At 40.7% G+C, this 72,089-nt stretch overlaps 3 protein-coding genes across 12 annotated transcripts in view; 2 read left to right on the forward strand and 1 right to left on the reverse strand.

The window, feature by feature from the left end:
• Positions 1-8,571, forward strand: part of epc1b (enhancer of polycomb homolog 1 (Drosophila) b) — a 63,206-nt gene extending 54,635 nt beyond the window's left edge. For all 7 annotated transcript variants that reach the window (XM_061796311.1, XM_061796314.1, XM_061796317.1 and 4 more), the window contains 4 exons: positions 19-146; positions 236-374; positions 3,343-3,703; positions 7,654-8,571. In XM_061796311.1, the coding sequence (XP_061652295.1) occupies positions 19-146; positions 236-374; positions 3,343-3,703; positions 7,654-7,729 (704 nt within the window). In that variant the 3' untranslated portion in view covers positions 7,730-8,571. The remainder of the gene's footprint in view (positions 1-18; positions 147-235; positions 375-3,342; positions 3,704-7,653) is intronic.
• Positions 8,572-24,746: 16,175 nt separating this feature from the next.
• LOC133489251 (arylsulfatase I-like) lies at positions 24,747-41,181 on the reverse strand. The gene is made up of 11 exons (XM_061798145.1): positions 41,033-41,181; positions 39,398-39,627; positions 38,378-38,517; positions 38,151-38,300; positions 37,982-38,056; positions 37,322-37,496; positions 35,903-36,139; positions 35,065-35,211; positions 32,171-32,306; positions 28,548-29,020; positions 24,747-26,956 (listed from the first exon to the last, which is right to left on the reverse strand). Exons 2-11 carry the CDS (start codon positions 39,620-39,622, stop codon positions 26,510-26,512), a joined length of 2,205 nt encoding a protein of 734 aa, XP_061654129.1. The 5' UTR covers positions 39,623-39,627; positions 41,033-41,181; the 3' UTR covers positions 24,747-26,509.
• A 3,652-nt stretch (positions 41,182-44,833) lies between these two features.
• On the forward strand, positions 44,834-54,304 carry LOC133489120 (uncharacterized). Of its 4 annotated transcripts, none has more exons than XM_061797885.1 (11): positions 44,834-45,014; positions 46,440-46,495; positions 46,712-46,836; positions 46,900-46,994; positions 48,412-48,631; positions 49,474-49,517; positions 49,610-49,682; positions 49,773-50,141; positions 51,526-52,008; positions 53,321-53,373; positions 54,039-54,304. In XM_061797885.1, exons 1-10 carry the CDS (start codon positions 44,910-44,912, stop codon positions 53,365-53,367), a joined length of 1,617 nt encoding a protein of 538 aa, XP_061653869.1. In that variant the 5' UTR covers positions 44,834-44,909; the 3' UTR covers positions 53,368-53,373; positions 54,039-54,304. The 4 variants fall into 4 exon arrangements, with proteins under 4 accessions (XP_061653869.1, XP_061653867.1, XP_061653868.1 ...); XM_061797884.1 differs by having other exon boundaries at positions 44,835-45,014; positions 48,409-48,631; XM_061797883.1 differs by having other exon boundaries at positions 46,712-46,994.
• Positions 54,305-72,089: the final 17,785 nt, after the last annotated feature.

A 72,089-nucleotide genomic window follows, 5' to 3' on the forward strand; every position in this document is an offset into this window, starting at 1 on the left:
CTTCTTTGCGTGTGTCAGCCCTGACTGCCGAGCAGTTCCAGCTTCATCAGGACGAGTTGATGCGGATGCAGAAGGAGCAGCTGGAGCAGCAGCAGCAACTTCAAGCCAACAGAGCCACCACTGCCCACAGCACAAATACAACACAGGTACTGACAATGACCAACTCCTGCTCACAGTACCACGCTGGTGCTCTAAACACAACCCCCCCCCCCCACACACACACACACACACACAGGTGTCGGCCAACACGTTGGACCAGGCTGGAGCTCAGTTCGCCGCCTCTGCTGTTGTCACCGCCGAGCAAATTCTGGCTTTGAAGACCAAGGAGGAGCTCAGTCTGGGTGGCGGAGTCAACGGCATCCTGTCCCCCTCAGGTACGTCCTCCTTGTTCAACACACCTGGAAACAATGTAAGCTTTGAAACTGTGTGTCAAATAAAAGTTGAGCTGGAAGTTTATACGAGTCAACCCAAAGTAATATCAGGGCATCACAAATAAACGTCCACACGTCAGCACCGCCAAGCTGTGCTAAAATTTATAAAACATGTTCTAAAAAAAAATTAGGGCTATCATTATCAGCATTCCCCCAAATATTCACTTCCTCTTTGTATTCTTATTTGACAAAGACAGCAGCCAGGACAATCTACTTTGTCTTTGAAAATTGCCTGATGTTTGTGGTTCAATAAAACAATATAGATGGCACTTCAAAATGTTTCCCTGATAAGAAAACCAAGGGTCACTTTATTTTTTATTTTATTTTTTCCACCCCTCCTTGCAAGTTGGCATTTGTGTGAAGGTAAGTCAACTGTCATGTGTTCACTAGTTTCAGGTTTAGTTGCGTCACTCGTGCGACTGGTTTATGTCAAGATGCTAAACAACCCACGTGCGCAGTTTTGAAAATGCACTGCATTTCTCCAAGTCGGGAGTGTCGCTACGGCTGGTATTGGCTTGGACACCACAGGGTGGAGTTCCCTCTGCATTTTTTTGTCCATTTTCCGGTAGCCGTTTTTCCTTTCCTTTCAGTAACAAGGAACAAAGCAACAACATTAGTGACCGTTGAACAGTGTGCTAGAACAAATGGACCTGAATGACCAGATGATACGTTTAATTATGCTGCAAAATCGATCAAGAAGGCGGCGGCGTAGATTGTATGTAGAACCAAGGAGCCCGCTGAGTACATCATCACAGCATATGACTAAAACAGACCAATCACGAGAGATGATCTCCACGGCATTCTACGCGCAGCAACAATTTGTGCCGTGTGCGCGTCAAGTGACACATTGGGGCCGCACGGCCCAATGCGTCGGTCACGTGATGCAATGCGGGCGCTGTTGGCCACGCAAGCGGGAGTATAATGCGACCTTAAGTCTTACAGAGAATTGGGACATCCCTTTGTTCTCGTGAATGTGCAAAACCAAGGGTTAAGTGGTGAAACAAGGGCCAAGGGGTAGAATTGGGATTGGCCCTTACTGTTAGTTTTTCCTGGCTCAAATGGGGACGGAGGTAGTGTCATTCTTATGTCGGGCTGCACAATATTGGAAAAAATTACATTGTGGTTTTTATTTATTTATTTATTTATTTATTTTTTTTTACCTGCAATATATAGTGCGATGTGAAATAATTCAGGATCAGTGTTGGGAAAGTTCATTTTCTATCCGAACTAGTTCAGTTTTGTTCATCTTTCCAAAAATGAAGTGGTTCAGTTCAGAATACTAAATTTTGTACTAAGTTCTCAAGTTCCTAGTTTTGGTTTTTTCAATATGTTGCTGACGGGCTCTTACACTCAAAATACTGCCATTTGATTTCCCCATTGTTGCTACTCATTCAGTCCACACTAATAGCCAGCTGCAGCTTTCACCCTACAATCTCAAAAACATGAGGAAAAACTTGTTGCTTCGTGTTTGGGTTTTGTTTTTTTTTTCTCAATGTGCAAAAAAAAAATTTTTAAAACGCAACACAGTATGACAAGAACGATGGTGAATGGACAAATAATTTCCCTAGTAATCCATTTTTACAATTATGCACTGTATTACAAAATAATACATTTACACAGTATCCCTGAAGGCACCTCGCGCACTCACGCAGCTACAGCATGCCTGCCTACTTTCATCCTGGAGAGTGAAATAGGAAATGCAGTAAATGTACAATATTTTAATCTTTTGAGCATGTCCAAACAGGTCGTCTGCTGGTCACTTTTAATATTACAGTTGATTCACTGTATACACCAACATTACAGCAGACCCTGCAATGTCACTATTGCGCGCCTGTACATCGTGATGACAATGCCCTATTCGTATGAGTAGATAAAAAAATAAAAAATAAACTATTTACATGTATTTTACTCTTTCATTTTCTTTGTCTAAAAACACTCTCACTTGCCACCTCATCTTGAAAAATAACTTGTCTTCCTAGAACGTCTCTAAAAATGCCAAAACATCCAATGTGTAACGCTTGTTTAAAATACATTTAATCTGCTAAATTGTACATGCTTGGTTAAAATAGAAACCAGATTGACCCGGTTTAAAATCCACAAATCGTCTTGACACATTGGCAGTAGGAAAGAACATTTTACGGTTTTTGGAGTGACTTCCAACTTTTTGTGATGCAGCGCGGTGTGGTTGAACATAACCCAACTCGCGCAACGCTTGTCAGATAACCATTTTTATGTCAGATTTTTTTAGGGTCAGAGGTGGCCCGAAATTGGGCGGAAGTGGCAGTCTCCAAATTTTATATTAAGGAAAGTGTGTAGGACTGCTACTCAAGATTATCTTCGAAATCAATTAATCTGGTGAGTGTTTTTGATTAATCAATGAATCGGATTAAACAAGTCATAGTAATTTCCATCCCTTTATACAAAAACAAGTCTTTATTTCAAATTGACAGTGCAGAAAATGCAAACATTATGATTCAATTACTTGAGTAATTTCCATCCCTTTATACAAAACAAGTCTTTATTTCAAATTGACAGTGCAAACATGATTCAGTTTCTCGTTTGGTCAGTAACATGTTAGATAATAGGCAAAAATTTTGTTTTCCAAAATAAAAGCAGATGTCTGCAAATGTCTTGTTTTGATCAAACTCAAAGATATTCGGTCTGCTTTCATGGAGGACTGCAAAAATCTGACAATACTTGCTGTACTGTAGAGAGCCTGAATTTTAATTTGAAGGTCTGAAAATGATGAATCAATTTTCAAAATATTTGATTAATTGTTACACCTCTGGTGGTGTGAAAGGGGCTTTTAGCGGGTGGTGCTCACATAAACAAGGATGCTCCTTCAGACCTCATGGTTATTATTGTTAGCATAAGCACTGGTGTTATCACAACTCCTCTTGTTGTTGTTTAGGTGTCTACAAGGGCTTGCACCTATCCAGCACAGCGTCCCCCTCCCTGGCCGCACCGGCCCCGCCTGCCACCCTGTCCAGCGCCGCCTCCCTGCACCCAGGCAGCGCCACCACCGCCTGCAGCACCCACAGCAACAACGGCACGGTCCACCACGCCAGCCCCACAACCACTAACGCCACTCAGGTCTCGTTGGGCAATAGCCTCCGCCTGGCCGTGCCCGCTGGAAAACGGCTACACGCCCCCCGAACGCTAAGCAGCACCATGTCGGCGTCCGCCTTAAAGCTGGCGCACGCCGCCGCCAACTGTCAGAAGCCCAAGGTCCCATCGACCACTGCAGCCTCGCCGCTGGACATTGTGCCCAGGTGAAATTGACAAAAAGAAAAACTTGCCCAGAAGTAAAAACATTAATTGTTCTCCCAAAACAGGTGCTTAAAAACTATTACTCTGTGAACAAACAGTGCAGTTCAGCCTCTGGCTACAGATGTCCTGGTTAGTGATAGATGTTTTTGGTGCTCCATCAAACTCATTAGACTATCAGTGCAGATGGAAAGAAAACAAGCGCAATGCAAACCCAACTTCCAGCGATATTTAAACTCTGGGGTGGTAACAAATGCCATTGTTGCTTTTACAGCAGAATCCTTCATACCGCTACAGTTGCACTTACCTGTGTCCTTCATTTCCTAAAAAGATGACAGACTATTGGTATTGAACTTTACTAAAAACAAAAGATCAGTACTCGTGGTGTCAAAATTCTGACTGTGATACTATACCTACATAAAATACCTTGATACTGTGTACTATAACGTATCCATGGCAAAAATCTAAAACATCAGTAAAACCAGTGGAATGAAAACACAACTTCAAATACCTTTTTATTATTTCAGAACATTAGGATAATCTTGAAAAATGTAATGAAGGAATTAGCCCATTTGAAGTCATTTTCTAAAATATTAGATCAATGACTGCCTGATTTTATATAAAATATGTATCGAAGTTAATTTTTGTAGGTTGCAGCTCTGTATTCTATTTAGAATTATATATGCTTATACATAATACAAGCTTTTAGTATGCAGTATTCATGTATTTGTCTTTGATTTCTTCCATTGTAAACAATACATTTGCACCCACTCAGTGGCTGCTATTGCTGCTGTTCATTGCGTACGGAGCCACGACACTCAAAACAGTGGACCTTTTTGGTCCAGTTGCATATTAAGTGGGCTACCCTTTTGCATTCTGGTCGATTTTTATTCTTCTCCAACTCCCGATTTACGGATTGGTCTCCTAATGTATGCTAACGCATGCTAAGATATGTATGAGCACCGCTTAAGAACGAGTGGTAGCGAATCGTTGCAAATGATGCTGCTTGCATTTTGTTTCTCCATGAGGAAGTGGAGTCGGCACTCTGCAACAGCTCGGTAGCATGCCATTTGCTGCTCCCAGCGGCTCACACATAGTCGCGCAGGCACGCACACTAAGACGTACAGAAGCCTCCCTCCACACTTTTGTAACTTGTTGGCAGACAGGCAGTTATTGGCTGACCGTCAGCTCTCTGTTTCCTGTCCTTTAAGACACAGTTGGCGTGCCTTTTTTTGTTTTGTTTTTTTTTATACCGGTACTTTAAAAAAAACGGTACCGTACTGTTTTTTTTATGTAAAAATACCTTAGTTTGGTACTGGTATACATCCTTGGCGCAACACTATAACCGGTACAATATTTTCTTAGCTTATTGTAAATCTGCAGCTCCATTCATGCATCGCACCACACTGCCTCTAAGAGGCCAAGGTGTGGACAGCAAATTACAGTCATGGCTTTGTGTAAAAAGACAGGTGCTTTTTTCCCCCGTCTGTCTAACATGAAATCAGACTAAAATTTTCATGATTTAGGTCAATTAGGATTGCTATTACTATTTGCTAAATGCCAGAATATTGAATATATTTTTTTTAAATAATTTAAGACAAATAGTTACCCCAAGTGTTCTGTTTTTAGCCCTCGCTGTATTTTTATTTTTTTCATATTTTTTTATGCATTATTCTACTTGTTACTAATTTATTTCCTGGTTCTTTTAGGTGTATTTAAAGCTGTTTTGTTAGTTAAATAAATACTAAGTTTCAAAAATCAACGAATAATCGTGTTTATTAATCGTGATTTCAATACCAATCAAAATAATTGTAATTTTTCCAAAATCGTCCATCTCTACTTGTAACTCAATAAACCTATTATCTTAAATCAACTTCTGCAATTGACATTAATGGAAATGCCATGCTATGAAATGCCATTAATCTGTTTCAGCCTCCTAAAATATATTTTTTTGTAACATTTTCTTTTCCATGCATCCATTTTCCATATTTACCCTCACTAGGGTTGTGGGCATGCTGGAGCCTATCTCATCTGACTCTCGGCGAGAGGCAGTGTACACCCTGGACTGGTCACCAGCCTCGCATGGCGCATTAATAAACAGCCATTCGCACTCACATTCACATCTACGGGCAATTTAGTCATCAATTAACCTTCTATGCATGTTTTTTGTGAATGTGTAAAAAATATATATATATACTATATATGTTAGCTGGGCTCTTATTCACTCTGTGCCCCACGCAAGACGCTTTTTGCTCGCGCACATTGACTGCAAAAGCCTTTTTTTTTTTTCATCTCCAGTTATAAATAGAGTTAAGTATTATTGTAAAACACAACACATTTGCTTTTCATTAGTGCTACGAACAAGTGAGTTGTGAGTCGACTCAAGTCGCGAGTGGAAAATAAACCAACGTTCTATAAGAATTTTAGATTTCAAAGCACAACAAATCAAAGAACATACTACTTTATTCTGACGAGAGCTGCAACTTGCCACGATTGTTTGCATGCCTGTTTATGGGCACCGCCATTTTGACTTAGTGCTTCTGCGCATCCCCGCAGGCGTGGACTTATCCTCTGTTTAGTAGATGGGGGGGCTGCATCCTGCAGTGTATGATGCCATTTTCTTCAGCCTTTTTTTTTTTTTTTTTGAGGGAAATGCATCGTCCAGCATATTGAAATTGTTTGTTTTTGTTTTCACTGTACTGTTACATTTTTGTTCCATACGAAATTAAATGGAAATACACACATTGTGCAACACACAGACACCTTTTTAGATTCAGCTGCTAGCATTGCCATCTTTTAGTGAAAAGCTGAGCTACACGTTTGTTTGCAATATACACAAATGCGAAACTGAATATTAGTAAAGTTTATATAGTTTTCAAATAAGCACATTGGATTTTTCAGTCACTGGATGTCATCTATTTTTCAAAATTACAAGGGGTCACAATTTGAATCTAATTGGCTAGTCATTCGTGCATGTCCTCACGAGTAGCAAGTAGGGATGTACACCCAGAGTCCGAGCACTACTTTTTATATACACTTCAGCCTGTGTGAAAGCTTATTCATCCATCCATTTTCCTCGACTTATTTGAGGTCGGCTCGCGGGGGCAGCAGCTTAAACAGGGAAGCCCAGACTTCCCTCTCCCTAGCCACTTTGTCCAGCTCCTCCGGGGGGGATCCCGAGGCGTTCCCAGGCCAACCGAGAGACACAGTCTCCCTAGTGTGTCCTGGGTCGTCCCCGGGGCCTCTTCCCAGTGGGACGTGCCCGGAACACCTCACCAGAGAGGTGTCCGGGAGGCATCCTAACCAAATGCCCTAGCCACCTCATCTGGGTCCTCTCGATGCAGAGGAGCAGCGGCTCGACTTTAAGCCCCTCCCCGGATAGCCGATAAGCTCACCTTATCTCTGAGGAAACTAATTTTGGCCGCTTGTATCCACGATCTTGTCCTTTCGGTCATGACCCACAGCTTGTGACCATAGGTGAGGGTAGGAATGTAGATGGACTGGTAAATCGAGCTTCGCCTTTCGTCTCAGCTCCTTCATCGCCACAACGGACCGATACAAAATCAGCATCACTGCAGAGTTTGCTCCACTGTCTTTTCGCTCGCATCTTAAATTTTTGTTCAGAAGTCAGACCAAAAAATCGGCCAGATAACTGCTTGTTTAGCGAAAAATTTCCAAGTCGGCCGACACTTGTATCTCAAGGCGCCACTGTACAACCTTACTTTCATAAATTGTCCTTACAAAAAAAACATGTTTCGTGTATAAAATATCCTCTTTTTTCATCACTAAATCTTAGATACACATACATCAGGTCAAAAGTTCCCCAGATGTGTACAGATGACTACTTTTACAACATACACATTGCTTTGGCAATATTCATTGCCATTCACCGGGCTCCTTTCTTGTCATAGCATGCTACTGTTGATAACGCTAACTCTAGCATTGTGTTCCACAGGGACAACCATGAGCAGGACAAGGCGGCACCACTCAACAGCCTGTCTGAGAACACAATGGCCATGGAGGTGACGTAGCCCGCCCACACAAGGGATTCAACACGTTTCTTTTCGGGGTTTTTTTTGGTTGTTTTTTTTAAGGTGCTATGCATCGTCCGTTAGGCTTGAACGTGAGCGGACTGACTGGATTTCTGTGTGGCGACAGCTCGCGGGAGCCGATTGTCCTAAAGTATATATGAACACAGTATTTGTTACTGTTAAGAGATTGTCTGTAAATTGTTAATATGGCAATTATTAAATGTACAGTACTGAATATTTGTAGGCCCCACCCGCCCCTCTTGTATATAACATGACTTGAATCCACAGTTGTTCCTTTGTGATGTTTTGCACTCGAAATGTTGGGGAAAAAATTGAGAGAAAGGACAAACTGCAGCGGCTGCAACCAGTCTCAACGTGGTCCCCACCAACTCACCCACCCCTCATCTATTTATTGTTCCGCGTTTACGTCCAATCCTTCGTTGTGACCGCTCCTTCATCCAAACCCCAACTGCCATTTCACGTCTTTTCTACAATAAATATTTTTGTACCAAATTTTTTTGTTAATTTGATTTGTAATTTGACTTCACGCTAAAGAAATATGTCATTTTGTTTTTCTCTGCTGGGATGTAGCAGGAAAGGACCAATCATTCAAACTACAAAAAGAAAAACGCTAATTTTGCGACTTTAAGATGTGGTCGTCGGTGTGCTGATCTTCTCTTCTGTGAAGAGTTTGGTACTGAACGCGGCTTTTCTTGTAGTTTTTGTTGGGTTGTTTTTCTGTGTGTACGGCAGTGAGCAGCCCCTCCTGTGTGCGCAGCAATGATGATGGATGGACTCCTCAAAACAAGTGTCACTCAATGAAATAAAAATCCAGGGCATTATGACGCCTCTGCTCCCTTTATTTTGTTTGTATGCTTCCTTTGTTTTATTATATTAATAAACGCTGTGTGTGTCATCGACTTAAAACTAATGTAGGTATTTTATTTTGACTTTCTGATCATTATTCTGGTAAAAGTTGTAATGTTTGTTGTTTTTTTTATAATTCAGGAAAAGTATTCCTGGAATTAAGGAATCCTTTTTCTGGGGGGGATCCCAAAAGGTAATGCAGTAATCTCAACAAATTATTTTCCCAGAATGTTTTTTTTTTTTTTTTCAGAGTAAAGTACTATTCTTACTAGTATTTTATTTTTAATGAATAATCTTGAGAATAAATTTGTCAGAGGTAAAAAAAAAAAAATTTTTTTTAAATGGCCACCTCCAAAAGTATTGGAACGGCAAGGTAAATTCCTTTGTTTTTGTTGTATACTGAAGACATTTGGGTTTCAGATCAAAAGATGAATGAGACAAAAGTTCAGAATTCCAGCTTTTATGTCATGGTATTTACCTTTTAGATGTGTTAAACAACTCAGGACCGAGCACCTTTCATTTGAACCATCACCCTTTTCAAGTGAGCAAAAGTATTGGATCGTGACTGATGGGTGGTACTAGTTGCTGGACCAGAGAGCTGTCGATGGGAGAAAAGCAAACCATTTTGAAGCTGAGAGGAGGGAAGATCGAATAGCGCTATTGCACAAACATTGGGCATAGCCAATACAACAATTTGGAATGTCCTGAAAAAGGGAAGAAACTTGAGAATAAATATACAAGGCCATACCACAAAATGTAAACAACTCATCAGCAAAAAGAATCTGAAGGCCAGATCTGATTTTGCAAAGTACAGAAGATGAGCCATGGAATGATGAGACTATGATTAACTTCTACCAAGGTGGTGGGGAAAAAAAGGATCAGCTTATGATCCAAAACACACAAGCTCATCTGTGGAGGTAATGTCATGGCTTGGGCTTGCATGGCTGCTTCTGGAATGAGCTCATGAGTCTTTATTAATGATGTCACTCATGATTGTAGCAGCAGAATGAATTCTGAAGTCCACAAAACCATTTTGTCTGGCAATTTACAGAAAGTTGTATCCTAACTAATCAGGAGACGCTTCATCATGCAACAAGACAATGACTCAAAACACACAGTTGGCACAACGAAGGACTTCATCGGGGAAAAAGTGGAAGGTTTTAGACTGGCCAAGTCAAGCATCGGAACTTCCCCAAATTGAGCATGCATTTTACCTCCTGAAGAGGACACTGAGGTGAGAAACCCCCATAAACAAAAAAGAACTGAAAGAGGCTGCAGTAAAGGCCAGGAAAAGCATTTCAAATGAGGAATGCAACAGTCTGAAGTCGACTGTTCGCTGGCTTTAGCAGTTATTGCACGTGAGGGCTATGCCACCACATATTAAATGTAATTCACTTTAAGTTAATTTAATATCTGCTCCAATACTTAAGCTCGCTTGAAAATTGGGTGGCTTCCGACAAAATGTGCTCTGTCCTGAGTTGTTTACACATCTATATGTAAATACCATGAAATAAAAGCTGGAATTATGAACTTTGTCTCATGTTCATCCTTTGATCTGAAGCACAAATGTCTTCAGTATACAACAAAAACAAAGGAATTGACCCTGCCGTTCCAATACTTTTGGAGGGGACTACATGCATGGAGGTGTGAGTGTGAATGGTTGGTTGTTTGTATGTGCCCTGCGATTGTCTGCCGACCAGTTCAGGGTGTACCCCGTCTCTCGCCCAGAGTTACCTGGGATACGCTCCAGCACGCCCGCGACCCTAGTGAGAATCAGAGGTGGGTAGGAACGTGCTACATTTGCGCCGTTACATTTACTCAAGTAACATTTTGGTGAAATTGTACTTGTGCGAGTAGTTTTGATGCAACATACTTTTACTCATTATTTATTTTAAGAAGAAACTGTACTTTTACTCCATTACATTGAGCTGCGTTCCGTTAGCTACTTTTTATTGTATCAATTTATTGCTTGCCCGATCTATTTTTGGGTCGTTTGCGAGACTATGTAGTCGGGCGCTTCGAACCAATCAAACATAATCACTAGGACGTTTGACTCAATTTCACCAATCAAAAAGAGCCAAGCAGTCACCTGACCGCACACACAGTATAGTCAAACAGTCTTCGTGGGCTCACCAAAGTGTCTTGATTCCATGAAGAATGGTGGAAGAAATCAAGACTAGGGTCGTGGGCGTGCCGGAGCCTATCCCAGCTATCTTCGGGCAGGAGACAATTTGGAGTTGTCATTTAACCTACCATGCATGTTTTTGGGATGTGGGAGGAAACCGAAGTGCCCGGAGCAAACTCCACACAGGCGGGGCCGGGGATTGAACCCCGGTCCTCAGAACTGTGAGCCAGACGCTCTAACCAGTTGTCCACCGTGCGATTTGATGTCCTTGCTGCAGAATTAGAGGAAATGCATTCAGAATACCACCAGGGAAAAAGTGACCAGGATGACAACAGACAGTGGCTCAAACCTTCTGAAAGCCTTTTGACACTATGGTGTGGAGGAGGAGGAGGACGGAGCAGCTGATGGACAGGAGGACTCCATCGTTGATTATGTATCAGAAGATGAAAATGAGTTTGAGGTCGAGCATCAAGATGTGTCTGCTATTTTGAATGACGACACTGGCCTTGAATACCAGCTTCCAAAGCACCACAAGTGCACATGCCAACTCCTCAATCTCATCTCAACAGTTGACAGCACTGCGGCAGAAGTTGTCTCGATCTTCTTTTGCAAAGTGCAATGCTCTGTGGAACAAAACCAGCAGGTCAACCGCAGCATTTGAAACAGTGGAACGTGACTGCAAATTGCAGTTCCTCAGACCAAATCAGACCCGTTGGAGCTTCCCGTTCCTCGCTGTTGAAAGGGTCGTGCGCATCCAAAAGGAGCAGGTAAAGATGTAAGTTGTCAGAACTCCCATTGTCTTTGAGTAATGAAACAGATGTCAGTATTGCTGATAGATGTGGGTGAATCCACCTGTCAGAGTTCAATATAATGCAATTATTGCAATATAATTGTTTGTGTGAGTTGTACAGTAGTTGGTTTGGATTGAGTAGCTGAATTGTTATTTTTTATTTATTCAATATGGATACTGCACAAGTGCTATAATGTAACAAGTAGCCATATAATATTTAAAAATCTTTATAGGCTCAATCCAGCTGAATTAGTTTTTTTGGCTGAGTATGCTGCTGTAATGAAGCCTGTTGCCATGGCCCCTAACATGGTCCAAGGGGAGTCATCTATACATATGGGCTTCCTGCTGCCAACACTTTACCAGTTGCATGACAAGCTGAAGAAACTTGAGTCAACTTGTAAAGTCTGTGGACCTCTCAATGGTGCCCTGCAGAATGGCATCCAGAAACGTTTTGGAGAGATCATGAAGGAGCTTCCAAAATTCAGGCTGCCCTGGACCACTGAAGATAGCATCTTAAAAGCTGGTAAATATGCTCACAGTATGTGTCAATTCAGTTGTGAATCAGCAGACCTTAACCATACATTTACCATCCATTTTATATGGTCCACTTGTACGATCATGCAGTGTTTGATTTATTATAACGGCGCTGCCACAAAGTCTGCCTTAAAAAAATCTGTCAATTTACAGTACTCCAGTATAACAACCCCCACTACGGCTTCAATAATAAACAGTTTATTTTTCTGATAGTTTTAACAAAAAATGGAAAAGTAGAAACCATGAGATAACTTTTGAAGTGGTATCCCTATTGAATAGGCTCGTGAGTATATTAGTCTATGTATTGTTACTGTAATTTAGGATTATATTGTGTTAATGGTAAACTACAGGCTGGCAAAACTGGAACTCACCAAGAATATTTAATATAAAAAATCAACAGCTTGGCAAACAATGTTGAAGAAGAAGAATGTGAGAACCTTTTAAAAACAATTTATCTTGTCACAGGCCTTGACTACATAAAAAATCACCTGGAATCTGACTCTGAATTGGATGATGATGCCCACATAAGCAGCAGCCAGTCTGATGAAGATGACTTCTTTGCATCAATGAGGTCAAGAAAATGGAGAGCTGGAGAGGTACCTTTCATGTCTGTCCACTGGAGGTATGGATCTCTTGCATTCTTTTCCTCAAATCAAGAAACTGTCGCTGAAAGTCAGCACAAGTCTTCCAGCGTCTGCAGCCTATGAGAGGCTTTTTTAGTCATGCAGGACTCTTGTTCACTGCTAAAAGATCCAAGCTTCACTGAGAACCAACTACTGTTGAAGCTTAATACTAATCACTTCACTGACTGATTCTTTTGAAGAATACAGTTGGTACGGAAAGTATTCAGACCCTCGAAAATTGTTCACTCTTTGTTATATTGCAGCCATTTGCTAAAATCATTTAAGTTCTTTTTTTTCCTCATTAATGTACACACAGGACCCCATATTGACAGGAAAAAAATACGGAATTGTTGACATTTTTGCAGCTTTATTAAAAAAGAAAAACTGAAATATCACACAGCCATAAGTATTCAGACGCTTTGCTCAATATTTAGCAGAAGCACCACTTTGAGCTAATACAGCCATGAGTCTTTTTGGGAATGATGAAACAAGTTTTTCACACCTGGATTTGTGGGTCCTCTGCCATTCCTCTTTGCAGATCCTCTCCAGTTATGTCAGGTTGGATGATGAATGTTGGTGGACAGCCATTTTTAGGTCTTTCCAGAGATGCTCAATTGGGTTCCAGTCAGGGCTCTGGCTGGGCCATTCAAGAACATTCACGGAGTTGTTCTGAAGACACTCCTTCATTATTTTAGCTGTGTACTTAGGGTCATTGGCTTGTTGGAAGGTGAACCTTCGGCCCAGTTTGAGGTCCTGAGCACTCTGGAGAAGGTTTTCGTCCAGGATATCCCTGTACTTGGCCGCATTCATCTTTCCTTCGATTACAACCAGTCGTCCTGTCTCTGCAGCTGAAAAGCACCCCCACAGCATGATGCTGCCACCACCATACTTCACTGTTGGGACTGTATTGGACAGGTGAAGAGCAGTGCCTGGTTTTCTTCACACATGCCACTTAGAATTAAGGCCAAAAGGTTCTATCTTGGTCTCATCAGACCAGAGAATCTTATTTCTCACCATCTTGGAGTACTTCAGGTGTTTTTTAGCAAACTCCATGCAGGCTTTCATGTGTCTTGCACTGAGGAGAGGCTTCCGTCAGGCCACTGCCATAAAGCCCCGACTGGAGGAGGGCTGTTGTGATGGTTGACTTTCTAGAACGTTTTCCCATCTCCCGACTGCATCTCTAGAGCTCAGCCACAATGATCTTTGGGTTCTTCTTTACCTCTCTCACCAAGGCTCTTCTCCCCCGATTCCTCAGTTTGGCCGGACGGCCAGCTCTAGGAAGGGTTCTGGTCGTCCCAAACGTCTTCCATTAAAGGATTATGGAGGCCACTGTGCTCTTAGGAAAGGCTCTTTTTGTAGCCTTGCCACAATTTTGTCTTTTGAGCTCTTCAGGCATTTCCCCATGATTCTCATTTGCTCTGACATGCACTGTGAGCTGTAAGGTCTTATATAGACAGGTGTGTGGCTTTCCTAATCAAATCCAATCAGTGTACTCAAACAGAGCTGGACTCCAATGATGGCAAATGGCTGCAATATAACAAAGAGTGAAAAATTTAAGGGGATCTGAATACTTTCCGTACCCACTGTACATGCAAGAACACACGTTTTCGCCAACATTTGTACACGCACACAGTTTATGGACACGTACAGTGAATATAAAAAGTCTTCACACCTCAGTTTCAATGATGGGTTTTTGTGATATAAAATATTGTGACCAAGATACATTATTTCAAAACATTTTCCACCATTAATGTGACCTATAACCTATACAACTCAAGTGAAAAAAAAGTGTTTTGGATGGGGGAACTAAAAATAAACAACTGAGATAATGTGGTTGCACAAATGTGCACACCGTCTTATCAAACTTATCTTTCAAACTCGTGTCAAATTGGCGTCAGCACACACCTGCCACCATTTACAATGCCTCTGATTAACCTCAAATAAAGTTGGAATGTTCTATTAGGCTTTTCTTTACATTTTATGCTTTCTAGCGAAAGCCTGGCTTTAAATGGTGAGGGTTGTGTGCTGACTCCCATTTACTATTACTTTTAATGTGATTAGATAATTCTGAACACAGCCACATCCCCAGTTATGAGGGTCTGCCCACTTGTGCAACCATATTTTTTTACTTCCGCCACTAAAAGATTTCATTTATTGATTTGCACATATTATAGGGGTCATTAATGGTGGAAAGAAGTTTTGAAATTATTCCTTGGTCTTGTTTTTAATATCAGCAAAACCTGGCATCTGATCAAGGGTGTGTAGTGTACTCTTTACATTTCCACTGTTCAAGTGTAAACAAATTGGTATAAGAACACTGAATTTGCCTACATTTGTTTTAGAAAGATATTATTTTTCATTGATATATATATATACGGGCGGCACGGTGGCCGATTGGTTAGAGCGTCAGCCTCACAGTTCTGAGGTGCGGGGTTCAATCCCCGTCCCCGCCTGTGTGGAGTTTGCATGTTCTCCCCGTGCCTGCGTGGGTTTTCTCCGGGCACTCCGGTTTCCTCCCACATCCCAAAAACATGCATTAATTGGAGACTCTAAATTGCCCGTTGGCATGACTGTGAGTGCGAATGGTTGTTAGTTTCTATGTGCCCTGCGATTGGCTGGCAACCAGTTCAGGGTGTACCCCGCCTCCTGCCCGATGACAGCTGGGATAGGCTCCAGCACGCCCGCGACCCTAGTGAGGAGAAGCGGCTCAGAAAATGGATGGATGGATATATATATACGACCCTTGTGAGGATAAAGCGGTACACACAATGGATGGATATTATATAAAAACATTTTTTATTGTTTTAGTTAAAGTGATAATGTTGGACAATATCTAAATTTGCAAATTCATATTTTATTTGTATTTATTTTTTGCTCTGATGAAAAGAAAAAAGAAACATCAGAAGTTACTCACCATTTACTCAGTACTTGAGTAATTTTTTCACTCTGTCCCAACATTTATTTTACTCTCACTCAAGTAATTTTTTGGAGGACTACTTTTTACTTTTACTTGAGTCATATTATGCTAAGGTAACAGTACTTTTACTTGAGTACAATTTTTGGCTACTCTACCCACCTCTGGTGAGAATAAGCAGTACGGTAAATGGAAATATATAGTTTACAATCTAGAGCAGCGGTCTGCCATCCTGGGGCTCTTTCATCATTCTGCTGTGGGTCTCTGAGACTATCGTTTTTATTTTAGTTTGTTATTCAAATGTAATACAAAATTTGAAGATAATCATGCTCTTGAAACTAAAAATAAAATTTTCTTTGGGTCGCTCAAAATATGCATCACAGCCACCGATGTGTGAGTGAGTGCAACACCTTGCGCCAAGATTTGAGCTATTCGACCCCCGGTAGGCAAACCATTGACAAATTCAAGAAAAGAACGTTTAGTTTGAAGTGCCACCAAACTCTTATCCTTGTTTAGTTTCTAATTACAAGTACATTAAATATGTTTGACGATATGTCCTGAAAACGTGCAACGGATTTTTTGGGCTGGGCTAAAAACTAGCCCCGTGCCGTCAGCGGGCTGCGGCGTATACTTTCTAGCACGAGGCCCTCCCCCAACATATAAACACCAAGCGCCCATTTGGCGGAATTGCCACTTGCTCATTTCCTTTTAACCTGACTGATAAGTACCAGTATAGTGTGCAATTGGCCATCAACATATGCTCACAATTAAAAAAAAAAATCATCTCCACTAAAGTGTGATTTTTGTTTGTGTTATTTGGGCTACAGTGTCTCTGCCGTCTGCCCCCACACGCCTTGAGAGGCAGCGGCGAACCAGATGGGATCTGTGACCCCTTGTCACAGATCAGAGAAGCAGCCTGAGGTCCGGCGTTAGGGCCTTCAGCCACGTGTCGCGGGGCAAAGGGGAGGGGGTTCGCACACTCACACACGATCAGCAAACAGCTTTTTCATGAAGTCCATCCATCCATTCTTAACACCGTTTATCCTGTTCAGGGTCGCGGGGGCGCTGGAGCCTATCCCAGCCAACTTCAGGCGGACTACACCCTGAACTGGCTGCCAGTCAGTCGCAGGGCACATATAGACAAGGACAACCATTCACACCGTCACTGAGTGGGAACTGAACCCTGCACCAAAGTCAGGCGAGTGTACAACTACACCATCAGTGACCCTTCATGAAGTCATTGAAGAGAATAAAGCAAATATGTTTGTGTAGGGCCCAATGCATGTGTTTTTGGTTTTTGGGCAGTTACAAATTTAAATGCTGGCAATGTCCACTCCCACATATGATTTTTATTTTATTTTATTTGATGATCATGCTCTGAAGTCACTGATGGTGTAGTGGTACACTCGCCTGACTTTAGTGCGGGCAGCGTGGGTTCAGTTCCCACTCAGTGTGACGGTGTGAATGGTTGTCCTTGTCTATATGTGCCCTGCGACTGACTGGTGACCAGTTCAGGGTGTAGTCCGCCTTTTGCCCGAAGTCCGCTGGGGTAGGCTCCAGCGCCCCGCGACAACCAGGATAAGCGGTGTTGAAAATGGATGGATCATGCTCTGATTTTTAAAAAAATCAGAAGTTACTCTTGAGTATTTTCATTGAGTACTTTCTTAATCTTAAGTAAATATTTGGATGACTACTTTTTACTTTTACTTGAGTCATATTATTCTAAAGTAACAGTACTCTTACTTGAGTACAATATTTGGCTGCTCTACCCAACCCTGGAATACATGCACCAACACATGACACTTTACGGCACTGTGTCGTTATGTCGTAAGGTACAAGGTACTTTTATTGTCAATTCTACAATATGTGTAGCACATACAGAGGATTGCAATTTTGGTATTCAAGTGCCCAAGGTGCTACAAAAAATATATAAAGAAGTATAAATAATCAGTATAAAAAAGCTAAAACTATGTTATATACATGTGATTGGCTGGCGACCAGTTCAGGGTGTACCCCGCCTCTCGCCCGAAGATAGCTGGGATAAGCTCCAGCACGCCTGCGACCCTAGTGAGGATAAGCGGTACAGAAATTGGATGGATGGATGTTATATACAGTATGAACAGTATAAATTTAATGTGCAAATATCAAAGATAAGGAGATGTGCAACATAGTCAAAGTCTGAGTACCAATTCACATAAAGACATTTACATGCGTGTGCATGCGCATGTGCGTGGGGGTTCAGAGGACAAGAGAGGTAGAGGGGTTGGAGTGGGCCAAGAGTTAAGCTTCCTGACAGCCTGATGAATAAAACTGTCTTTAAGATGGCTGGTCCTGGCCCACAGACTACGCAGTCTCCTCCCTAATGGCAGCAGACTGAAGAGGCTGTGAGATGGATGGGTGACATCCCCCGCTATGCTGAGGGCTTTCCGGGTGTTGTAAATGTCCTGCAAGGAAGGAACAGAGGTTCCGATGATCTTCTCAGCTGCCCTCATTATGCGATGGAGAATTTTGCGGCAGGATGCATTGCAGGCACCGTACCACACAGTGATGCAGTTGGTCAAGATGCTCTCTGTGGTCCCTCTGTACAACGAGCACATGATGGGGGTTGGGGCTCTGGCTCTTCTCAGCTTGCGCAGGAAGTAGGCATGCCTGTGAGCTTTCTTGGCCAGTGATGAGATGTTCCTGGTTCAGGAGAGGTCCTCAGTGACGTGCACTCCCAGGAACTTGATGGTGCTCACACTCTCCTCCGCAGTACCGTTGATGTTCAGGGGAGCATGCTGGGAGTGCACTCTCCTGAAGTCCACAACAATCTCCTTGGTTTTCTCCACGTTCAGGTAGAGATTGTTGTTCGTGCACCACCCGGCCAAGTGGCTCACCTCACTCCTGTTGTCTGTCTCATCCCCTTTGATGATGAGACCCACCACAGTTGTGTCGTCTGCAAACTTGATAAAGAGGTTGGAGCTGTGTATCGGTGTGCAGTCATAGGTCAGCTGGGTGAAGAGGACGGGGCTCAACACACATCCTTGAGGAGCACCTGTGTTCAGGGTGATGGTGCAGAATGTGTTGCTGCTGACTCGTACTTCCTGCGGTCTCCCTGTCAGAAAGTCCAGCACCCATTTGCACCTTGAAGTGTTGAGCCCCAGCTGGTCCAGTTTGTGAATCAGTTGTTGGGGGATGATGTTATTGAATGCTGAGCTGAAGTCTACGAACAGCATTCTGACATGAGTCCTTAGAGTCCAGGGGCCTCATGTACAAATCAAACAGGAGTCCCAAGTTTTTGATATCCTCTTTGATATGCTGACATGCTTCTATTTGGATTCATAAGCTTTATTACAAATACCATGCATACAACATTTACGCATTGAGTCTATCTCATAGGGTTGAGTGTAGGTTTCTGTATGAACATATTTGTTGAGTTATAGAAATACATGGGATTTACCTTGGGAGTAATCAGAGTAAGCCACATGTGCTCCCACCACCCCTGAGAGAGCAGTGTCAGCCATGATCGCAGCGACTCTCTCCTCAAATGGGTTGAGGCCCTTCGCGCCGGTTCCTCCGCCTGTTTTGGCCACACTTTGGCGGTGGGCAACTGTCCTCTGCTTCACATCCACCTTAATGTCTGACCACTTCTTTTTTTTAGTTCAGTGTGTGTGCGCTGTTCCGAGCCCACAGCATTGACAGCCGCACACACGCTGTCCCGGGTCAGTGACAGCCCCTGGTCACCAGGAGGGGGTTGAGACTTGTGTGAAGGTGTGCTGTTGTGTGTCTCAAAGCGAGCAAAGAAGTTGTTTTGCTCATTTAGCGGGGAGGTGGAGCTGTCACAGGTCTGTGGTGAGGGTTTGTAGTCTGTAATGGTCTGAACACCTTGCCACAGACTCCTGGTGTCACTGCTGTTACTGAAGCGGTGGACGATCCTCCTGGAGTACTCCCAGATGCTGTTGTCCTTCGCTGGGGGTCCGTGCGGTGTGGGCTGGGGCTCGGGGCGCGTCGGGCGCTGTGCATCGTGGGGGCCTCCTTTCCGCGGTATGGTCTTGTTCCAGGTGTTGCACTTGGGGCAGCTGGTCATTGTTTTTAGCAGAGTTGGGGCGCGCTTATTTTCACTGATGTTTGGCACGGGTGCGTCTTCGTGTGCGTTCTTCTTCGTTGGTTTTTAACTCTTCTTCGGGGTGGGTGGATTGTGGGTTTTGGGGCGGTTCTGGGGTGCTGGTCCCGGTCGGTTCTCGAAGCCCAACCCTACTCACGATGGGCGCTGAACTTGGGGTCTTTTTTTTTTAAGAGTATTAGTATATTAGAGTAGTCAGATTACAGGTTTTTTATTTATCTGCCAATTTCTGTTCATGAGAACCAGAGCTTAATATGCTTTTGATGTTAAAATATGCTATTTATGCTCATGCAACAGATATTTATCATTAACAAACAACAGTGCTTGGGAACATGAGGCAAGTCAATAACCAAGACACTTGATTCAGTGACGGTGCATGTCATAAGTATAGACCAATTTTCAGCATTTGTTTTAGTAATGACTAATAAAACAGATTAAACACACTATGTTCTTAACTATCCATAACTAAAATGCACACAACGACGCACTACAATATCGAAAAAAGGTGAATTATTTATAAACGGAGCCGTCTGGGCCAATGACGTCACGTGACGTGTTGCACATTTTCCGCACAGTCAACTCACGTGTACCCAACCAGCCAGCGGCGCAAACACAATGGACGCCGACGAGGGATTGGCATACTTAAACTGGAAATAGTCACTACTTCGAGTTTCTCTAAAGGGGACAATACTAAGGTTCGTTGCACACACAACACACAGTTGCCTTTATGGCAACACTGCTTCATTTGTAAATCTTAAATTCTGGTTGTGAATTGTTGCAGGTGCGTTTGTGGATCAGCTGGCACACACATTTATTTTTGAGACAAAGATAACGCAGTTTAAAAACACAAGTTGAAAATAGTCACACGTGTGGGAAGGCCGGTCCCTCCATCCGATAGGCGGCAGTGTTGCTGTCTCAGTTGATGACTTGACTGCAAGTCATTTTAATGGGAATCCAACAGTCTATGATCCGACCCTGCTAAAATTCCCAGTAAACCGACAATGGCTGAACGAGGTGGAAAACCGGCAGCCCCGTCATTAGCGAGTAAAATAGAAAGAAAGTGCCTTCCTCATCTGTCAGCAAGATACAAAAAACAGCTTACTGTATTATTATAATTTTTAAATAATAACAGTGGCTAGCTCTCAATAATCTATTTGTGGGCAAATCAATCTAAGTATCGATAATATCGATACTGAGTCAGTGACGGCATTGGCTCGATACTAGCGTGGAAATATAAATACACGCACTGTTTCTGTCTCAGTGCGGAGCAGGCACACTTTTCTCCTCTTTCCCCCTCTTGTGTTTCGATGTTGTGCTCTCACATGACTTAGCAGCACAAAGCAATCAAGCAAGAAAACTACCGGATCAAGTCCGCCAGCCCACCACCAATTAATTTTCGAAGTGAAATTGTCCATTTGTTACCTTAGCCAACTCAAAAGGTATAAATTATGTTCAGACCTTGATGTAATACATTGAACCCATTCAAATGTTCATTAAATTAATATATTTAGTGGAAATGTTTAAGAAAAGAAACCCATACATGACAATGAACTTAGAAAAATTGTTTTGTTACTGTTCTATTGTTTCTGAAAATCTTTTTTTTTGATATATATGTAATCTGTTTTATCTTAACCAATAAACTTTGTCCTAATTTTGTCAAGAGTTTGAACTATTTGTGAATAATTGAAAAAAACAACACCTCACAAAAATAATTAAAGGTGGTGAAAATTTTGATTTAGCAATTTGATCATGCATCTACCTTGAATATTGAAAAGTATGAGTATATATGAGATACTGGCCCTATATTTACTTGGTATCGGATTGATACCAAAATATGCAGTATCGCATACCACTACCCCCTAGCGGATGGAGGAACGGACTGGCCTTCCTACACGTGTGAATATCTTGAAAACTGCCTTACGTTCATGTGCGTGCCCGCTGATCCACAAACGCGCCTTCAACAATTCACAAGCAGAATTAAATATTTACAAATGATAAGTCATGATAAATGCACACACAACATAAAAAGAAAAGAAAAACGTGTAAATCACGGCTATACAGTGTATTTGTGGATTTGGAAGATGTGTGTAAATTACGGATATATTTGTGGATTGGAAAAACACGTAAATCGCGCATATGTTTGTGTAAATAATTTGAAGACAACTCTCTCCCCATACTCCGGCCCCTCATCCACACATGTACCCACGCAGGTTAAACATAATAATGTAATGACCTACGGCTGGGCACAGAGTATCCAAGTAAGGAAACACTGTCTCAAAGAGCTACCTATACCAAATGCAGACAACAGACCGCAGCCACAGGACACTGGCACGTAAGAAGAGCCACATATGGCGACTAAGGACCCCATGAGGCAGGACCATGGCCACGGTCCGTTACAGCTCCCAGTGCACCCAACATGCACCCTACAGAAACACCTGTCATATCCATTGAAACTTTTCAAACGTCTTTGAGGCATTTTTGATGCAATCAATACAAAATTGAGCGGACAAACCCTGGTTATGTATGTGGAAATGAATCTGCAAGCATTTACCTCGTTGGAGGACGTGGATTTTCTTTCGTCAAGGAGGCATTTCAACGATTGTTTTTTTTTAAGAAACAGGCCAATTAAATTTTTTTTAACGATCACTATTTTCAGTAGGGATGTGCCGATTCAACTTTTTCACTTCCCATCCGATACCAATATTTCAGCCTTGAATTTTGGCTGATCCCAATATCGGTTCGATCCAATATCAACAATAATCATACATACTTATTTTGTAGTATGGAATGTTAGAAAAGGCTTGGTGATGTTATATTACTCTAATGGTGTACAATAAGCAGCAACTGTAGGTATGAGGAAAACTGACCCATTTATTATTAACCAATGGGTTCCATAAAGTAACCTTTAAAGTAAGAATGGGCTACAATTTAATAAAATAATTACATTAGGTTATCTTGTAAAATAACTTCAATAAAACCAATAACACAAAATTCTATGTACATTGCAAAATAACCACTGCTTAACTTAAACAGAAGCATATTCTACATTTGAATAGAGTCTATAAAAAATAAATTAGAAAACCATGAAAAATCTCAATAAATACAAATTATACTTTTAAAGTATGGAATAAGTTCAATTCCTTTTTTTGTCAGTATATGGTGGGGAAACCATTTGCATTCTCCACATGTGCGGCAATACACTTTTGAGCTTCTTGATGCAACTGGGGTTTAGTTTTTGTCAGGTTCAATCAACCTAGAACATTTAATAAACAATAAACAAGTAATGAAGACAAGAGATGGTTCTTTTACTCGCGAGGAGAACGGACAGAGTTGTACGCAGTTACAACCTCCTACCGCTCTGAGCCCACTGTGCCGAACCCTCTCTTTTTATTTCCTTAGGGCGGTTCCCAGCTTCAAATTATTTACACAAACATATCCGCGAGTTACGTGTTTTTCCAATCCACAAATTCCCACTCAGTTACATAGCTGTTGCTGCTATAAAGTTGGGGGAGCACATAGCAGCAACGTGTAAACCATCTTCACAGACAACTTCAACTTACATGATACAAACAAGGTTATATTGCGGAATAAATGCTTTCCAATACTATAAGAGTAAATATGGGATAACTAATGTATATTTATTCTAACATTTCCCTCCTGTTTATCACATATTTGCTCAAATTTTCATATCAGCATACATCAGTCACTTCAATTAGATTTTCGACTGTAGGATCATTTTTATGAAAACACATACGTTTACACTCAAAGGCAATGTTAATCTTTATTCATAGCCACCTGGATCTGGAAACAAATCAGGCAGGTCATAATGCACGTCATTATCATCATCACTGTCATTATCTAAAGGGTCAGGACCAAGTAAAGGATACATTTGAGCCATTCGGTTCTTAAATTGAGGTAGTTTATAAGGCCTTCCAAACAATGTTTCATAGGGTGTTAGCCCTGAAGTACTTGTTATGTTTATATACAGCTTTACTAATTCCAAACACTAATTCCAAAGGCGACTGGTTAGCACATCTGCCTCACAGTCCTGAGGACCCGGGTTCAAATCCCAGCCTCTCCTGTGTGGAGTTTCCATGTCCTCCCCGTGCCTGCGTGGGTTTCCTCCCACATCCCAAAAACATGCATGGTAGGTTCCTTGAAGACTATCCATCCATCTTCTGAGCCGCTTCTCCTCACTAGGGTCGCGGGCCTGCTGGAGCCTATCCCAGCTGTCATCGGGCAGGAGGCGGGGTACACCCTGAACTGGTTGCCAGCCAATCGCAGGGCACATAGAAACAAACAACCATTCGCACTCACAGTCAGTCAATTTAGAGTCTTCAATTCATGCATGTTTTTGGGATGTGGGAGGAAACCGGAGTGCCCGGAGAAAACCCACGCAGGCACGGGGAGAACATGCAAACTCCACACAGGCGGGGCCGGGGATTGAACCCGGGTCCTCAGAACTGTGAGGCTGACGCTCTAACCAGTCGGCCACCGTGCCGCCCCTTGAAGACTATACATTTCCAATAGGTGTGAATGGTTGTTTATATGTGCCCTGCGATTGGCTAGCGACCAGTTCAGGGTGTATCAGGCCTCTCGCCCAGTCAGCTGGGATAGGCTCCAGCAAGCCCACGATCCTAGTAAAGATATGCAGTATGTAAAATGGATGAATGGAGTTTGGATGTTTTTACCATTGAGTGTGTGTGTCATACGCAAATGCAATGTGGCTTCAGACCAGCACAACAAATGTAAATAAATACATTTGGGTCATATTTTGACAGGCTGTCGTAATCATTTCAATGCATGATGTAATCCCTTATCTCCACACAATCAGTCAAATGTCACAAGTAGAACTTCAAACAAAACTAAGTCACAATCCTGACCTCTGGCTTCACCTAGTGGCCAAAATAAGTGCGCCCAGTTTTATGCACATGCCAACGATGAATAAAAATGGTAAATTAATTACGTTAACCCTCTTTCCTACTGCCTATGTCAAACAATGTATGGGTAAAAAAAAAAAGAATTCTGGTTTCATTTCTGACCAAGGAATGACAAAAATGTGTGAGGGGGGGGGGAATTTTTTTTAATAGAAATTTTACATTGACATCATCTGATGACTGTGTTATAAATATCAATATTTAGATGCAGGATTCATGATTTCCAGACAAATATTTGTGGATAAAGATGCTTATTTAAAAATGCCATGTTTGTGGATGGCAATAAAACACGTTTGTTGCTCACAAAGAACATAATACTGAATTAAAATAATTACATTAAAGTGTAATAAAACCCTCCACATTCACGAGGTTCATGTTGCAAATATATAAAACAGCAGTGGACTTTTCTACTTATAGTGGGAATGTAATATATCCAATATAAAAAGTGTTAAGGCTCATTTAAGCGTTCACCATTTTAATCAATCAGCATTCAGGTCCTAATCTTAAAATATCCATCCATACATTTTCAGTACCGCCTATCCTCAATAGGGTCGCCGGCGTGCTGGAGCCTATCCCAGCTGTCTTCGGGCGAGATACACCCTGAAGTGGTCGCCAGCCAATCGGTGGGGCACATAGAAACAAACAGCCATTCCCACTCACATTCACACCTACGGGCAATTGAGAGTCTTCAATTAACCTACCACGCATGTTTTTGGGATGTGGGAGGAAACCGGAGTGCCCGGGGAGAACATGCAAACTCCACACAGGTGAGACCAAATTTGAATCCGGGTCCTCAGAACTGTGAGGCAGACATCTTAAAACATAAAAGTAACAAAAACGTTTAAAAAAAAAAGTAGTTCAAAATCAAGTGCAAAGTTGCATTTTTAAAAATGAAATGTTTGTGGAAAAAAAGTAATTTCATAAAGTCAATTTTCATGAGCGTAATTTTCAGGGAAAAAAATACTTATTCTTTCAAGATTTTTTTTCCTCACAAATGTTTTCAGCTAAAGTTTTTCTGAGAGAAACATCTAAAAAAATAATTTTCTACAATATTCTAATAGGTCGCAAGAAACTAGGATTTTCTTTCCCAGATACAAAGTAATATTTTTTGTCAAAATTTTCATGAAAATCTTTTTTATGGGGGGGGGGGGGCAATATTTAACAAAAAAAGTGGCATACTAATAAAAAAATTTAGCCCAAAAATAATGATGGAAGGGGGAAAAAAATCGTTTCCAGAAGTTTAATTTTTAAGAGAAAAAGTTGTCATCTTCCACGAACCGTCAACATTTGCAAAAAAAAAAAAAAAAAGTTAATATTTTATGGTACTAAAGTAGAAATTGGCGGCACGGTGGCCGACTGGTTAGAGCGTCAGCCTCACAGTTCTGAGGACCCGGGTTCAATCCCTGGCCCCGCCTGTGTGGAGTTTGCATGTTCTCCCCGTGCCTGCGTGGGTTTTCTCCGGGTACTCCGGTTTCCTCCCACATCCCAAAAACATGCATGAATTGGAGACTCTAAATTGCCCGTAGGCATGACTGTGAGTGCGAATGGTTGTTTGTTCCTATGTGCCCTGCGATTGGCTGGCAACCAGTTCAGGGTGTACCCCGCCTCCTGCCCGATGACAGCTGGGATAGGCTCCAGCACGCCCGCGACCCTAGTGAGGAGAAGCGGCTCAGAAAATGGATGGATGGAAGTAGAAATTTGAAGGGCAGAACAAAAAGTTGAATGGACAGTAAAATTAATGTCAGATGTAAACGCTAAAATCAAAAGGACATCGTAGACATAGAGGCAATAATGTGTATGTAAAACAAACAAGCAAAAAAAACTGGCTCAACTTGTCATCCTCTTGTGGAGCAGACCCGATTATTATTAATAATGTAATAATTGCAGCTCAAATGCGACTTGACATGATCCCAGTGTTGAGTTTGAGGAAAAATGCTTTGAGCTTGCACAGTCGACATTTGTTCTTCTTTTTATTATTATTCTTGTTCTTCTGCTGGACCTTCTTGTGATGCATCTCACCTTGGTCCTGGTTCTGATCTTTCTCTTGGTCCTGGTCGATCCAGGGCACCCAGGCGCCGCCGTGCCGGTCAGGATGGGCGCGCGGGTCGTCGGGCGGGAAGTGCACAGGTACGGCGGTGCGGTTGTAGTGGGCGAGGCGGGCCAGAAGGCGACGCACCACGTCGGGGCGCTGGCCAGAAAGGTCGCAGCGCTCGTACGGGTCAGCGCTGATGTTGAACAGCCAAACACTTTTGGGCGCCTCGCCGCCTTTTCGGCTCTGGAGCGACGGGAACGCTCGCTCCAAGTTCCACCAGCGGCCCGCAAGTGTCGGCAGGATCTGACCCACAGCAAATGAGAAAAAGGTGAGCAGAATAAGCGCCTATTCTCTTGGAGAAAAATGTTAGCTCGATGTTTTATTAAAGATTCAGAAAAAAAATACAATTTAGTTAAAAAAGATCAACTTAAATGACCTCGGGTTACACTATTTTCAGCATGGTGGACGACTGGTTAGCACATCTGCATCACACTTCTAAGGACCCGGGTTCAAATCCGGCCTAGTCTGTGTGGAGTTTGCATGTTCTCCCCGTGTCTGAATGGGTTTTCTCCGGGTACTCCGGTTTCGGGCTGGGCCTGGCCACTGGGCGCTCGCCTTCGAGCCCCACCTCCAGGCCTGGCTCCAGAGGGGGGCCCCAATGGCCCGCGTCCGGGCAAGGGAAAACGTCTTCCAGTAGTTTTATACATTCAAAATAGTACATTTTAGGAGTCTTTGGAGCGGTGTTTTGTCTGGTCCCTCACCGAGGACCTGTTTGCCATGGGTGACCCTGCCAGGGGCATAAAGCCCCAGACAACTTAGCTCCGAGGATCATTGGAACACACAAACCCCTCCACCATGATAAGGTGACAGCTCAAGGAGGGGAAAATGACCAGCACTCCCCACAATGCAACGCAAAAGCTGTGCTGTATTGTGGGAGGTGGTGGTCATTTAGGTCTAGCAGTAACCACAGTGAATGTAAACAGTGTAACTGAAAGGCTAAGACACTGCGCAGTGATATGTCACTGTTATTTCATCATCAGAAATTGTTTTCACCCATTTCTATATTGCACAGTATTTATTTTTAACCACACAACAAAGTAAGTTAAATAATAACGTTATTCTGGGGCTGGAACGGATTAATTGCATTCCCATTCATTTAAAAGGGGAAAGATTACCTCAATTTGCAAACGGAGTTACAGAACAAATTCAATTCGTAACCTGAGGTTCCACTGTATTGTATTAAAACTTTTTACATAAAATCTTAGGGTTTTCTTTTTAAAAAAAAATGTTTTCTTAAAATTGAAAATCCCCTCACAAAATGTTCTTCTCAATATGTACAACTTCAAAAATTGCTGTTTAAAAAAAAAAAAAAAATACAAAAATAAATCACAGAACTCTTAAAAATAATAATTTGAATTTTCTCAATAAGATAGCTTTTTGAGAATATAAAAACATTGAAAAAAAATATTACTTATATCTTTTGAGTTTTGCTTTTTTTCCCTTCCAAAAATGACAAAAATTATATTTTTTCTTAAAAAAAAAATAAACATTTCTTGGAAAAATAAAACTTAATTACAAAACAAAAAACAATACGACTTTTAAAAAAAAAAAAAACTGGCAAATACGCTTTAAAAAGAAATGTGCTTTTCTCACCCCCCCCAAAGAGAATTCTACACAAATTAATTATTGTGAAGCAAAAAAAAATAATCCAAATATTAGTAAAATTTCACACCAAGAAATCAGTTTTTTATTTTTTGCGAAAAAAAAAAAAAAGTCAAAAGATTCCTTTTCAAAAATAATATCTCTCTGAAAACAAAATTAGCGCTTTTTCACATGAAAAAGGGTGATGAAGATGTGACTAGCAAGTCGTAGTGTAGTAAAGTGCATAGCGTACCTGCGGGGGCACCCACTCTCCGTGGCCGGGGTCTCCAGTGAGCAGCTTCCAGTCTCCGACCCGAATGGCCGCCTGGACCGACGTGTCCCACACGAGCAGCTTGACCCCCTGGTGGAGGAGCTTGTTGGCTGAGTCGGGCCGGGATGCATTCTGAAGCGTAGACGAGAAAAGAGATCTCTTGGACTTGAGGCGCAACTGGATTTTGGTCTGGGTCCAGGACAGGTTGTGCTCCGGGGACGCAGTCCTTCTGGCTTTGGACTTGGATGCTTTCGCTTGAGGGAGAGACATGCGAGCGACGGACGGGTCGAGGCGGCCCGGCCCGGCCTTCGGACGAGCTTTGAGCTCGGGATACAACTTGTTTGTGTCTTTGGACAACTTGAACACAGACTTTTGCTTGGGTAGTTGCTTCAGAAGCTTCTTTTTCTGCTTCTTCTTCTTCTTCTTCTTCTTTGGCTTCTTTAAAAGAGAGTCTCCTGTCCAATCAAAACAAAACATTATCACATCGTCTTGGTTGGGTGAGTACCGATACCAGGTATTGTATTGGGCACTTGTGAAGGCTGCCGATACCAGCCACTGATATTTAAGGCAATCAAATCTGACATTAAAGCAAAGAAAATGTATTTATATATCACATTTCATACACAAGGTAACTCAATGTGCTTTACATGATTAAAAGCCTTTAAAAACAGGGGGAAAAAAACAGCTTATAAACATTTAAAACAAAGACAAAAAAAAGTACAATTAAAACAGCGTACAGTGCAAGAAGCATTTACAAGTGGAAATGCTCTAAAAAGCATGAGTCCTCCTTGCGAGTAGGTGGCGCTACATTGCGGTGATTTGACACGAGTACTTGGTATCGCTGAGTACGAGTGAATACGGTAATCCCTCATTTTTCGTGGGGTTAGTTTATGGACCACCCCGCAATAGGTAAAATCAGTGAAGTAGGGACCATGTATTTTTGAAAATTATTATTTATACATATTTTAAAGCTGTCTGAACTTCCCCAGACTCTTATTAATATTCCCCGCACTCCTATTAACCTCTAACATACTCTTATAAACACTATCTATACTCTTAAATTCCTTTTAAACTCTTAAATATACAATAATGCATAGTAGTACTACACATTATGTACAGCGGCTGAAATACGTATTTAACACGTCACCATTTTTCTCATTAAATATATTTCCAAAGACATGAAGATTTCGCCAGATGTTGGGAACAACCCAAGTAATCCATACATATAAGAAAGTCGAATAAATAAGATCAGAAATGACACAGGGAAAAAGTATTGAACACGGCAACTGGTATTTCTTTAATACTTTGTACAAAAGCCTTTGTTTGCAATGACGGGTTCAAGATGCCTCCTGTATAGAGAAACCCGTTGCATCCATTGCTATGGTGTGATTTTGGACCATTCGTCCACAAGGAGTCTTCAAATCTTAAAGGTTTCATAGGCTTATTTTATGTTTCAGTTCTTTCCATAGATTTTTGATTGAAGTTAGGTGATTGGCTGGGCCATTCTAGCAGCTTTATTTTTGTTCTTTCAAACCAACTGAGTGTTTCCTTGGCAATATGTTTTGGATCATTATCCTGCTGAAATATCCACCCTCGTTTCATTTTCATCATCCTCGTAGATGGCAGCGGATTTTTGTCAAGAATGTCTCGGTACATTTGCCCATCCATCTTCCCTTCAACAAAGTGAAGTTTACCAGTAGCAGCCCCACACCATCATGTTTCCACCTCCAAACTTCACTGTTGGGGATGGTGGTGGTGTTTTGAGGGTGATGTGCAGTGCCATTTCTCCTCCAAACGTGGTTTGCATTATGGTATCCAAAGAGTTCAATTTTGCTCTCATCCGACCAGACTATATTCTCCCAGTATTTAACTGGCTTGTCCAAATGTTGTTCGAGCTTTGACATGCTTTTTTTTTTCCCAGCAATGGGGTCTTGCGTGGTGAGCGTGCATCCACGCCATGGCGGCGGTGGTACATGACTCACTGTTTTCCTTGTGACAACAGTACCTGCTAATTCCAGGTCTTTTTGAAGCTCTCCGCAGGTGGTCCTTGGCTCTTGGACAATGCTTCTGATTTATTCTTTGCACTACTCTGTCCGAAATCTTGCAAGGAGCACCTGATCGAGGCAAATTAATGGTGGTATGATTGGCTTTCCACTTCCGTATTATGGCCCCAACCGTGCTCACTGGAACGTTCAGAAGCTTAGATAGGCGCCTGTAACCAATCCCATCATTATGTTTTGTAACAATTACTTTGCGATTGTCTTGAGACAGCTCTATGCTCTTCCCCATCACGAGATGTGTCTTGACTAACATTTTGGCAATGAGACCTTTTTGTAGGCCATCAATTAGGACTGAACCAGCTGATATTCATTTGCACTGACAAGGGGCTGGATTGCTGTTTGATTATTGATCAATTTTAGGTGTTATCTTGGCTTTCCATGCCTTTTGCACCTCCCTTTCTTCATGTGTTTAATACTTTTTCCCTGTGTCATTTCATATTATTTCACACAACTTCATTTCTGAGTTCTACTTTCTTTGTATAAATGGATTACTTGGGTTGTTCCCAACATCTGGTGAAATGTTCAGGTCAATAGCACCTTTGGAAGGATATTTAGTGAGAAAAATGGTGACATTAAAAACTTATTTCAGCCGCTGTACATTTTATTCCTTGTAATATGAATTTGTATTTTTTCTACAGTTTTGTTTTAGGCTAGGACGTGTATATTTTGCCACAAAAAAGTTACAGCATACACAAAATCCCACGATATAGTGAATTACACGCAATATGGAGAAAAAGAAAAAAAAAACGTCAATGCACTGAATCCGCGATATAGCGAGGGAACACTGTACCCATACTGGTACCGGTCTGAAAACAAGTGATAATGACCAATCAAAACAAACATCTTCAGACTTCAATTTTCATGCTGGTCAATACTTCAACGTACAAGCAACGGCCATGGCGAACAATACATTCAAACTCTTCTTCATGTAAGTAGTTATTGCAACTTGGAAAATTATCAACATTTTGTAAATAGTTTTTTTTTCTCCAAGATAAACCGTTCCATTTTTGGAGAGTACAACATTCTGAAAATTTTGTTTTAGGGGGAGTTGTTTATGAAAAACAAAATTAATAAGTGGAAAGGTTTTTGTGGGGTTTCTGGAAAAAAAAAAAAAAATGAGTTTACTAATTTTGGGAGTGAATAAGGGGAAAGAAAGATTTGAGGAAAAATGTTCTAGGCAGCTGACCAACGACTCAAAACAAAGTCGCATGTAAATTTGCAGATTGGAAGATGAGAAACTCTAAAAATGTAAGAAGAGATTAGGCAACCATATGGTTAAAACGTTGATGCAGAGTAGTAAAATTGACTAGTCGATAAATCGGTTCAAGCCCTCGTGTACACAAGCACGTGTTTGCCAACCGATCTTCAATCTCTCCCGGGAAATGCACAAGAATTTGTTGCTCTGCCATTGAGAGCAAAACCTGCCTTTTTTTTTCCCTCACTGACAACTTTTCGGCTCCAAGGGATTAGAAAAATTTGTGCTGTTTGAAAAATGTATGATACCATAAAGTCTAGTTTTACCCCGCCACATCAGTTGCTTGGTACCTGTGTGTGCGTCCCAGTTGCGGGTGGGCACGGGTGCCTTGTGCAGGGGGTCGATGTTGTGCAGAATCTCGTGCCGAGGAGACTCTTTGCCTTCACTGATGGCCGCCCAGACGTCGAAGCCGTCCAGACCTTGGCTCTAAGGGGAAAGCCCAAAGGAGACGTTTAATTTTTAAAGTGGACAAAAGGGCTACGTCATTCATAGATGAGGTATAAAAAAAAAAAAAAGCTGAAATAAAGAAGGAATATGATGCTCATAGATGGGTTTAAAAAAATAATAATAATACAGCTTATATAATTTAAAAAACGTTATTATTTCTTTCAATCACTAAACATTTGTTCAATATATATTTACAATAGTTTCTTTTACTAATGCTTCATTGCATTATTTACAATAAATCCATCCATCCATTTTCTGTGCCGCTTACCCTCACTAGGGTCGCGGGCGTGCGGGAGCCTATCCCAGCTATCATCGGGTAGGAGGCGGGGTACACCCTGAACTGGTTGCCAGCCAATCGCAGGGCACATACAAACAAAACAACCATTCACACCTACCGGCAATTTAGAGTTGTCAATTAACGTACCATGCATGTTTTTGGGATGTGGGAGGAAACCGGGGCGCCCGGAGAAAACCCACACAGGCACGGGGAGAACATGCAAACTCCACAGAGGCGGGGCCGGGGATTGAACCCCGGTCCTCAGAACTGTGAGGCAGACGCCCTAACCAGTCGGTCACCGTGCTGCCTATTTACAATAAATATATTTTATTTATTTATTATATTACGGACTGAATAAACAAAATACTTTACTAGTATTTGTATTTTTTTGTATACGAGAGATTAACCAATTATAGCCAGTTAATATTCATCTAAAAAATCAAAAAAAAGTTTTATTAATATTCTGATTTTATTCTATTATAATTAATTAAAAATGTTCAATGTGAATCTAATTTTTGTTTTACTAATATTTATTCTATTATTTACGGTACATTCATTAAACAATTATTGAATAAAATATTTTTAAGATTTCATTTTAATGTCGGCAATAAATTCATTAATGAAATATATTTTATGTTAAATATTTCTGTAAATTATTTTATTTTGTTACTCACAGTAAATTAACCAATTATTGAATAAAAAAATGAAAGGTTTTGTGGGGTTTGAAAAAAAAAAATGAAAAATGAAATACTAATTTGTATCTTATAGTTTTCAAAAATTAATTCAGCGAATAAAAAAGTGAAATGTTAAATATGTCAAATGTTTTATTTATTTTATTATTTATAAGGAATTAACCAATTAGTGGATAAAATGGATTACATGTACACATTAAATTGTCTATTTTACAAATGTCTTTCAGTTATTTACAATAAATTAACCAATTATTTACATCGATAAATGAATATTCGATGAAAACAAAAATGGAAAAAAAATACATTTGAATGAACCAACTTTCAGAAAGAAACATCCAAATGAATGCAAGAAATATTTCAGGACTCCTGACAATGTAAATGCTGGGTCTCCCAGAGTCTAGAACAGAGTGGGTCCTATGTGGCCTACTTTAAAGAAGACTACTTTTAGCACACGGGAGACGTCGTGGCTTCTTGACTTCCTTCAGTCTTTTTTCAGCAGCAGCCGTAGTCTTGTTGTCGATGGCGGCCAAAAGCAACGACTACTGTAGAAACCATTTGTATCGAGCCCGTTTGGCCCAGTGGGACACGTCATGCAGTAAAAGTCGACAATTTATGTTTCAAGTCGTCCAAAAAGCAGCCATGAGCTCCATGTTTTGTGCACTGCTGACATTCAAGGAGCACATTTATCTCCATCACTGTCAAATGTGCTTTTTACTTTTACGGCCACTGAGGAAAACTTGCCAACAGTCTAACACAGCTTCAAACTTGAAATTTTATTGCCACTCAGCAGCTTCAATGACTAAACAAAGCAAAGATTTTTACAATTTCATAAAGCCATCCACAGTATTAGTTGCTTTTTTCACTTTTGATTTCTTTTAGACATAAAATTTAGAGGGAAAAAAGTACAATAAGGAGAATGAGAATAAAGTATATATTTTTTTAGAAGCGAATTTTCTAATAAATAAATAAAAACACCCATTTAGAATAAATTTGGATAAACAAATTTCTTTTTAGAAAAGAAATTGACACAGGGGAGTTTTCTTAACATTCTTGAAAGAAAATGTATTACAGAAAGAAAATAATGGAAACAAATAAGGAAAACAATCATTGATGAGGACAAATAAGTCAGATTATTAGAGATGAAAATAATTATTTCCAAGCAAAATAAATTCAACATTTTTTTAGAAGAATTAGTTTATTTCTTGGGTTTTCTTTTCTGGAAGAAAGTTGTATTTTCGGGAAAAAGGATAACATTTTATTTTTCTTTAATTAAAAAAAAACTTTTTTGTAAAATGTGTTATGTATTTGTAAGAAAATAAGTCCGTTTTTAGAGGAAACATTTGTAATATTGTTTTCTGAAAACAGTCATATTTCTTAAGTTGTATTTTATAGAAATGTATTTTGTAGAAATGGTATATAGATGTATAAAAGTCAAGATTTATTTGAGGTAAAACCTTTAAAAAAAGCAATTTAAGATAATTTTTTTAAAGAGAAAAAAAATCAGTCACCATAAGAATTGTATTTTTGACAAAAATGTAGTTGTCTTAAATGAGCATAAAGTTATAATCACCTCCCAATTTCTATTTTATTTTTGGGAAGAAAATCTTTATTTTCATTAAGCTTTTCTTTCTCAAGAAAAAAAAAATGCAATATTTTAAAAGCAAACTTGGTTATGATATTACTGTATATTGTTATTGCATAATAGAGCTTTTAGTGCTGTAATTGGTGTCAATATTTTCAGGCGGGGGTGGAAAAAAGAGTGAGTGACCTGGCTGACATTTCCTCCGGCGAGCGCGAGCAGGGTGGGGAACCAGTCGGTGATGTGGACGAGTGCTTTGGACACGCGCCTCCTGCGCCGCAGCAACGGGCTGTGCACGAACGCCACGCCACGCACGCCGCCCTCCCAGTACGTACCCTACCGTCAACAAAAAGCAACAACAGCACATGACGACAATGACCACTGTGCATTCCTGTTAGCCAATATGACTCATCTTTCACAGTGCTGGAGTGAGGATCATTGATACTGTACTGGTTCACACGCATCATGCAGCTGTTATTTTGTTTTTTAAAATTGAATTTAAAAATTCATTTTTTTCTATTTTTAAGTATTTTCTAGACAAATTGCTTTAAATGGTAAAAGCTTTAAATAGTAAACATTATACAGTGGGTCCCCGTAAATCTGAAAAGATTTTTTTTTCTTTTAAGAAAATAGTAAATATCTTACAAGAATATAATTTACAGGAAAAAAATCATTTTAGGAGGATATTTTGGGGTCAAAAAAATTGTATTTTTGTAAATGTTCAATACAGGAGAATTTGCATTTTTCAGAAATAAAATAATTTTTTCAAGTTGTAATTACATTTTTCTCCCAAGAGAAAAACGTAGCAATCTTGTGAAAATAGAGAACAATTCTGATTTCAAGAAAGAACCCGATTTTTTTATTTAAAAATCTATTGTTTGATATTTTTTTTTTAAATAAAAGGTATATTGTGCAGAAAAAAAGATTTTTTTTCATTTTACGAGAATACTGCAAAGTCAGACTAAATGGTATTTTATGTAAGGAAAGGTTTTTGGAGCAAGTAGCCTTGCGAAAACGTTGAGGTTACCTTTCGTCCTCTGAGCGGCCAGTTGCTGCCCCCAGTGAAGGGTTGCGCGCCGTTGTCGGTGGAGTACACAATGACGCTGTCGCGGTAGAAGCCCGCCTTACGCAGCGCGTAGGTGACGTTGCGTACTGCCTCGTCCACTGTGGAAACCATGGCGGCGAACTTCCTCCGCGCCACGTCGGCCATGTCGCGGTATGGGTAGATGTACGATTTGGGGGGCTGCAGCGGTGTGTGCACCGCCTAAGCCGAAAAACACACCACACTTTACTTTCTGGACTGTTTTACAAAAGAAAATTACAGATTGTTCTGGTAAAAAAATTAATAAATCCCCAAGAACAAAGTAACCATTGTTGAGGAATTTTTTTTTTTTTTAAATAAATTTAAATAAAAAAAACATTTTAATTTCATGAAATTAGATGTTTATGTTTTGGAAGAAAGTTGTGATCTTAGACTTAAGTTTATTTTTTTTTTAATAATCTTTAAAATTATTATTAAATATTAAGTAAATTAGATATTTTTGGGGTGAAATATCCTTTAAAAAGTAGCAATCTTGCAGCATATGGGCAAAATAAAGAAAAAAGTAATGTTACATCACAATAAATTTGTAACTTCAAAAAAGGCATTATTTCAGTATTTTCTGGAGGGAAAAATAGTACTTTTTTTTACTCTTTAAGTTAAAAATGCATTTTTTTTCTCCCCAAAATAATTTTATGAAAATGTTTATTTTTGGGGGGAAGAAAATTCTAATCTTAGAGTTAAAGTCTCTCTTAAAATAAAAAAAGTAATTTTTTCACTAAAACATTTTTTCAGAAAATATTTTTGATATTTGGGGTGGGAAAAATACCCTTTTTTAGGTTTCAGTATTTACTGTAGAAAAGATTTATAAAATTAAAAAGTCAGATTTTTGGAGAAGAATTTTTTTTTTTTAAAATGTTTCAATTCCAAGTTCCAATTCTTTAAAGATTTTTTGGCAGGGAGGAAATAAATTGTATTTTTGGAGAGGAAAAAAAGGGCTATAAGAAAGTATTTTACACAACAATAAAGTCGTAATTTTCTTGAAAAAAAGTAAAATTTGGGGGGATAGTATAGGATTTACTGAGGAAAAAGCTAAATACAAGGCTGATTTTTGCGGAAGAAAATGTTTGAAGTAAAAAAAAAAAAAAGTTCTTTGAAGAAAAAGAATTTCACTTTTTGAGAATAATTTTTGTAGGATGGAGAAAGTTGTGTTTGCACAGTTGAGTTGTATTTTTAAAAATAAAAAGTCTATTAATATTTTAGAAAATAATTCAGATTTTTTTGGGGGGACGTATATCTTAAAAAAAAACAAAAAAGAAAAAAAAAGTGGTATAATCACCCTAAAATCTCCTTTTTTTTTTTTGAAAGACTAACATTTTTTGTAACGGGCTATGGGAGGTGATCTACCTGCAGCGAAAGGAGGAGGAAGATGGGTCGGCCAGCAGGATCGTGACTCTGGAGGATCTTGCGAGCTCGCTGCGTGAAGAGCGTGGTGGAGTATTTGCCCTCGTGACCCCAGGCCACGCTCTCGTTGGCGTGGAGGTCGTAGCCGCACACGCCAGGACCGTCGCACGAACCGTAACTGCGCACAAACCACAAACGCAAGTCACAACATTACAGTACACTCACACCACAAAATTAGGTACCTCATTTCTTCAGTAAAAGTCATATTTTTTAATTTATTTTTATTTGTGACGACAATTTTTTTCAGGATTATTTTCCCATGGCCCAAAAAAGTTTTTCCTTTTAAAGAAAAAAAAAAAAAGTATTTTTTGGTCAAAGATTTGTGTAAGAATAAATTTGTATTTTTGGGGGGGGTCGAAAAAGTATACTTTTTAAGGGAAAAAAAGAATTTCATGAAAAACATTTCGATTTTAAGTGGGTTTTTTCCCCCCACTTTTTTTGTTTTTTTTTTGAGAGGGAGGTTAGTGATTTCCTGATTTTTCAAAGGCAGCAAGTTGCATGCGCACACACACAAAGGTCTGCCATCCATTGGCCCAGCGGAGACGTCGAGGATTTTCTCCTGCATTCCAACGACAAAACTAAAATCCTGGAAGCGCGGTTTACCTGTAGTAGTCCACGCTTCCTGTTAAGGAGCCAAAGAAGGAGTCGAAGCCTTTCCTGGTGGGCAGGCACGCCTTCCTGGACGTAACACGGAAAGCCGAGTGTGGATGATCGCTCGGTCGGGTTGTTGTGGGTTTTTACCGCTTTAGACTTGCGGAAACGTGTGGCTCACGTGTAGAATCCCAGGTGCCACTTGCCCACCATGTGCGTGGCATAGCCGGCCTGGCGCAGCCTCTGGGGCAGCGTGTCCATGTGGCGTGGGAGGCAGCTGGGCTGGCTGGGCCGGATGATGGAGTGCTGGAGTCCCGTGTGGATCTGGTACCTGTGGGCCCACCACAAACAACGCTCGGAGAACTCGGGTTCTTTCCGCGAACTGTACTAGTTGTAATTTACTAGTACCTGCCGGTGAGGAGCTGGCTGCGCGACGGCGTGCAAATGGGCTGGACGTAGTAGTTCTCCAGCTTGACGCCCTCGGCCGCCAACTTGTCCAACGTGGGTGTCTTGATGCTGGGGTTGTGGTAGCCGATGTCGTTGAACCCCTGACCGGGAAAAATGCCAAAACGTCAGCAGCATCCAACACCCACTGTATCTCTTACTATCCCAGACTATGTATAGGTGCCTTGACATATAAGTGCCCCAACTTACAAGTTTTTGGAGATGCGCAAGGTCACTTGACCAATTTTTTTGGCTTAACGTGTGCAAAATTTTGAGATTCAAGTGCACTTCATACCCCCAACGCTAGATGGCGCCGGTACACTTCACAACATGAGCCACCATCAATTCACATTCGTTTCCTTGCAGTGGAATGACAATATCAGTCGGTGGCGCTAATGCGCTATGAAGTCGGTTTGCTAACCACCACAGGAGAACAAGAAAAAAATCAATACATTCAGTACAGTCACATTTCACGCTCCCATTTTACGTTTGCAGGTTATGTGGAGAACAAATGTTATTACTACTTTTTTATGCACTACAATACTGTTAAGTGAATCACCAATAACCGTTTGAGGGGTTGGTTCATCCCAAAAAAAGAAAAAACGAATTAAAAAAAGAATTAAAAATACTAGGTAATGAATGCAGTCGAACCCCGCATTCATTAACTAGTATTTTTTGGGGTGGAAAAAAATAGTAACATAAACAAACATATTTTGGGTGAAAAGTATTTTTTTAAAGAGCCCTTTTTTTTTTTTTTTTTTTTTTTTTTTTAAAGTAAATGTGAAAAAAGTATGGTTTTTCAGAAAAAAAAAAGACTGATTTCTTTGTAAGGTCATTTATATTAGATTTTTTAAGGTATATTTTTAACAAAGTTGTTTGTCTAAAAATAAATAAATAAATATTTTATCTAACTTTCCAAGGGGTGCTATTGAGTGATTTTTCCATCAATGTTGAGCAGTATGGACACGCCTCCTCGACACACACTTGATCATCGATGAGGATGAAGATGATGTGCGGCTGCTTCCTGCCGCCCTTCGCCGCCGTAGTGTCGTTCCAGACGTTCCCGACGTCGTTATTGTCGACGTTGCCAGTGACATCCTTCCCGACGTTCCCGTCATTGCGCCGCTGCTCCTGATGATCGCAGGAGCCGCGGTCCAGGCGGACGACACAAAGCAGCAGGAGCAGCGTTGTGGCGGCCGCCGCCCGCATCTTTCCTGCGGGCACACAAACATAAATGTCTGATTTTCTGTGAATGCACCACCAGGAGGCAGCGCTCCAAAAACACTTTCATTCACCCTTTTGCTTTTCATTAGCTTTTTTGGGGACTTCCAAAAGAAGGAGGCGCCTTAACAAGGATTCATAAAAAAAAAAAAAAAAAGTAGTAGAAGAATGTACACAGAAAGTGACATCATCACTTCCTCGTTAATTTATTTTTGCACTTGTCATTGCCATTGTCAATGTTAGAGCAATGTTAGAAATGTGACCATCTGCAACACAAATCACCTTAATTCATCAACAATTAACAATTGTTTTCTGTTTTTATACTAGTGTGTAGTGTACTGTAATGTAGGTAAAATGCATGCTCTATTTGGGTAAGGTCCGGTGATTGACTTGGCCAGTTTACAGAAAAATGCAGCCAAACTAATCGGGAGAAACGTCATCATGCAACAAGACAATGACCCAAAACACACTGCCAACACAACAAAGGACTTCATCAAGGGGGAAAAGTGGAAGGTATTAGACTGGCCAAGTCAAGACCTTAACCCAAGAGAGCATTCATTTTACCTCCTGAAGAAGAGACTAAAGGGAGAAACCATCAGAAATAAACAATAACTGATAGAGGCTGCAGTAAAGGCCTGGAAAAACATTTAAAATGAAAAATGCAACAGTCTGGTGAAGTCAATGGGTAACAGGCTTGATGCAGTTATTTTGCGAGTAAAGTGCATTTTCCGTTTTTTTTCCCCGTTTTTTTGGCCGAAAGACTTTTGTTGACGACACAACACAGCCTTTTTTAGTTTCCTTGCATTATTAGCGCAACAACTTTACATTTTTTGATGGTAGGATGTAATTTTTTGTGAAGTTTGTAAGTTTTTATGATACCATCAAGAAGCGTGAGCGAACTTCATCCCAACTTCTTCCATATGGGAACAGCACAAAAAATATATATATATATATATATATATAATAAAGTCCATTTTAAAAAACTGTCAGACATGCTGTGCTTCCAATTCAACAACAATAACATGCAGGGAACAGATTGACAAACAATGGACTGGTCGCCAATCAAATTCAGTGCACATACGGACACCCAGTAGACTGGTCGCCTGCAGTCTTCAATGACGCATGTTATTCCAATGTTGGTGGGAAAAAAAACACACACGCACGGGAAGAACATGCAAACTCCGCAATGCCGAGATTCGAACCCACAACTTCAGAACTGCGTGCCAAAAGTGCTAATCACTCTCCACAGTGCTGTCAGACATTTTTAGGACGATATATTTTTTTAATTCAGTTAACACAAAAATACAAGTGGTCTGGCCTGCAACAGCATTGCGATCAGTTCAAGGCAGCTGTTAATCAATCAGTCAATCAATGTATCAATTACCAAATGAATAATACCTCGATGTGGGCTCAATGCGAGTCACTTCATTCTCGTCCTTGGTGAAAGTTCGCCGAGGACGCCGCCGCATGTCCTCAAGTTTCAAAGAGAAATTTTCCTTCCTCCAAAAAACGATCTTCACACTCCCACTGGAAGAAACGAAAAAAAAATCAAAAGTTGTCAAGCGACACATACTTGTTGAACAACATTTCCGCCGAGATCCGCCGAAATAAGAGTGCACCGAGGACGCCAAAGCGGCGAAATAACAACGTAAAACGTAAATTTCAATTGTATCATTACAAAAAAATCACAGTAATATTCATTCAAATATAACCGAGACCACGTTTAGGTTGGTTACGACTCGCTAACGTTCGTGGCTAACGGTCATTAGCGGCTAGCTAGCTGCTAACACCGAGAGTAGACGGCAACACAAAGCGTTTATTTGATACACAAACATACATTACATTTGTGTTGAACAACATAGTGTACAATGACAGTAATACTGACAAATTACAGTGAACATTTTGATTTTATTTTCAAAAGTCCAAGCAGACTCCATCCGCCGCAGCTGCCTGTGTTTTTTTTTTTTTTTTTTTTTTTTTTCCCCCCTGAGTCGGAAACTTGAGCTCAAAGTGAAGCTCTTAACGTTTTTTTTTTTTGTTAGTTTTTTTTTCCACGCCGTTTTTGCCATACACCTTCCTGCTCAGCACGTTTACTGGACACTAACGTAATAATATTTAATGTTTATCATTTATATCCATATTGGTTGCAACGTGAACAACTGCTAAACAAGTGAATGGGAACAAGAAATCGGACATCTGGCACGGCGATGAATAATGCATGACGCCTGTAATAATGAAGTACATTCAATCTAATCCAAAGCAAATGTAATTCTTGAGCACATTTAAAAACAGGACAGTTGACTAAAGTGGTGTACAATTCATTTCAAACACATAATATAGATATGGACGATGAAGTGAATCAATGTTTAATCATGAACAATGGAAACTCAAACCAGCAGACTTTCCAACAGCTTCTTCCCTCTTGCCAGTCACTTCTTAAACAGTTAACTTACAATTTAATTGCAGCATGCCAATTTTGCACATTTCTGTCGGGACACTTCTACATTATACGTGCACTCGCTGTTTCATCACTATTTGCATACTGTTGTTGATTACTACTGGTCACTCATAAGTTTCAGAACTCTCTGCACCATTTGCACAATCGTCATTGTACAGGATCATTGCACTTTAAATCACTCTAAAAAGGTTGAGGTCTCTGCATTATTTCCCCAATTGCCATTATATCAGTGTCACCCCACTAGTGGTACGCTTTCATTCCTCAATGACTCTCCGCATTTGTGTTTTTTATCTCCTAAATGTAAATTATATCATAGTGGCTGTTTGTTGTTATACTAGAGATAATATAAAACAGAATAATCACATAAAGCATGGGTGAGGAACAGTCTTTTAATAATAATAATATTATTTGTTGCATTAATTTAGCTGTTCTTGTAAACCAGTTAACCATTATGTTCTGGGTCAAATATTCCCCCCCCAAATTTCCAATTGTAAATCAAGCATTTTATCTTCCATTCTTGTTTTATATATTTTGAATATCCATCCATCCATCTTCTGAGCCGCTTCTCCTCACTAGGGTCGCGGGCGTGCCAGAGCCTATCCCAGCTGTCATCGGGCAGGAGGCGGGGTACACCCTGAGCAGGGCACATACAAACAAAACAACCATTCACACTCACAGTCACACCTACGGGCAATTGAGAGTCTCCAATTAATGCATGTTTTTGGGATGTGGGAGGAAACCGGAGTGCCCGGAGAAAACCCACGCAGGCACGGGGAGAACATGCAAACTCCACACAGGCGGGGCTGGGGATTGAACCCGGGTCCTCAGAACTGTGAGGCTGACGCTCTAACCAGTCGGCAAATTTATACACTTTATTTTGGGGGTTGTCTGTTAGTTAAAAACAAAACAAATATGGCCCTTGAGCACAAACCTTTACACACCCTTGACTCATAGTGATATAATATACTGTATATAATAACAGGTATATGGTAGTTTATTGACCTAATACGGTGAATAGAAAGCAAATAATGATGCTGCTGTTTTTTGACGTATGCTACTGGGAGTGTTGAAGAAGTGTTGTAACGTGCAACGTGTCCCACTTTAACTTTTACAAAACACGTTTGAGAGAGAATGTGCTGAGTGATTTATTGAAGGTATAACATGAGCAGGAACATTGCCACATCATGACCAAAAGTGTCTTCACAGTAAGGAAAGCTCAAATGTCACCAAAAAAAAGTCTCTAACTAAAAAAAAATAAATAATTGGATGAGTAACCTGAACATTAAATGTAAAAAAACAACAACTTTAAATCTCAGTTCATGTCTCGTCGTAATATGGTATGACGCTCATCTTTAAGCAGTAATGTTTTCATGTTGACACAACTGAGCGTGTCATTAAATTGTATTTTTATTCAATTCTAATGAATTCATCCATCCATCCATCCATCCATTTTCTGGCCACATCTTCTCACTAGGGTTGCGGCCGTGCTGGAGCCTATCCCAGCTATCATCGGGCAGGAGGCAGGGTACACCCTGAACTGGTTGCCAGCCAATCGCAGCGCACATATAAACAAACAACCATTTGCACTCACATTCACACCTACGGGCAATTTAAAGTTGTCACTTAACCTACCATGCATGTTTTTGGGATGTGGGAGGAAACCGGAGTGCCCGGAGAAAACCCACACATGCACGGGGAGAACATGCAAACTCCACACAGGCGGGGGGATCCTCAGAACTGTGAGGCAGATGCTCTAACCAATCGGCCACTGTGTAAGAGTACTATGACTTTATATAATATAAAATAATATGACTCAAGTAAAAGTGTCAAAAACCTACTCTAGTAAAGAAAACTCATGAGTAACTTCTGATGTAAACAAAAATCAGAGCATGAACATCAAATAAAATTTATAAAAATATTATGTATGGGAATCCACACACTCCTGCCACTATTTCAATTTTAAACTGCCCAAAAAACAAGAACACATGCATTGGGGCCTACAGAAACATTATTTGCTTCATTCACTTAAATCACTCCATGAAGAAGCTGTTTGCTGACCAGAGAGAGATAGAGAGAGAGAGAGAGAGAGAGCGATACATCTGCAACTTCCCGCAAGGTGTTTTCTCAAGTTAGAAGTGGGCTGAAATGTCCAAGTTTGGGCAGTCACAATTTAAGAGCTGCGTGACAAAGCTGTTGTTTTTTTTGGAGTCTGTAAAGTAAATACTCGTGCAGATGTTTTTTCTTCTTCTTATTTTACCCTAAAATAAGTCACTTTGATTGGACTATGAAGGGTTTGCAGAAGTCGGAGATGAAGTCTAAAAATAGATCGCGCACGCAATAATGAATAAATAAAGTAGCGAGAGGCATGTCGATCATTGCGGCGGAGTAAAAGCATTGATTCTTATTCACATAAATACACAAGTAAAAGTAAAAATTATGGTTCATTCAAACTACTCTCACAAGTACAATTTATCCAAAATGTTACTTGAGTAAATATAATGGAGTAAATGGAGCTTTTACGACCCACCTCTGCGTCTATACAACCCATAACAACTCCATACAAACGACAATAATGTTTTTTTTATATTTAAACCGCTTTGTCATAATTATTGTTACAATAATAGATAATGCAAAATTGTTATAGTTGCGTGTCTTGAACCACCTTCCTTCCTAAATATTACTTCCGGGTTTTGGGGTCATTTCCCACAGAAAGACTTCATCCCCCATGATGCACTTCGAGGTGACGTGCAATGAAGCGCGTTCACATCTGAAGTTAACCAGCTTTCTCAAGCATTTCATACTGATGTCGCGTTCGCCATGCCGTGCGAGGAAGACTCGTCGCTGCTCTTTCTCATTGTACAATATTTAAAGATCAAAGGCTTGCGGGCCGCCGCTGACGTGCTGGAGGAACATGTAAGCCAGGTAACCAACATTTTAAATGTCGCATCATACTTGACATTTTTTAATATCCGCTTTGCGTGTGTACCAGCTCCTCTCATTTGTTTTTCATGGCTGACCGGCCACGAAGAAAGGGAGGAAAAAATTCGAAATAAATGTGAATGCAAGGTTTAAAAGTGGGCTTATTCAGGCTTTGTGGAAGGAAAAGAACACGCTGTACGGTTGGAGGTGTACATGTGCCACTTAATGAGAGCAGCCTGCTGCCCCTCAGAGGCTCAACCCCTCACAGCTAATGCTAACATTGCTAAGTTTGACCAAGACACATTCCATGTTGGGCCGTGAAATATATGTTTATTGTAAGCACACATTTTTCATAAAGTCTCATTTAATAGACAGTACTGTGTTGTCTATTTTTACCTTTGTGTACAGCAAGAAATATTTGTTATTCCATGATATTTTTTATTATTTATATATATATATATGATAGGAGAAGCGGCTCAGAAAATGGATGGATATATATATATATATATATATATATATATATATATATATATATATATATATATATAACTTAATCAAAGTTTTTTTTAACATGACATAGGATGTTTTATCTACTTTGTATATTTATGTAAGCCCACCTATTTTTATATTATTTGTATTACAGTATTGATTTTTACCCATGTGTACGGCAATACATTTTTTATGTCTGTGATTTTTACTTTTTTTTAATAAGATAACCTTTATTAGACATGCATTGTGAGACTTTTTAATATGATTTGATGTATAGTAAGACTTAAAAAAGAGGATTTTTTTTAACCTGATGTAATAAAATATTTTAAAAATATGACATGTAAAAGATTTTTTTTAACCTGATGTAATAAAATATTTTAAAATATGAAAAGACAATTCTTAACCTGATGATGTTTAGTATGCATTTAAAAAAAAAAATCAATTATCAATGACAACTCTTGTGCAACACAGCTTGATGTCGACCAATAGGATTGCGTATTGGGACTGGCGCATCGCCTCCCATGCTTGCCGTTGTCAACGTTGCCGTTGTTGTTGTCCTCACCTATTCATGAGCCCAAACCAATGTTTACTGAGGCTGAGGTTTTGACAGGATGTATATACAAGACTTTTAAATATATGATATGAGTTATAGAAACATTTTTTAACCCGACGATGTAGTAAGACATGATTCATTATATGATGTATAATAAAACTGTTTTATCTGACTTATTTTATAGGCATTTTCAATATAACATGAGGCATAGTATGACTTTTTTTTTTTTACATGTATAGAATTTTTTTTACCTTAGTTGTTTAGTTTGTCATTTTTTAAAACATGATTCATAGTGAGTCTTTTTTTAACATGTCTTATGTTTACCACATGAGCACATTAGAATTTTCTCTTCAAATGTAAGACCACGCCAATGTGTTTTTGTGCAGGTGGAGATGTCAAACGTGAGCTTGAACCTACAAGACATCTACAAAGGATGGCTGAAGTAAATACCACCTGTCTGGAAAAGCACACAGGGGCGGGAACTGTTCTTACATGCCCCAAAACACTTGACTTGTCATCAAAATGTCTGCTGCCATTAAGTGCACCACAAATTTATAGTATTGTGCTTAATACTTTGCTAAAAAGTGCTCCAGTGGTGACATGCTACGAAGCAATGGATTGAGAGTTTATATTCTGGTGTGTGCGTGTGTGTACATAGGATGTGCTCGCCACATGCCGATCAGCCGGCCAGTGGCTCCGATGCGCCCAACGAGGTTGAATCTGAAGTGGGCGCTGACGAGAGACCCCCAGAAGACAACAACACGAATGCCGAAGCTGTGCTAGGTAAGTTCTGTCTTTTTATGGTCTCCTTTGTGTTTTGTTTGGGAAGTTTACCTTTCGATTTAGCCTTGAAGTCAGAAGGCGTGGAAGGCACCAACGGCCAGGCTCACAATGGCTGCGACTCACTGCAACCTGAAGAGGAAGAACAAACACAACAAGAGGTAAAGAAAGTACCCAAAATATGACAGATACTGTATTGATATAAATATGATGGAGTATACTGAAAGCACAATAATTATTGTTCATTGATTTCATGTTTTGTATTGGAGTTCATGACGTTGTGCACCCTAATGATGTGGCCAGTGAATGTATAGCGATACATTCGGGATACAATGAGATAGAATATCGATATTGTTTCCATCTGTTGTTACACTTCATGAAAATGTTATCTAAGTTCTTTAAAATAGCTTATCTGTATTTGGAAAGTTCCAGTTTTAAAAAATCTATCTGGGGATGTATTGTATCGTTAAATCTTACATTATCAATTGATCGACTATTGGTATTGTTGCTGTCCAAAGTCACATTTAAACAAATATTTGTATTCATTCGATAAGTGCTGTAAAATTTCAATACTGGGATGGATGTTACTGTTAAATCTTACAGGATATTATCAATCAAATGGGATCAGATATTGATATTGTCGCTGTCCAATGTCACTCTTGCAAATCAACATTTTGACTTTGAAATTCCATTAAACATCGTTATTGGGATGTAGCCTATCATTAGCGCTTATGATACGTTTTCGATACTACCGGATCAAATGTGTTATTGTCGCAGTCAGACGTCAATATTTGTGAAAATTTAGATTTATTCCGTCACTTGGATAAAATATCGAAATCTGGATGTATGATTATTTTTTTTAATTTTTCATGATAGGTTATGGGTAGAACTGGATCAAATATCCATATTGTCGCTGTCTGTCACTCAAGATGAAAAATTGGACTTATTCCAAATTGCAAAAACTCCTGTATTGTGACACTCCCCGTGTTGTGATACCGTCCTTATTGTGATATCAAAATGTCATGAGTCCCGCTGCGATCCCCAGCCCCAAAGTGAATGCTGACTGTGCACAAATGCTCAAATAACTGGGTTCATCAGGCGGAAGCGGCCGAGCCATAAAGTTCCATGTTCCGTTTGGTTGCACACGCATAGCTCCGCTCCACTGGCCGTGATAATGTAGTGTGTGCATGTGTCAGTGAACCGCGACACTTTCACACACGTCTGTCTCGGCCGTTTCCACTGCTGGAAGACGGATGATCTCCTCTGTGTCTCCACAGATTATTGCCAGATTATTGCCACCAATTGTCACGTCACAGCAAGTGCCACCATTCACCATAAATTCACGTCGCTAACTCGGTGCTTTTTTTTCACGCTTTTGTGTAGCACACTGGTGTCATGCTTTGTCACACACTCTGTGCTTCTTGTTCAAGGTTTTTTGCAGCAAACTTTCACTGTGTGCTTCATTTTCAGTGTTTGTGCAGTAAACAAAAGGGAAATTAAACCAGAAACCTAGTGGTTATTAAGGGAGCAGTGAGTGTTAACTTGGCCTTTGTCGTCGTCAACGTCTTCTTCCAGCAGCCAGAAGTTGTCATGGATGTCAAAGGTGAAACCTCTGGCACGTTGAAGTCGAATCCCCATCAAATAGAGGCCACGCCCAGCCCAAAGGAAGCAACCAATGATTGTTCAGACGATGATGGCAACACCGGGTCGCAAGAAAACAGAATTGGCTTGATTGCTCAAGTAGAAATGTTTTGTGCCAATAAGCAACAGGCAGAGGTCGATGTCCTGCCTGCTGCAGGTATGAGCTGCCAATCATGCAGTGACAAAGAAACCACACACACACGCACGTGCGCACAGTCCTCTTTGGCACTTCGGTGCTGAGACTCTCGAGCGGCTGTGAAGACGCCTCCTTTTTAAAGTCGATAATTTCAAATGACTGTGACTTTATTCTCGCAATATTATGCTTTTGTCTTAAAAAAGGAGAGTTGATTCTCTAAAAAATTACTTTTGTTTTCTTATGATACAAACTTCGTTCACTTCCTCTTGTAAAATTCTGACTTTATTCTTGTAATATTTTGCCATTTTCTCCACAAAGTAATACTTTCCTCTCGTAAGAATGACTTTTTTTCTTATACACGCAATATAAAGTATACAATATACAACTATTTATTCCTTGACTTCCCTTCATAAATATTACGAAATTCACACTACCCTGAAAAAAATATAGCTTTATCCTCAAAGATTATTCACTTAAGATTCAAACTTTTTTTTTTTAAATACAACTTTACTGTTGCAATATCACACCTTTTTTCTACAAAAATATGGCTTTATTCTCAAAAAGATACTTTATTCTCGCTACTTTTTTTCTTGAACAAATGCGACCTATCATTCTTTCAATTCTCAAAAAAATGACTACTGTTTCAATGTTATGCCTTTTTTCTCCCAAAAAATATGATTATATTCTTGAAAAAGCCCAACTTTGTCAGTAAATACGACTTTGAATATATTGTCAGGAAAATGACTTCTTGTGAAAATACAACTTTATTCTTAGAAAAATACCACTTAATTCTCTTACCTTTGAGTCCCCCCCAAATAAAACCAATACAACTATTCATTCCTTCACATGGGCATCATGTTCAGCCGCCGATGTCACGACTGAGCGCGACAAAGAAGAGGTCGTCAAGGTAACGCACACTTCGTACCATGTAAACAAAGCAATATTGAAGTTGTGGTGTTGACTTGCGCATGTTTATAAAAAAAAAAAAAAAAAAAAAAGGAGGCCAGTGACCTCACCACACAGTTGGAGCGGGAGGACAACCAGACGAGGGTGCTGGAGGCTCCCAATGATGGTAAACAACAACAACTTTGTTGTATGGACATGATAACATTTGTATTTAAAATTCTTTATTTACGTGGGATAAACCCCTAACATTTTTTAGGCACAATGGCTGTGGAGGGGCGAGACCACCTGGACGTCGCCATCACCCTCAACTTCGAGGTCGGTGAGCCCAACGCTTGTCTCTCTGAAGAAGCTGCAATTTCCAAGAAGAAGAAAACGAAGAAGAAAAAAACAGCTCCTGAGGAGGATCAGAAAACGGAGCAGAACAGTCTTCCAAAAAACAAGAAAGGCCAGAAGAGGAAGAATGAGGAAGAGGAGCAGCAAGAAGTGGGGGATGGTGAGGGTGCATCAGTGAAGAAGAAGAAGAAAAAGAGGAGGCGGCGGGAGAAGGGTCGGTGGAAGGAGGAGGTGCCGTCTGATGGAGTAACGGGGGGCAATGCAGAGCCACAAAAGAAGCTGACGGCACAAGGTAGAAAAATGAAAAGCTTATTTTACGTAGGAATATTAGTAGGAGGCGGCACGGTGTACGACTGGTTAGAGCGTCTGCCTCACAGTTCTGAGGACCGGGGTTCAATCCCTGTCCCCGCCTGTGTGGAGTTTACATGTTCTCCCCGTGCCTGCGTGGGTTTTCTCCGGGCACTCCAGTTTCCTCCCACATCCCAAAAACATGAATTGGAAACTCTAAATTGCCCGTAGGTGTGAATGTGAGTGCGAATGGTTGTTTGTTTGTATGTGCCCTGCGATTGGCTGGCAACCAGTTCAGGGTGTACCCCGCCTCCTGCCCGTTGTTGGCTGGGATAGGCTCCAGCACGCCCGCGACCCTCGTGAGGAGAAGCGGCTCAGAAAATGGATGGATGAATATTAGTAGAAATATTCACATTGAAAAGAAAAATAATTGTAATACAAGAACAAAGCAGTTTTTTTTTCAGGAAAAATTACTTAATCAAAAAAATAGAAAAAAAATTTACTCTTGAAAACATGACTATTTTTCAAAAAGAAATATTGTATTATTCTTCAAAAATGCTAATTCATGCAAAATTACCATATTGAAACTATACAGCTTTATTCCTTAAAAAAAGACTTATTGTAGAAAATAAAACGACTTAATGTTCGGAAAAATATGACTATTCATGAAAAGAACACAACTTTATTGTTGAAAAATGATTTCATTCTTGAAAACAAGGGCTATTCGTGGAAAAAAGACAGCTTCATTCTTTGAATTTTGTGTGTGAAAAAGATAACGTCTTGAAAAAAAGATGGCTTGTTTTAAAAAAAAGTATATTCTTTGAATATGATGAACCCTTCTTGACAAATATGACTTAAATCTTGGAAAAAGAAATACTTCATGCTAGTAAAAATATGACTATTATCGGTAGAATATTAATTCTTGAAAAAAATACAACTATTGTTGGAAAATGACTTCATTAAAAAAAGACTTCTTGATTAAAGATATTCATTCATCTTCCGTACCGCTTACCCTAACTCCATTTATTTTTGTAAAAAAATTGACTACTGTAGAAAAAGACAACTTTGTTCTCTGAAAAAAAATACTAAGTAAAATATTACTTTTGTCTTGAAAAAAGATGGTATTATTCTTGAAAAAAATAAGCCTCTTTGCTTTTAAGTTTATTTTTGAAAAAGTACTTAAATTTAGACAAAATACGACCTTTTTCATGAAAATTACACCTTTATACAATTTTATTCTCAAATGTTTTTTTTTTTTTTTTGGGGGGACTATTGTTAGTACAACTCTATTAAACTTAAAACAAAGATTCTCATAAGATTGACTTTTATATTCAGCGTTTCACTTAAATTCCATGTCTTAGTGGTGGTTTCCTCTTCTCTCCTGAAAGGTGTCCCTCAGCTCTCCTCCAACCAGAAGCGACATCGACGCAAGAAGCGAGCCAGGATGCTAAAGAACTTCCAACAAGATCCCTGCGGGAAAGACCAGACTTCGCCACCTAAACCCTCCAAACGAGACGTGGAGGAGGACGCCCCAAAGAAGAAGAAGACGACGCAGGAGGAGCCCTCCTCAAAAGAAAACCAGATTCCTCCCAGCACCACCAAGAAAGACAAGAATACAGCTGCCAGTGAGGAGGTTGAAGATGCTGGCAACTCCTTGGAGGACAGGAAAAAGACGACATCAGCTAATGAGGAGGCGGTTGAAGATGTTGGCGACTCCTTCAAGGCTGTGAAGAAGAAGAAGAAGAAGAGAGCAGCCAATGAGGTTGAAGATGTGGCGGGAAATGACTCATTGGAGATGAAGAAGAAAAAGATGGAAGCTGCCCAATGCTATGAGACTCCTGATAGCAGCCACTCATCTGACAAGAAAAAGAGTACGACATCAAAATAAATAAAAATGAAGTTTAATTCCAGTTCTAATTGATCAGAACGCTTAAAGATGCTGGTGGGGTTGTGGGGGGCTAATACTACTAGGTTCAAGAACCTTTGGTGCAGGGGTCTACCCTGCACAATCAGCACAAAGGGCGTAACGGTGGCCGACTGGTTAGAGCGTCAGCCTCACCGTTCTGAGGACCTGGGTTCAATCCCCGACCCCGCCTGTGTGGAGTTTGCATGTTCTCCCCGTGCCTGCGTGGGTTTTCTCCCACAACCCAAAAACATGCATTAATTGGAAACTCTAAATTCCCCTTAGGTGTGACTGTCAGTGCGAATGGTGTTTGTATGTGCCCTGCGATTGGCTGGCAACCAGTTCAGGGTGTACCCTGCCTCCTGCCTGATGACAGCTGGGATAGGTTCCAGCACGCCCGCGACCCTAGTGAGGAGAAGCGGCTCAGAAAATGGATTGATGGAATCAGCACACACTTACCTTTGTGGCTGACCAGTTCCTTCTGCACCAATGTATTACATCCGTCCATTTTTAACAAAACAGGCTTACTCCAATGTACCTACCACTGTCTAAAAACACATTCAGACTTTCGATCTTGAGGCGACATAATGCTGCACGGCTCCCGTGGAGTTTTACAAGACTGGGCGCTATTGTTGAAATTTAGTTCCAGGATAATTCATCAGGGCTCTGAAACGATTCAGGAACCCTTTTAGTTCCGGGAACTAAAAGCACAAAGTACTAAGAATAGGTCATTAAACCAACTCGTTGCTGTACAATTAGAAAAAAAAGAAACTGGAATTATCCATCCATCCATTTTCTGAGTCGCTTCTCCTCACTAGGGTCGCGGGCGTGCTGGAGCCTATCCCAGCTGTCATTGGGCAGGAGGCGGGGTACACCCTGAACTGGTTGCCAGCCAATTGCAGGGCACATAGGCACAAACAACCATTCACACTCACAGTCATGCCTACGGGCAATTTAGAGTCTCCAATTAATGCATGTTTTTGGGATGTGGGAGGAAACTGGAGTGCCCGGAGAAAACCCACGCAGGCACGGGGAGAACATGCAAACTCCACACAGGCGGGGCCGGGGATTGAACCCGGGTCCTCAGAACTGTGAGGCTGACACTCTAACCAGTTGTCCACCGTGCCGCGAAACTGGAATTAAACGAGTTTAAAAAAAAAAAAAGTTGGCAAAGTTAGCGTAACAATAAAAATGTTCCACTTGTCCGACAGTAAATGTCTCTGATGTTCATCCTGAACGAGCATTAAAGGAAGTTGACTCAATTCTTGTTGTTGTTGCAGGGAGGAAGAAGGTGAAGGACAAAATGGCGGAAGGCGGAGACGCTTAACTCACGGTAAAACGAAGCACCCTAATACCGCGCAAATAGGTGTCCAGTGGCTGTGAAGTTCCAGTTATGTCAATTTGAACTTCTTGCGAAAGCAAAAAAACAAAACTTTGTTTCTGAAACAACACGTGTTTGGGCTGAGAAAAACAATAACGGCCATTCAGATTAGGATGCACATTTTCCCCTTTAATACAGTTAGAAAGTGAGAAAAACAAACACCTTCTTGAAAAAATATTATTTTGTAGAAAGAAAAAAAAGCTCAATTCCTAAAAGGGTAAAACTTAATTTAAAAAAATAAATAAATGGGGGGGGGGGGGGGTGACACAAGCAAGACTTAATTCTTGGAAAAATGCAACTTTATTCATAAAAAAGCAGCTTTATTTTGGAAAAAAAATGCTTTAATTTTGAAAAGGTACTTAATACTAAAAAAAAAAGTTTCTTGGCAGGAGGAGGGGGGGGGGAAGGACTTCATTCTTAAAAAATTATGACTTTATTCTTGGGAAAATATACTTTATTCCTGAAACGTTACTTTAGTCTAAAAAATAAATAATTTCTTTGTTTTGTTTTAAAAAATAACTTCTTACAAAAATCTTAATTAAAAAATATGACTTGTAAAATTTTATGAAAAAAACATGCTATTTTACTTAGTCATGTGTGTCATATTTTTGTTTCAGTTTGTCTTGAAGACCACTACGATGGACCTGAAAAAGACAATACAACAAAAACGTTTGTACCTAAAATGTCACGATCCTAAACAATTAAATCTGTCACACTTTTTTTTTTTTAAATGTTGACACGTCTTCCATGTTTCTGTGCTGAGGAAATATTTAAGTTCCGTTAGCCTCGAGCTTTGCTATTTTTGTCGGCTCATTGACCACTTGTGATATATTTCCTGTGACCAGTTCCAATCATTGCATTAAAGGGTTCATCCAGCCATCCATCCATTTTTCTGTACTGCTTATCTTCACTAGGGTCGCAGGTGTGCTGGAGCCTATCCCAGCTATCTTTGGGCGAGAGGCAGGTTACACCCTGAACTGGTCGCCAGCCAATCGCAGGGCACATACAAACAAACAACCATTCGCACTCACATTCACATCTAAGGGCAATTTAGAGTCTTCAATTAACCTACCATGCATGTTTTTTGGGATGTGTGAGGAAACCCACGCAGGCACGGGGAGAACATGCAAACTCCACACAGGCGAGGGCGGATTTGAATGAACACGGGTCCTCAGATCTGTTACCAGTCGGCTACTGTGCCGCCAATAAAGGGTTCATATTATATTATAATGTTATGCGCAATACATTTGAATCAAATCATTTAAGTGCAGTTTTTTTTTTTTCCTTTAAGTGTTGCGTTAATGTTCAAAATGTGCATGATGTTACATTGGCTTACAATAGACCAAATATTAAAATACTTACGCTGCTTTATTTCCAAATGGTCATTATGATGGTAAATGGAGAGAAAAGTATTTTTTTGAGCCAATTTCACCGCGTCAAGAAATATACTATAAAAAACGTCCAAAACTTCATGCACTGACAAAAGCATGTTAAGACACTTGGGAACTCCATAAATGTTATAAAAAAAAGTTGCCTCCTTTAAGTGCCTTTGTACGGGTGCAATAAACGTGTATTGTGTTGTGATTGTTCGAAGTGCTGGCAACAACTGGGAAGCCTTTTCAGTGAGGACAAAATGGAGACTGACATTTCAAAGTGTTGCGCACAAACAAATTAAATGTGAAGCACAAGTGCCGCATTGATCCAAGTATCACCCCACACCAGTGCTTTTCCACTTAATGACGAACAAAGAACACAACAATAGGTCACTGACGTTTCTTGGTCAAAAAGTAACAAAACAAGACATCCCAATAAATAAACACACTTGTTTTGATCTTTTTGTATTGTACTGGACAAACGTATTGTGACAACTACAGAATGTGAAAAATGGAGGTGAGAAAAACGTTTTGGGACAAGTAGAGCAAGTTAAGTGAAGAAAATATGGACATAAATATTGGGACACTTACAGGAAGTAAATCTGTGGAGTTTGGACAGATGTATTAGAACTACTACAGAAAGTAAAATGTGGAGAAATGTAATGAGACACATACAGTCAGTTGAAATGTGGACAAAAGTATCAGGACAGTTACAGGTAGTGAAAAGTGAATCAAATGCAGGTAAAAATATGAGAAGTGAAATGTGACAAAAGCAATGGGAGGACCGCAAAATGAAGAAAATGAGTTTGGACAAAAGCATTGCGACAGCAGGGAGTGAAAAATGAACAAAAAGTAACATATTCCTAGCTGTCATCCAATTTGTGAGGGATCGATTCATTGATTAACAGCTGTGTACCAATACTTTTATGCATTTGTTGAAGAATCTGTGCTTGCGAAGTACTGTACTGGTTCTTTTTAAGGACCCACCAGAGCTAGTAACATCCAGTAGGGGGCAGTCCTGGAGCGTGAAAGAGTATACCCACCCGCACGCATGAAACAGGAGAAAAAAAACACTATAAGCAAGAGCCCTGTGTGTGCGTGTATATATGTATGTGTAAGAGGCTCCTCTGTCCTCCACTCGTTACCTGTATTAATCGCACCCGTTTGAACTCATTATCAGTATAAAAGACACCTCTCCACAACCTCAAACAGTTGCACTCCACTATGGCCAAGACCAAAGAGCTGTCAAAGGACACCAGAAACAAAATTGTAGACCTGCACCAGGCTGGGAAGACAATCTCCAATAGGTAAGCAGCCTGGTGTGAAGAAATCAACTGTGGGAGCAATCATTAGAAAATGGAAGACGTACAAGACCACTGATAATCTCCCTCGATCTGGGGCTCCACGCAAGATCTCACCCTGTGGGGTCAAAATGATCACAAAAACGGTGAGCAAAAATCCCAGAACCACACGGGGGGACTTATTGAATGACCTGCAGAGAGCTGGGACCAAAATAACGGAGGCTACCATCAGTAACACACTAAGCTGCCAGGGACTCAAATCCTGCAGTGCCAGACGTATCCCCTGGTTAAGCCAGTACACGTCCAGGCCCGTCTGAAGATTGCTAGAGGGCATTTGGATGATCAAGAAGAGGATTGGGAGAATGTCATATGGTCAGATGAAACCAAAATAGAACTTTTTCGTAAAAACTCCACTTGTTGTGTTTGGAGGAGAAAGAATGCCGAGTCGCATCCAAAGAACACCATACCTACTGTGAAGCATAGAGGTGGAAACATCATGCTTTGGGGCTGTTTTTATGCAAAGGGACCAGGACAACTGATCAGTGTAAAGGGAAAAAATGAAGTGGCCCATGTATCGTGAGATTCTGAGTGAAAACCTCGTCCCATCAGCACGGGCATTGAAGATGAAACATAGCTGGGTCTTTCAGCATGACAATGATCCCAAACACACTGCCCGGGCAACGAAGGACTGGCATCGTAAGAAGCATTTCAAGGTCCTGGAGTGGCCTGGCAAGTCTCCAGATCTCAACCCTATAGAAAATCTTTGGAGGGAGTTGAAAGTCTGTGTTGCCCAGCGACAGCCCCAAAACATCACTGATGTAGAGGAGATTTGCATGGGCCAAAATACCAGCAACAGTATGTGAAAAGAGAAAAGACTTACAGAAAACGTTTGCCCTCTGTCATTGCCAACAAAGGGTATATAACAAAGAATTGGGATAAACTTTTGTTATTGACCAAATAGTTATTTTCCACCATAATTTGCTAAAATAATTCTTTCAAAATCAGAGTATGTGATTTTCTGCATTAGTTTTTTGCCTCATTTTGTCTTTCATAGGAGAGGTATACCTATGATGAAAATTACAGGCCTCTCATCTTTTTAACTGGGAGAACTTGTACAATTGGTGGCTGACTAAATACTTTTTTCCCCCACTGTATGCATGTATATATATATATATATATATATGCACCATCACTATTGTGTGGTGTCTAAGCGAGAACTCTACGTATTCTTTTGATAAGATCAAAGGACAAATCAGCTCAACTCGCACATGTTCAAATATTCCACCCCAAAGCAAGACCACTATTGATTTTGAACATCTTTCTGAGCTGTGTGTGTTTTTAAAAATTTAGTTCAGTCATTTTTCCCCTCCATGATGTGTTTGTGTTTTCTTTTTTTGTGCGAAGAGTAAGTCACAACCTGATGTTTTCTTGAGATAAACGCTGAGCTGCCATATAAGTAGCCATCGTAGGAGATTAGCGTGCTTTGCCCGGGACGGGCAGCACATGCTGGGAATATTTACGGGCCGCAAATGTGTTTTATTGGGTTTTATCACCGCCCGGCAGACATTTCACTTAAAGTTGGGCCGCTGTTTGTATTTTCTTTATTTTACGAATGAGCCTTTGTCGGCAGCTAATCAACCTCGCGCCGCTCAGCACGATTGCTGTGGCAGAATGAAAAACAAACAAAAAACAACCGACAGCAAGAGTCAGTGTTTTGTCGCTAAGACCCTGCACAGGCGTCAAACGGGCAGAAAATTGCAAGTTGGCAATCCTGAGCAGATGACGGCCTGCGTTGCGCGGTCAGCTTCTTGTTGGCCTCGATAAGGACAAAACTACAGTGCAAGCCTGCTGAATCACATGAAGTGAAAAGTGAAGAAAATGTGGACTAAAGTATTCGGACACCAACTTCAAGAAAACGTAGAACTAGGACAAAAGTATTGGGACATATAGAAGCAATTAAAAGTGAGTAAAAATGTGGGTAAAAGCATTAAGACACCAAATAGAAGAAAATGTAGAGCTTGAACAAACGTATTGGGACACCACGTGGAAGTGTAAATGTCAAGAAAAACCTGGACAGAAGCATACAGTAAATTATGGACACCAACATGAAGGGAAAATGTGGAGTTTGGACAAAAGTATTGGGACACAGATGTCAGAGAAAGTGAAGAAAATGCGGACAAAAGTATTGGGACAGCTACAGGAAGTGAAAATTAATTTGAAAAAAATCAGTGAATAAGTGACTAAGGATGGTAATAATAATGAAAAAGTTGTGTTTGAATATAATAAAAGTGCTTCATACTTGTGCATAAGCCCTTTATGGTGTATTATTAGTCAAAACACAAACAAATATTGATTTAAAGTGAACTGATTTAAATACAAATAAGGACATTTAATTAAATATTAATAAGGAAATTACATTAACTATCCATCCATTTTCTGTACCGCTTATCCTCACTACGGTCACGGTCGCGCTGGCGCTTAGCCAAGCTATCTTCGGGTGAGAGGCGAGGTTACACCCTGAACTGGTCACCAGCCAATCACAGGGGACATATAAACAAACAACTATTCACACCTACGGGCAATTCAGAGTCTTCAATTAACCTACCATGCATGTTTTTGGGATGTGCGAGGAAACCGGAGTACCTGGAGAAAACCCACGCAGGCACTGGGAGAACATGCAAACTCCACACGGGAGGCCGGGATTTGAACCCTGGTCCTCAGAACTGTGAAGTTTAAAAGGTTCCAAATGATTAAAATTAATACATGTGATTTAAATTCAACTCGATTAAATACAAATGAGTTCTCCTGTGGGGAGCATTCTAGGATAGGGATGATGCAGTCCTTGGTTGTCTATATCTGTACAAGTCAAAGTCTCCTATGGCGGCACAACTGGTGGTACAACTGGTTAGCACATCTGCCTCACAGTTCTGAGGACCCAGGTTCAAATCCGGCTTTGCCTGTGTGGAGTTTGCAAGTTCTCCCCGTGCCTGAGTGAGTTTTCTCCACGTACGCCAGTTTCCTACCGCAATCCAAAATTCCCGCAAGAATACGGGGAAAGAAGTTGCAAGAATATGGGGAAAAAAGTAACAATACAGGAAAAAAGGTCGCCATAATATGGGAAAAGGTCGTAAGAATATGGGGAAAAAAAAAAATCATAAATTTTTATTTTCTGGCCACTCAAGGAAACCATATGTAACATAAATAACAGGAACCTCCCCCCCCCCGCCCCCCTCAACTCATTCAGTCATTGTTTTTATATTACTTATGCTCATTAGATCACAGGTGAGCAAATAAATCATGGGGGGGGGGGGGGGGGGGGGAAAGAATACAAGAAGAAAAAAAGCCGTAAGAATACAGAAAAGAAAGCAGTAATGATACGGGGGAAAAAAAGTCAAGAATTGCTAGGTACATACCTATGGATAGAGAGGGTTCACTGTACTTTTTTTCCCCCTAAATACTGAAAAACTGCTCAAACGTTTTATCTGCCGAGCCACAGCTGTTCCGTAACGAGTCGGACTGGAATGACGCCGGCTTGTTCTTCTCAAAGTGTCTCGGCTAGCCACCTGCCACGCTCCGTCTAAATGTTATCAGGCGGAGGCACGGGGGTGTACAAATGGAGCGCTCCCGAGTATAAAATGGGATTTGTGAGGATTAAGCTCACAGGGAAGGACACAAGGCCTTCACAGAAAAAAGGTGGACTTTGAACCCCCACAGACACGATACAAGGACGTTATTCCGACATAGCATTATACATAGACAGACACAGTATTATATCTTTGTGGAGCTCTGACCTCTGCCAAGGCTAAACAATTCCAATCATGTATGTCATGACCTATTCACCTCCAGTCCTGTAGGTGGCGCAAAATACACATTACAGAGTGGCTGCCAGTTGCCGAACACGACAAGCTTTACTTTTACACCAGACCTCCATCCGGTGGGACACTGTCCCACTGACTAACAACAAACTAATTAGCTACTTGGCTAACTAACTAAATAAGAAGACAATCAGTTAGTTAGCCAACCAACCAAGTAAACTAACTAATACGATAGTTACCTAACGACATGCTAAGTTAGCTAAAGACGCAAGTACCCAGATAGCTAACTGACTAGCTAACTAACTAAGCAGACAACCAACACAACTGACAACGAAACAAGGAATAAATAGCTCTCTCCTTGTGCAATTGACACTTAACCAATTTTTAACTAATTCATACAGAAAACAATAGGGGGCAGTGTATATGATGCACACATCAAGCTTTTTTTTTTTTTTGCCCACTTGGCACCAATGCATGCAGAGCATACCGACCAAAAGTGAAATTAAATTCCTCGATATGCAAAATTGAATGGCTTCCACTTTAAAAAGATTTCCTGGAATATATAGATAAACGATGGACTGGCCGTCACTCAACGTCAGGCACAAATAGACCAACAACCATTCACACAGATGGACAATTTGAAACTAACGTATGCGAATCTGTTTTTGGAAGGCGGGAGTAAAAACCCATGCAAACACGGGAACAACATGCCTGGCTAACTAACTAAATAAGCAAACAATTGGTTAGGTAGCTATTTAGCAAGCTGCTAGTTCGCCAAAATTGAAAGAAGATGTGAAAATGGTGAGAAAAAGAGCAAATGCCAGCTTGACCCGAAAGCTGATTGTGGGATTTGGAGTTCATCACCTTCCCCGGGCAAAGCAGTCAATCACCTGCAGCTTCATCCCTCTGCGGGAAAATATCTCCTCCACCTTCCACACTCCACATTTGTGTTTTTCTTCCAAACAAGCTCGCCCGCTGACCCGTGTCAAGAATATTTTGTTGCCTTTTGTGCTCGTTTTTCTTTTTATAACTCCATCTCCGTGCTGATGAAATCCCCGAATGGCGGCGGCCGAATAAGTGCGTCCACAACGAGTCCCTTGCAAGTGTTGACTTGCTCTAACTGCCAATTTTTATTTGCATATGAAATGTGGTGTTGTTACTGGTGCCTCACTTTCAATTTCACTTGACAATCTGTGCTCTGTTTGTTCTACTTGTTGAATTTCCTGACAAATTCCATGGAGAAGCACACTAACAACTCATGTATACAAATGGAAAATATGATTAATATACATTTGAATACGGACGGACTAGTGCTTTTACTTATGTACCGAGAAAGTGTGCTAAGTGTATTATTTATTTTTTTATTTAAAATATAAGCATTTAAATGGTTCAAATACATAAATATAATTTATTTGAAACATTAATATTATATGAAAAATAAAGTCATTACATATATCCCAGTGGTTCTTAACCTGACTGCAGGTACTGAAGCCCGCAAGTTTCATGTCTGCATTCACACTTCGTAATTGGAAAAAGAAAATTGTTTAAATTCTGTTCTATTGATGTATATTTAATATCACATATAGAGGTATTTATATTATGATTCTACTAAAAATAAGTGTTTTTTAACTTGTTTAAAAATTAATCATATTCGTATCATAGTTTAAAAAATATATTTTTTAAAAATATTTTGCATTCAGTTGATTTAGTGAGAGATATATGTTCAAACTATTTTATGTATCTAATTCAAATATGATTATATTTGTCATTTATGATGATTTCATTAAAAAAAAAATTTTTTTTTACATTTTTCAAACAAAATGACTTTCAAATAAAATTTATATTACATGTATTTCTTTATTATTTTCTATGACATAGTAAGTACCGTAATTTCTCATGTATAATGCGCACCCCCAAAGTTGATCTAAAAATTCTGGAAAACCCTTCTACCTATGTATAATGCATTTTTACAATGCATGATTTTGCTTCTACCCATATGATCAAAACAAAGTATTATCTGTATTTTGTTATTTTTTTCACATAACTATTCTGAAGTTAAGCACTTCGTTCGAACAAATAATACTTAATTTACTTTTTTTACTTACTATTTTGAAATTAACAGTCCTGCTTTTATTTAGTAAATGAGAAAACACACAATTGTGCTCATATGTTTGATTACCCAGGCAGAATTTGTAACGTGTACAATTCTTTGAAGAAAACATGAAGGACCAGGCGAAACACATGCAATTTTATTTTAACGGGATTCAAATTAAACTGTCAAGCATTTCAGAAAAGCATTATCATTAAACAAACATAACCATAAAGAGATTAATGATGGTTGTTCAGTCATCATTCGTATTTAAAAAACAATATTTCACAAATTCTGCCTGGGTATGTAAATTTATGAGCACAATTGTACATATATGCAGTCATATGTACCACTGTCATATTGGAATGAAAGTGTAAGTTACACCTTTTTCATTACCTCTAGGTGGCGCTGGCATATTGGAATGAAAGTGTACAGCTTTTTCATAACCTCTAGATGGTGGCATACATTTATAAAATGTGAAAGTCTTTTTCATTTCCCCCAATACCCATGTATAATGCGCACTATTGACCATTTTTTGGGTGAAAAATGCACATTATACACGAGAAATTACGGTACATGCAGATACATCAAGTACATGACTGATTCATTGATACTTTTGTCTATATACAGTAGTCAGTTGGTATCGTATATTATGCATAGTACAAAGTGTAGTCGATTTTGTGCTCATTATGCACACTTCACGCATACACACACCCAGAGAAAAAATAAGTCAAAAGAATACCTGGAGGCAGCGGTGTTAAAAGTGCATTGGCGTAAAGAAGCCCACAAGGTCAAAGACGTAAACAAATATGCGGGCCTTTATCTTCCTGCTGCAGCTTAATTGTTTACTCTGCAACATCTGTGCAAGCTGGGCACATTTTTAATTTAACTGCACACACACACAAAAACACACACGCAGAAACTGCTGTGTGGTCCAACAACGAAGATGCAAAGAGTAAAAAGGTTAAATGCAGGAAACCTGAATTTATGAATCGGATAAATGTAACTCATGAATATTCACAGGAATGTTTACCAGCTTCCAGGGTGAAATATGCTCGTAATTTCTCGTGCAACATCAATTTATGAACTATCAGCATATTGTTGAATGCTAGGGATGTCCCGATACAACTTTTTCACTTCCGATCCGATACTGACATTGCAGCCTTGAGTTTTGGCCGATATCAATATTGGTCAGCTCTGATTTCAGCAATAATCATATATAATTTCCTTATTTCGTAGTATGGAATGTTAGAAAAGGCATGATCATGTGACATTACTCAAACAGAGAACAATAATCAGCAACAGTAGGTTTAAGGAAAAACTGACCCATTTACAGTATTAACCAATTTGGTTATTTTTTTCCCATTAAGGACCTGTAATATAGTAAAATGTTTATTTTAAGTAGCTCTAATATAAATGAATGAATAGACTTTAGCAGGGCTTGGGCTATGAACCTTCATCGTTAACACAGAGTCTTCATCAATCAACCTACCATGCATGTTTTTGGGATGTGGGAGGAAACCGGAGTGCCCGGAGAAAACCCACCCAGACACGGGGAGAACATGAAAACTCCACACAGGCGGGGCCGGGATTTGAACCCCGGTCCTCAGAACTGTGAGGCAGATGTACTAACCAGTCGCACACCGTGCCGCCTCATTAACACATTAAGAAATATTTTGGGGGGCTCAAAAAAGTTTTTAGTGGGGCTGAAGCCCCCCTAAAGTAGGCCTAGCGACGCCACTGGGTTAGGTTAGTGCTGGGTATAGCTAGGTTAGGGCAATATTGGGACAGATGGGTGTCGAATGTCATCTGTTGTGTGCGGACCTGTTTAAGCATGGTGGCTGTTCACTGCCGCAGCGCTCGTCCTTGAGAGTCTCTTTAAAAGTGGGGCCTCATCCTCACGACGAGCATGCTGGAGGCTGAGAAAATGCTGCGCACATCCAAAGTGACAAATTGAAACTTGGGGGGGGGGGGGGGTCACACAGAGCTCCCACTGAGTGTTGTGTGTACAAATACTCAGCTGTTTTTTTGTTTTTTTTCCACCCGCTATAGTCGACTGCTTTATCATTGGACACGCTTGACTTGCATACTGAGCACTTGGAGGTCAGTCCCATCTCGTCAAGTGTGGCACAGACCACACACGTTAAGCAACATACGATCATGTTCCATCTTCACTCATCAGCCTTATTTGCATGGCAGTCCACCAGGCCAATGTTTGTTTTTAATGTTCTAAATCACGTTTGAAACCCTAACCTTGTCTTAAAGCCCTAACAATGGTGTGAAACCATAACTAGAAATCCTAACCTTTGTGAGGAACTCTAATGTAGGCTTGAAACCCTACCCCTATCTTAAAATGCTAATTTGAAACCCTAACCCAGACTTGATACCGTAATTTGAAACCCTAACTTAAAATCCTAATTCAGAACACTAAACTGTCCTTGTACCCCTAACACAGGTCCACAAGCCCTAATTAGAAACCCTAACCTAAGATTGACAGCCTAAATTGAAACCCTGACCCCTCACCTGAAACCCAAATTTGGAACCCTAATCTTTCCTTGAAGCCCTAACTCAGGTTTGGCACCCTAACATGGAACCCAAATCCTGACTTTGAAATCCAAGTTTTAACCCTAATGTTTGCTTGAAACCCTGACCTAGGGTCGACATCATAACTTGAAATCCTAACCCTGACATGAAACCCTAGTCCGGAACCATGACATTTGCTTGAAACCCAAACCCAGGTTTGTGTTAACTTTCAATTGAAACCTTACCCAGGCTCTGAAACACAAATTTAAAACTCTAACCAAGGTTTCAAACACTAATTTGAAACACTAACCCTGCCTTGAAAGCCTACTTTGAAACCCTACCCTTGGCTTGAACCTTAATTTGAAACCTAACCCAGGCTTGAGACCCTAATTTAAAACTGTAAACCAGGCTCGGAACCCTAATTTAAAAGCCTCACATTAGCAGTTCAAACCGTAAGCCACATTGACCCAAATCTGAAGACACGTTGTCACGTGTAGAATCTTGTATTTATTCCAGACAGACAACGCATGATATGTTGCGTGCTGCTTCCCTTGGTGGCACTCAAGATTTTAAGCTGGTGAAAATGAGTGCAGACCGAAGTACTTGTAGAGTGCTGAATATGTCGAGCAGACAAGCAGGTCGAGAGCACCTCGACTCCGCCACAGATAACTGCCCTACTCGCCAACGGAAGAATAAAAACGGATCATGACAATGATGATAATGACGATGATGATGATAATATATTTGAGGCTAAAATGTCTCCACCCTGTCAGTGTTCATATTGGTGGCCGACCATTTGCAGCTGCACATTCATTTTCCTCACACACTTTTTTTTTTTTTTTTGCTTTTTCATATCAGGAAGCTTTTTTGTCTTTTGAGTTGTGAGTCGGAGGGGAAATAAAAAAAGGTCTTGGTTAACTCCGCCTGGAGTATTAATGAACTTCTTTGCTGAGCTTTCAGAGTGGGCAGGAAAAAAAAGAGATAAAAAGAGAGTTAGAGAAAAGGCATTTTGTGGCAAGTGGCCTTCTGGCCTCTCTTTCATTTCTACTTTCAATTGGAGGCTAATCACACTCTTCTTTTCTATTGAACTACACCAGCCGTGACGGGGAAATTAGGGTTTCAAGCCTGGGGGAGGGTTGTAAGTTTGGCTTGCGAGTCCCAATACGAGGTATCAGGCCTTTTTCAAGGGATTGGGTACTGGTGAAGGCTGTTGACACCAGCCACCGATGCATAAGGCAAAAAAATCTGATATTGACTCAATCCTCCACGCCATTAGTTGGCGACACACTGCGACGGAGTGACACGTCGGCTAATCATCATGTGTATCAGAATAAAGAAAGTTCTTTAGTCACATCAGTCATGTATCAAAAGTACTCATGGTTTCAGTACATAATTGTGAATACTCATACTGGTATCGGTCTGAAAAAAGTGGCATCGAACGTCCCTAGTTTCAAGTTTGGGGTTCAAGCTTGGATAAGCCAGGATCAGGCTTTCAAGAAAAAGTCAGGGTTCCAAATTAGGGTTTAAAACCATAGTTAGGAATCCAAATTAGGGTTTCAGCTCAGAGTTAGGGTGTCAAATTAGGCTATCAAGCCCGGGCTAGCGTTTCAAATTGTGTCTTCAGGCATGGGTTATGGTTTCAGACAAAGGTTAGGGTTCCAAATTAGGGTTTCAAGCCACGGTTACAACTTCCAATTAGTGTTTTAACCCAGCGTTACAGTTTCAAACACAGGTTAAGGTTTCAAATTAGGTTCTTATATTATATTATAATTTATATTATTGTCGTTGCATGTTAATGTCAATCCTAGGCTAGGGTTTTAAATTCAGGTGTCAAATTAGGGTTTCAAGTCAGGGTTTTCAATTCATGGCTTCAAGCCTGGGGTAGGGTTTCAAACAAAGAGCTCCATATTAGTGTTTTAAACTACAGTTAAAGTTTCAAATTAGCTTTTTAAGACGGTTACAGTTTCTAACAAATGTTAAGTTTATTATGGTTTCATGCCAGGGTCAGGGCTTCAAATTCAGGTGTCAAATCTCAGTTAGGGTTTCAAATTCAGAGGGTTTACTTTCTATTTCTTTTTTTTGGACATTTCTCTGAGGTCAATGATGCATAAAAACAAGCAGCATATCACGCACTCTCTTGACTAAATCATTTTCTATCTCGCGCGACTCAATGGCCGCGATCATGTTTGCGTGGTGTTGTTCTTTCGGCACATTTAGTCAGCGCCACGGAGCTGCCCGTCACATTATCGGCTTGCTATTTCCCAGTGCGGCGCTAAGGCTGCAAAAGCGAAGGCAAACAAAGACAACGCGTCAAGTCGTACTAAATTATTCAGCGTGAAAGGAGGGATGGATGAAGGAGAGGTGCGCCGCTTCTGGGATTTACAACATCCACACCGTGAACATTTGTCACACTTTTGGGCGCAATTGTTTCTTTTCTGGCTGACAAAATCAACTTTCATCTTATCTGATGTACATGCAAGGTTTGAAGACAGTGTTAGGGTTTTAAGGTAGGGTTAAAAGCCAGGGATAGGGGTTCATGTTAAAGTTTTTCACAAGGGTTGGGGTTTCAAGCCAGGGCTAAGGTTTCAAGTTAGGGTATTCAATTTGGGTTTAGAGAAAGGCATAGTGTTTTAAAAAGGATTGGGGTTTCAAGTTGGGATTTTAATTTATAGTTTCAAGTCAGGGTTTGGGTTTCAGTTTATGGTTTCAAGTGAGGGTTAGGGTTTTAAACAAGGATTTGAATTTTGAAGTTAGGGTTTTAAGTTATAGCTTGTAGCCAGAGTTTGGGTCTCAAGTTATGGTTTTTAATTAAAGTTTTAAACTAGGGTTAGGCCTTAAAACAAGCGAAACACCAACACTAAACAAATATTGGGCTTTGAAATTAAGATGTCAAAGTCGGGTTTCAAGATGTAGTCTGGTGTGTTGTAATGTGATGTGAGTCAGTCAGTATGACGTTGTGTTGGTAATCTTCGTCTGTCCCATTTGCGAACATCCAGCTGCAGCAGCGTTGGCGTCGCTGCAGCACGCACGTGCAACCCACTCCAACATACTCTCGCTTTCAAGACTCGCTCGTCATGCTCATTTGGGGAAATCGTTATTGATGCTGCGAAGAAAAACACAAATCCAAGGAAGACCTGCGTAAAGTAAACAGCACACATAATTATTATTAGTAGAAATGACACCAAGATCATCTTTATTAGTAATTGTTTACAGTGAACAGTGTCGGTTTTAAGCCAGAGGTAGGGTTTTAAATGAGGGGTTTAAGCCTTTGCAAATGTATCAAATTGTCAATTTAAAAAAATCTATCAAAAATCAATACTACCTACCTACCAAAAACATCTCACTCCATTCCATGCTGAAAATCGTTGACTCCAATCTTAAGACTGTACTGCTGAATGGATCAGAAACTTGGCGGACCACTAGTGGCATCACCAACACACTGCAAGCCTTCATCAATCGGCCGCTGCCTCAGACGCATCCTTGGAATTTTTTGCCTGAACACAATGAATCACATTGACTTGTGGGAAAGCACCAAAAAAGAAACAGTGAAGATTCAGCTGAAGAGGAGAAAGTAGCACTGGTTTGGTCACAAATATGAAATAAGCAAACAAGCGTTAACATGGAAGTCGCAAGGCAAATGAGGCAGAGAAGGGCCCCAAAGACACTTGGAGAAGGAGCAGGGAGCGAGAAGCCAAGGAGGGGCTGACGTGGAAAAAGGTGGCTCAGGCAGAAGGGGGTGGAAAACGCGTCATCAACGGGCTGTTCCCAAAGGAATACAAAGGCCCAAGTAAGTAAAGTAAGTTTCAAAGACAAACTTTTCTCCGATTTTATCAGATTCCTACCGAATTTGAACCACCTACATGAGACAGATTGGTGACGCTAAATTGTGAAACATTTAAGTTTTTGTCATTGCGTGTGGGCTGAGCATGGTGGCAAAATTACATGTAAGACCCAGTTTGATGGCGTGTACCTGTAGATGAAGAATGAATGTACACAAGGTCAGTGTGTACTCCTTGTACTGCTTGTTCTTGCTGTTGATTGTACAGATCGGGTATGTGCTATCTCCTCCCTGTTGTACAGATATGTGCTTTGTCCTCATACAATGAATAGACACCGTAGGCGAGATACGGTAAGAAAAAGCCACCTCGTATTTCATCGCAGACGCCACACTGCATTATACATTACGCACAAGGAAGAAATCAATGGGAATGGCACTCGAGGGGAAACGACTCCTGCTTGTAATAAGCCACCGTCAAAGGCGAGCCGACCTCCACCAAGGCCAAAGGAAATACATTCATCATGACCTCATTCACATATACATGCCTCATGCAGTAGTGCCTTGACATACGAGTGCCTTGATTTAAGAGTTTTTCAAGCAACGGGCTGATTTTTTTTTGTCTCAAGACGAGCAGAAATTTTAGATATGAATGCGCTTCAGACTCCCACCGCGAGATGGCGGCAGCAAACTTCATTGCAGTGGAAAGACAATATCAGTTAGTGGCACTAATGCGCCATTAAGCTAGTTTGCTAATAGTCCTCACAGAAGAAGGAAGCACAAAACATTAGATACAGACGTATTTTGTGCTCAGATTTTCCGTGTGGATAGCAAATATTATTAGTGTGGGTTTATACACAGTACGATACTGTTGAGGGCATTTCTTTCTGTTGTTTTTTTTTTGGAGGGGGCCAGAATTTACAGAATTAATTGCATTTCCATTCATTTCAATCAGGTGCTTTCTTTCTCATAGAACAAGAATCCCTTAAGTATCCAGTTTTGTTGAAACAAACCCCAAGCTAGTTGGTTCAGAGATCTTTCAATAAGGTTTATTTATTTTTACCAGTTTCCCATGGGCTCACCACCTGTGGGAGGGGCCATAGGGGTCGGGTGCAGTGCGAGCTGGGCGGTGGCTGAACGCAGAGAGCTTGGCGATCCGATCCCCGGCTACTGAAGCTGGCTCTAGGGACGTGGAATGTCATCTCTCTGGCAGGGAAGGAGTCCGAGCTGGTGTGTGAGGTCGAGAAGTTCTGACTAGATATAGTGGACTCGCCTCCACACACAGCTTGGGCTCTGGTACCAGTCCTCTTGAGAGGGGTTGGACTCTCTTCCACTCTGGAGTTGCCCACGGTGAGAGGCGCCGAGCAGGTGTGGGTATACTTATTGCTCCCCGGCGAGTGTGAAGCGGCTGGGATGAGAATCAGCACCTCCAAATCTGAGACCATGGTCCTCAGTCGGAAAACGGTGGCGTGCCCTCTCCAGGTCGGGGATGAGATCCTGCCCAAGTGGAGGAGTTCAAGTATCTTGGGCTCTTGTTCACAAATGAGGGAAGAATGGAACGGGAGATCGACAGGCGGATCGGTGCAGCGTCTGCAGTGATGCGGATTTTGTATCGATCCGTTGTGGTAAAGAAGGAGCTAAGCCGAAAGGCGAAGCTCTCGATTTACCGGTCGATCTACGTTCCTACCCTCACCTATGGTCACGAGCTGTGGGTCGTGACCGAAAGAACGAGATCCCGGATACAAGCGGCCGAAATGAGTTTCCTCCGCAGGGTGTCCGGGCTCTCCCTTAGAGATAGGGTGAGAAGCTCGGTCATCCGGCAGGATCTCAGAGTAGAACCACTGCTCCTCCACACCGAGAGGAGCCAGATGAGGTGGCTCGGGCATCTGATTCGGATGCCTCCCGGATGCCGCCACGTCGCACCGGGAGGAGACCCCGGGGACGACACAGGACACGCTGGAGAGTCTACGTCCTTCGGCTGGCCTGGGAACGCCTCGGGATCACCCCGGAAGAGCTGAATGAAGTGGCTACTAGTTACCATTAGACTAAAAATGGAAACGCTAACATATTCATATGTGAAGAAATTACCAATTAACATTTCTACACTATGTAGTGGTTGTGATAATTTTTAATTTTGGTGTATTTACATCTGGCTCAAAATGCTATTTTTTCTTTCTTAATACATTTGAACTCAAACAGTAGCAAGCAGGTTTCATTGTGGGGGAATAAGAGGGAGAAGAAATGAGGCATTAAGAAGCAAACAAGGAAGCTCTCAAAGCTTTAATTCATTCCATTAATTCATTCCGCCATTTTCCTGATGACTGCGGCATCTGCATGAAAGCTTTTAAAGGCCTGTGTCTATTAGCACCCCTCATTAGCTACAAAAATCCATTTACAGCCAAGCCGACCGCTAACGGATCAGGAGTCACCCTGCAAAATCACACCACCGTCGCGTCAACGATTGGACAAAAACGTTTTTCAGCACTTTTCCCTCTCTTAGAACATCAGCATCAGCGATATAATCAACAAAAATAATCAGCACAAGCTGAATAAGACATCCGATTAAATAATGGTTCATGTCAAAGTAACCCATGAAAATGGGATGTTTCCGTCAAATCAATAGATTTAATCAACATAGGAGACAGTCAAAAATGTGGAGTTTGGACAAAACTATTGGAACACACAGGAAGCGAAAATGTGGTATCTAGACAAAAGTATTGGAACACACAGGAAGCGAAAATGTGGTATCTAGACAAAAGTATTGGGACACACAGAAAGTGAAAGTGTGGAGTTTGGACAAAAGTATTGGGATGCTTATTGGGGGAAAAAAATAAGACGCTCCCATAAGCGTAAAACCAAAAGTCATGAGTTGTGATCCTGACGACTGTTTTGCGGGGATTCTAACAAAGTGACGGATGAAAGTAATAAAAGTGGTGAAAAAGAACAAAACAAACAGATGCAGGAATAACACTCCTATTTCCTCCCGCCACGCTCCAAAAATATTTGCTGATGCTGCAGACACTTTCTCCACCTGTGTGCTCTTCTCACAGACAGATGCTATTTTTCACTTTATGACCGTTGTCCCCGTCTCCTGTCCCAAAACAATATGGCTGCGGCAGAAGCGGCTGGACAGCATCCGTCATTCCGCTGTGACTCCGCTTTTCCTCCAGCGTGACTCATTTACAAGCCAAATTTGCAATCGTGTCGCGATGTGGGCGAGGAAGTCGGCCAAAAGTCTGACAATGCCGTCCTGTTAGCCATCCATTTTCTATAGTGCTGCTGGTTCTTACTAGGGTGGCGGGTGAGCTGGAGTTTGTTCCAGGTGACTTTGGGTGAGAGATGGGGTACACCCTGGAATAGTCGCCAGCCAATATGTGGTGAGCCCATAAAAAAATGGTCATGCTCTCACATCACAATTACGCAAACCATTAATAAAACACAAAAAGGATAGCTCACAATATCTCATTCTAATGTATTAATGTGTGCAGATCGCTAAAGATATTTTGCTAGACAAACAGTTTTGCTCTGAGCAACCATGACAGTGAGACCTGGAAGGGCGTGATTGGGAGGAACGGCCCCCCCGATCAGAACCCGAGCGGTGTTCTGTTATTGGACTTCTGTGCTCATCACGGATTGTCCATAACGAACACCATGTTCAAGTATAAGGGTGTCCACACATGCACTTGGCACCAGGACACCCGAGGTCGCAGTTCGATGATCGACTTTGTGGTCGTGTTATCGGACTTGCGCCCGCATGTCTTGGACACTCGGGTGAAGAGGGGGGCGGAGCTG

This window comes from Phyllopteryx taeniolatus, chromosome 14 (genome assembly GCF_024500385.1).
Source record: "Phyllopteryx taeniolatus isolate TA_2022b chromosome 14, UOR_Ptae_1.2, whole genome shotgun sequence".
Taxonomy (NCBI): Eukaryota; Metazoa; Chordata; class Actinopteri; order Syngnathiformes; family Syngnathidae; genus Phyllopteryx; species Phyllopteryx taeniolatus.

Bases quoted from the DNA above. Each gene is read 5' to 3' on its own strand.
- LOC133489251 (XM_061798145.1), bottom strand. From the start codon at position 39,622: ATGCGGGCGGCGGCCGCCACAACGCTGCTCCTGCTGCTTTGTGTCGTC. The intron at 35,212-35,902 runs GTAACCTCAACG...TGTTGACGGTAG, and splicing joins GGCCGCTCAGAGGACGAAAG to GGTACGTACTGGGAGGGCGG. The intron at 32,307-35,064 runs GTCACTCACTCT...CTTTCCCCTTAG, and splicing joins CCGGAGGAAATGTCAGCCAG to AGCCAAGGTCTGGACGGCTT.
- LOC133489120 (XM_061797882.1), top strand. From the start codon at position 44,910: ATGCCGTGCGAGGAAGACTCGTCGCTGCTCTTTCTCATTGTACAATAT. The intron at 45,015-46,439 runs GTAACCAACATT...GTTTTTGTGCAG, and splicing joins TGGAGGAACATGTAAGCCAG to GTGGAGATGTCAAACGTGAG. The intron at 50,142-51,525 runs GTAGAAAAATGA...CTCTCCTGAAAG, and splicing joins AAAGAAGCTGACGGCACAAG to GTGTCCCTCAGCTCTCCTCC.